The 72,089-nt window shown below is 41.5% G+C and overlaps 1 long non-coding RNA gene across 4 annotated transcripts; it reads right to left on the bottom strand.

Moving 5' to 3' along the window:
• Positions 1–26,190: 26,190 nt before the first annotated feature.
• Positions 26,191–70,473, bottom strand: LOC113046552 (uncharacterized). 4 transcript variants are annotated; one of them, XR_003276113.1, is made up of 4 exons: positions 70,084–70,473; positions 53,442–54,014; positions 40,474–40,528; positions 26,191–27,284 (listed from the first exon to the last, which is right to left on the bottom strand). It is a non-coding gene; the product is annotated as an uncharacterized LOC113046552 (long non-coding RNA). The 4 variants fall into 4 exon arrangements; XR_003276114.1 differs by having other exon boundaries at positions 70,088–70,473; XR_003276116.1 differs by having other exon boundaries at positions 70,197–70,473.
• Positions 70,474–72,089: the final 1,616 nt, after the last annotated feature.

The following is a 72,089-nucleotide window of genomic DNA, read 5'->3' as shown; positions in this document are numbered from 1 at the left end:
GCATTGGTGGTGGCACACATGAATATACATCGAGAGGCATGTTTCTCACAGGCGGGAGGGAGGAGACGACATCAATCGGCCATCCTAAAACTGCTTTAACTGAAGATTCAAGAACTGCTGGTGGCGTCATCCAATCGCTCCACAGTGCCCCATTTGCTAGAGGTTTGGGAAACCATGCTGCATCACGCATCCAAAGAGAGTGAGAGTTAATGCTAATTGGTTCTCTATAGGGCAGCGCCTCCTGCCCACTTCTAACTTGGCAGATGAATCCACCTGAGTCGGAGTTTGACCCTGACATATAACAGCAGATGATGCATTCATTGCTAACGATGATAAATGGGGCCATCGAGGTGGATCATTTATCCAAGAATTGACAAACTTCACCTTTAATTCATGGTTTCTCCAAAGAACATGTTTTCTGGAATGTTCTCTGCAAATTTTTCGGCCCCCTGTGATGTTTATATTTGATTTTACCACTGACGTACCTAAATTTAGCAAATTTTTAGGTTGCACGGATAAACTTGAATAATATGGAAACAGATACTGCTCATGAATTCCCTTTTTGAGATTATTTATGAGGTTTATAATATAATATAAAAAAACAAACTGACCCATCATATGCTATCTCCAACAATTAATCAATCCACTTTTCTTTAAAAAATGATGACCTTTTAATTCATATTTCATTGGGTTTGTGTTGGCTTTCATGCTCTTTTTCGTCCGCAACCATTAATAAACATCATTCTCTCTCTATGAAACCTGTTAACCGCATTCACCGGTTGTAACTCTATTGCGGTTTAGCTGAGAATTGCAATTGTTTAGCATTTACTAGAATTCAATCAAATGGCTTTCCTAACTTATTTTTGCTTGTGCGTGACACATTTAGATGGGACATTGATTGAGTTTTGCTTCGTCTTTGTTTTCCACTAATTTGCTGGCACTACTGGAGTTCCTCTGGTGCCCCACATTAACCCTGTTTATTTTCAACAGCTCCATCATTCTTGTTTTTTCTTCCCTTCAGTCCGTTCCTCCCTCTCCAGCCGCTGGCTGCTTTATGCGACTGTACCGGCCAAGGCTGCAGCGTCTGGCACTCTTCGTTCAGGTTCAAAAGACACCACGAGAGCCTCCACCAGCACCAGTTCTGTTGAGCTCACGGGCCAAGCGAGGGCAGTCCTGTGACGTCCGTAAATCACAGCGCTCACATCCACTGCGAGAAAAACAAGCCTTCTCATGGGTACATTCTGACACCGCAGAAGGTCCTTCTCTCCACTTTGGCAGCGGAGCACCGTTCTTAAAACCCCTTCATAAGTCATATTTGTGATGTGTGCTTTTGCAATGAGAGCCTATAAAGTCAGGCAGGGCTAATAAAGGTAGATGGATGGCAGTGATCGGCTTGGATCAGGGAGACTGTGGGCGTGTGAAAGGCAGTAAGGGAGTGGACGTGAAGGCTTTGCTCTTTTCTCACATTGAGTGTACGTCTCTTCTCGGCTGTGGCTTTGAACAGACAAGCCTTAATGATCGCCTCTTTGGCAGTTGACCCATTTCTCCCCAACTAAAGGCTGGCTTACCCAGACGAGTCACATATATTGTTTCTGCTTACCACATGGTAATCCTAATTTATTATGTCCTCTGGGAATGAGATTATAAAGCCTGGGCAATTGACGATTGAAGTAACTGGTATTTGAATAACTTCAACTATCGACCTTGCGGCTGACCTTAAATTACACCGTACACGCATGCTTGAAACCTTGGCAGAAACGCAAATGTTTGCCAGCTCAATTGCACACACATACAGTAGCATAGGAGAGTGTGGTCATGGTACAAACACAAATGGTTGGCCGCTAACACATGACATGGGGTGAAGCCAGGTACATGACCATGGGAAGTCAGCAACTGATAAAATATAATTGCAGGACCCAGTTAACACTGAATATTAAAAACAAACTCCGTATTACCTCACCAACTACAGCTACAATGCTGCATTGTTTCCTTAATGAAATGAATTCACCTAACTGTAATGTACCCCGGTGGTAAAGCCAAGGGTACAGGCACCATCCGGAGCCGCTGGTGTCTGCGGCCCCTCCCTGTGTTTGGGGCTCCTGGATGCAGGACACTAGAGCTCACGATGCATTAGTATGCTTCACACATGCCACGCTTTGCTGCCTGTTTGTTATGGGCTGGGTTCTCACCGTAAATCTGCCTTGGGAACCCCCAAACAGCCAGAACATTTTAACGTGTCTAAAAACAAGCAAAACAAAACAAAAAAACGACACGCATGCGTTTACTCATAAATATGTATGGACTAAACAAACACAAACAATCTCACAACTGTCAAGTTTGATTATGGCCCAAAAACGGGGAACCCCACCAAACCCCCCCTCTGGTAGGCATGCTCTAGAGAAATATGGCAAAAACGCACAATCTGTTCACATGAACAATTAATTTCCCTTTCTAGGAATTACTAGGAAGATGATATAACCTCTTCTGATGTCTCTTTTGTTAATCCTAGAAACTGTCTACTTTGACCTTTAAACCGAGAGGCTGATACAGTCAAATTCGTGGGAAACTTCTCTTTCGCAGGAAGTTGTGGGGAAATGTCCGAGTGTCTGTGAAAGCCTGTAAGACTTTTAGGGGAAAAGGTTAAGGTCTCAGACATCCAGACTGGCTGAAGGAATATCCAATACCACATACTAAGCACCTCAAAAACTACGTAAAACTTCTCTTCATGTGCACTGGAACAGCTAACGTGACTGACCGATGCATGTGACAGGCAATGGGCTTTCTGCTTTCTAGAGCTTGCCTGGAGGAAAGCAAGGCAAGGGACATTATCCGGGTATATCAGGGAAGTGAAAGCTGTCGAGCGTGAGGCTGATGTCAGAGGCTGCTGATGCCTGAGTGACGGTGGTGAAAGGGATAGTCCGTCACGTTGACACTGCACTGATCTCTTGCTTCATTTTTCTATCCTTCTTAAGCAGGAAGTTATGCCTTTGAAATGTTATCATTAACTAGACTTATTGGAGTTTATTTTTATATATGTGTTTTTTATTTAAATGGATGTGTAATGGTCTTTGCATATTTCATGAGACAGTTAATCTCTGGATTTGCATTTGAATCATATTGTTCAGTGAATTTGCTCGAGAGGCTTTGTGCTCTTATTCAAAGCAGATCATTCCATCCAATTACAGATCCAATCACTAATTCCCAGTTCGTTATGGAAGCAGAAAGTAAACAGACAAGAAACAGATGGATGAGGGTTTTTCCTGAAGTACGTTTTCCAAATGGAACTAATTGGTATTCTTGGAAAAGAGCCGCAGAATACACTTGTGTGAGCACAATTTATGACTGTCGACATCAATCGCTGATCTCTGAACAGTCTTGGCTCCCTGAGGCCAGCGTTTCTGGGGCCGTCCTCTCAGGCTAAAAACAGTTTTGTCCATTCGCACATTGCGCTATGATCAACATACAGTGTATAGCCCATCCAAACCATTTTCCTGTGCAACTGGAAACAACAGAACATATGCAAGAATACCGAAGCTGGGGTTGGCTTCCCGCTCTCACAATCGGACAAATTGCGAAGAATGGGATTTGGGAGGTTTGGACTCTGGTTTGGGCTCCGGTTTGGGCCCAGGCGGCAGGCTGATTATGGGATCAGGCCTGAGCTCCAATCGAAAAGAAAAACAGAATCGCAGGGCTCATGCTGTCAGGACCGAGTTCCTGTTATACTTGTTCTCTCCCACGCTGTAGAGCGCTGGATATAGTGATCAGGCATTGTTACCTGACTGTACAAGGAAATATTTAATAACAGCACTAAACTATACTGATTACAACTCTGTACATATTAGAGGTGTAACTAATACCTCTGCTTTCTATTTTTTTTATCTCCAGCATGAGCACCGCAGCACAGAATGTGATGCATCGTGAAATGGACTGGTCTCTGGACTTTCGTTCACACGTCGCACCTGGATGATGCATCTCAAGCCACAGTGCGCCTCTGTGTTTTTATGGAGTGATTTGAAGGCCAGTGGGAAGATTTGGTCAGGATGTCGCTGCCAATAATATATACACAACATTACCTCACCATAGTTGGCTGTTGGGCAAAGGCTTTTCCATTTTTAGTGTTGTGACACACCGAAATATAGTGAAATTAATGCCTTGCTGGCATTACATTTTATGTGGGATTTACATGGTTTAAGATCATATAGATCTGAATGTTGGCACTAGAGGCCTTGTGGGCAGTGTGCCGACGTTTAGCGCCATTACATATCGGGCGTCCCGAGTTCGAATCCCAGCTCACAAGTTTGACCCAACCATCTTCTCTCTCCCACTTCACTTCCTGTCTACATACTGTACTATCCTAATACAAGCATACATGCAACAAAAACATTAAATAATGAAAAAAAAATGGCTCTGAATGTCAGTATGATGTGTTTTGGCCCCGTTTGTCAGATGAAGCATGACAGCTAATGCAGCATGCAGTTGTGCTCAGATTGGCACCTACCTGATTCACACCTGCAATGCCCCATCCACCTGCAGAAGGGTTACACAACATTACCGACTCACAGGAAATGGAAAAGAAACCAGCATAACATAGAATCCCGTATCCTTTGTTTTATGCTTTGAAAACAAAAGCTTTTCTACGACACTGGGCTAGTGGTGTTAGGCAGAGCCGTGCTCTTGACTTCAATTGTACCATCTCCATTCCCATGGTGCCGTTTCACCTGCCGACACACCTGACAGATGAGGTAGAGCCCTGATGGACTGTGAGAGAAACCCTCTAGACTCCTTCGGGACAAAGACACAGTTCAGCGGGGCAGAGTGGACTCTGGGATATGGTGTCTTTCCCATAGCAAACAAAAGCGTGAAGGAACCGGAGCTAAAGGCACTCGGATCGGTTACAACTTTAATGAGCACCTTAATATGCAGAATAACCCAGCAGTGGCCAATCGTCAACACGAGAAAAGGGTTAGATAATGCAGAGATTGTTTGCATCTGAGACAAACATCCGTTTTCTCAGAGAGCAATAAGAGTCCAGATATCTGCATCTGTATATCGAGCACAACAAAGACAAACCTCCATGATCTCAGCTCGGAGAAAAAGCCTCAAGAACGCTGGCTCTTTTGTTCTCCTGGCTCTCTGAGGGCCCAGACTGGTCTCAATGCAGAACAATACGGCCCGTCCCGGGCTCTCTGGCCCTCTGTAATATCGAGAGAGCGATCTAAACCCCTCCTCCTTTGGCTCGCAGATATGCTGAAGAGATAACGCCTCGCCATCTCTTCCGTTAACATTCAACCCAAACATGCAGCTCATTTGTTCTTCTTGTGAGTTCCACTCAGAGGACGTGAAATATGTTGTCAGAAACACAAAGAGTTGTGCTCTCGGATGCTCTTGTGTTGTACCCTAAGGGCTTTTTGCGGGACGGTGGTGTATTTGACGCTCACATGTCTCCTCTTAGTAACATATGGAATGGAGAAGGTATGTGTTTGTGGTACATGTATCTGACAGCTGTCTTCTGTAAGAACGGCTATGCGAAGATAAACTTCACCTTCAGCTTAGCATATTATTAAAGAAAACATTCCAGTCGCCATGGAGATTTGTGCTGCAGGTGATGATGGATCTTTGTCGAGGCAGAATTCCTCTCGACCGAGAACCTGTCTCTCACTCTGTTCATACTTGGCACGCGTTCAATCACTCTCTCTCTATCTCTCTCTCTTTGCAAAGACAGGCAAAAGCAGGTAGGGCAGCCTTGGGTTTCAGGACCCACCCTCACCTCTCACTTCCTGTTGCACGTACGCTTGCTGGCACTCCAGAAAATTCCTCACACTAAACGCAAAACCTCCACTGCATTGAAAATGACACAGAACTAATGCAATTGCATGTCTGCACAAAATCTGACAAAAAAATGTAATCAACTTGACATTATTACTTTTTTAAAAACTTTGTAATTTTTCCCTCCACTCTGTGTATGTATGAGTCCAAAAACAAATGCATGTTCTCCAGAGTTTAGTCATAGATAGATAAGAATATTTGAGTTACCACTCTGGCAGATAATTTTACTTGTTTTAAACAAAATGCACTTTTTTTCTGGAAACAAGACTAAATATCTTATGTCATCTTGCTTATCTGGTAATTGCATCTTAATTAATGAATTTATAGATATTTTGACTAGAAACCAGACAAATATACAAAGATAAGCCTTTTTTGCAATGTAGACTTGTTTTTGTAATGCTGTGAATTATCTATGCTTTAGTTCGTATTTGTTCATGTTTTAGACTTGTTACATAAAGAGCATATATGCAACATGACTCAACCGGACCAACCTGAATATACACTTCTTTATTGCTATTACAACATTAATGGGACAGATTTTATTCCTTGATATTTCCTCATGCAACTGTATGAATTTGGCCTTGCATGCCCAAAATAGCTACCTGGAGGTGTTGCCAATATGGCCGCAACTGAACTGACTCGCATCAAATTCAAGTTCACATCATTTTGTGCTTCAGTTTAAATGTGACTTTCTTTTTTAAGACATGCAATTTTTTTTCTTTTCTATATATTTTCTATCATAGTTTTTCCTAACAGTATTATGTGTGTAATACAAATTGTAAACCGATCATTCCTGGTATATGTTTCTGATCTTGAAAAAAAAATCTCTTTAAATTTGACACTGGTTTTGCCAAGAAGCTATGCACATGAAAAAAAAAAAAGATCTTGTAATTGACCAGTATGCACGGTAAGATCACAAACACAAGAAATTGTTAGTTCCTCACATGCACGAATGGCGACATTCTTATAGTAATGATCATGCCACACCTGAAAATGATCTTGAATCTGACACCTCAGAGGACATAAGAGCATCTGCCCATCCTTTGCACTGAGAACGCAGCGCCTGTCAACTAACCAGAGTTGCATGACTCTCCTCTCCCAGAGCCGACTCACTTCAGTGGAAAAGATTACGTGCGTGGCATAACATGTGCTTACACTTAAGAATGCAAAAAGAGCAGGACTTGAGAAATGAACGTTCGCAGGACATGATATTTGGGGCGGCTCCAGGGCTGTTTGTGGCACTCTGTGGACTCTTGTAAAGGTGGTAGAGATCTGCCCTGCCAGCGTCACAGGGCCAAGCAAAAGAGAACAGGATGTGCTGCAGAATCAGAACAGCCTGTTCAGTGTAACTGATAGCGCTCCGTGAAACACACACTAACGCTTCAGTCATTATCTGTCATGACATGAATGATGCTTCAAATAATGCAGCCTGTGGAGAAGAGGTGTACTTTTAAGATGCCTGAGAAATGGTGACAAACAACCCATTAAATCAAGAACAACTAAAGGGTGAAATACACAACACAATTTACAAGTGGATGCTAGTTGTGGGAAGTCAGGGCATGTTGGTGTATGATATCTTGTGTTTTAAAAATATGTTCAGATTTGAAAAAGTAAGCAGGGAAAGTAGGCAGTTTCTGATGCAAAAGCCATAATGCTTTGTGTTCCTGTGATGTGCATGTTAAGAAATGTATTTTTCTTTTAGTTCTTTTAGTCCTAAACTCTTAACAGAGACATGAAATAGATCTGTCACACCAAAACGAACACGCAGCCAAAAGAGGTTTGCAACGCCGCCTCGTCGCTACTAAAAATGTCTCTTTGGTCTGGATTTATCTCTGGCCGGCACTGTAGCTGGGGAACAGGAGAAGCCAAAAACTCTCTCAGGAGCAGCTTGGAGGCCTGCACTCTCTCCGCCGCGATCCTATCTGACTTGGTAGCGTCCCAGTGCCGCGTGTCGAGAGTGCCATCAGAGCAGATCAACGTGGATGCTGAGGGATTTGCTGCCACCGCGAGCGTAAGCTGGATTTATGAATCATTTTTCCACCGATGTGAAATCATCAGTTGAAGAGGAGGATGCCAGCCGATCCAAGCCAACAGCGCTCATCTAAATCTCTCCTTAGCCCTTCATTTGAGACTTGAGGCAGCACTGGAAAGACTGAAATCTGAGGACAGATTTAGAGAGATTTTAGGAAGAGGCCTTTTATGAAGCCCACAATGAAATTGTTACATTCTCTCATCTGCGGTGTGGAACTGCTGAAGCATCCGATCAGTTAACGACTGTCAATCTCATGCATGCAGACCCCACGATACGATCACGTCACACAAACCAAGCTTTATATTTGGTGACAGAATTAATTCTCACAAACGAGTCTCGGCAGCACGTCTGAAAACCCTCTGATTACACATGGCCTCCGGCAGCAGACGGGACAGGTAGGAGCTCGCTGGAAGAAACCAGCCCGGTGGCACCAAGTCTAAACGCATCTCTGCCTTTATACATAAAGAAGTCCAGGTTTAAGATACTCTGGAAACATCTTCCTGAATTAGACACTCCATGCACACAATACAGGAAACGGCGAGTTGCGCTGCCAGAAACCATCTGACAAACATCGGCCGTAACGTGCCACGCATTTATGATTTCCATTTCTAGAAGCACAAATGGAGGACTGCTACAGTTTCACCTTAAATAAGAAACATATTAGGACTTTAATGAAGTTTGCAGAGATGGAATAGAAAATGCAAGAAAAAGCAAGGCCCGTTTTTAGGCATTTAGCTCGCTAAACGCCTTGAAAATACATTATTGTTCAGTAAAGGTTCATAGCTACAGTACATTTTGGGCTTTGGGCTCCATTCAGGCATCTGAAAACTAGATTCGGTAATGCTAAAGTATGCGATAATTATCTCAGTGTCCAAATCCTGATAACCGTTTCATAATTCATCCCAGTTACAATATACTGATCATAGTAGCTTTGAGCTACGTGTGCTGAGTGAAACAGGCCTTTACGCTGCAAAAAAGGCTTTGCTCAGCTGCACAAATTCCCTGAACTGCTGCCTTGACTGCACAGGTATGAAACTCGAGCTGGCATGAACTTGTTTATCTCTTTCAGAAGCTGATGTGGTGACACTCGCTGCTTCACTGGCAAGCGCTCAGATATCGCCAGGACAGCATCTATATAAACGTGTCCTCCGTTTGAACCGCCATCTTCAAATCAGAGCGAGGGGAAAACAGCCCTCATGGCACCAGGACAGTTCTACACATCCACAGACAAGAGACTGTTTGTTCCAGACTGAAACATGACACTTCATATGCAGAAAGAATGTCTTACCGTCTGTCTTGCTTTCGTCCTTTCCTGAAAAGATTTACAAACACAAAGGAAGCAAACACTGGCTCCTTCATGTCTGAAAGGTGTTGTAAGTGCTGGGGGGTGATTGACAGCTACAGTTTGAAGCGAGTGTACTGTACTGTACAGTACAGTACATGTGATTTAATTCCTTCCTTTGTTTGTATATCCAGCAAATAGGAGCCGGTGTTTTCTGCAAGTACAAAGCATTTAATGGAAACTTTGAATCAGGTTTCTGTAGTGCAACTGGAAGATCACCATCAATATTCTTTCTTCTGACAGAATGAATGAAAAAAGCTGACGAATGAAGAAGGTTTAGGCTTTTAGTCACATGTAAAACTGCAGCACCCATACACACAGCTCATCAAGTTGAAACATTAATGTGCACGTATGTATGTCAATTCAAAATATACTACTCTGGTCTCTAGATACGACTGGAGCCCCTTTTCAATCTAAGTCTAAAAGATTTTCTAGCTTTTAAGAAAAGCACTAGTAAACCTCTCCACAGTGAGGCACAAGACTTGAGGGATAATTTGCGTGTGCTGCTGGGGATTGTTCCAGTCCCTAACCCTAAATATGGCTAATAATAACACTGATGTTTGCTTTAGCAGGCACCAAAGATAATGTTTATCAGATTGCTTGGAAACTGGATTGGGAAAAAGAGCAGAAATCTGTGATCTGCATTAAATGACTGTGCTCTGACCCCCATACAGGAGAAACATCCGTACAGGTGAATAATGAAGTAAAGAGTGATGGTACAGCAGCTAATGGCCCGTCCTTATACTGCATGGATCCCATATGTGAGGCGCGTCCCATGCTGAGAGGATGAGAGACGTTGAGGTGCTGTAAGCTAGGGAAAGATGGGTTCCCATACATCAGTCCTGGACAAGGAGGTCAGCTGAGGCCATACCAGACTGTACTCTCACTCAAGAAAACCCAGATGAGGAGCTTCGTGTGTGGTGTGCAGAATTCAACCCAACTAGGACTCCTGAAATCCTGAAACAAGACCAACGGGCTGAGCATCCAGCTGAGTGGTGGTTGGGTTGGAGGAGTAGATTGTCCAAGCTCAGGTGCTATAAACACATCTTGGTTATATTTGGGCCATAATTAGTCTTTGGGACAACTCATCTTCAGCAGATTCTTTACAGTATTTAGCAGCATGTTTGTTTCAATATAGCCAAAAGTATCCATACCAGCAGCTCCAAGTGGAGTTTTTAATGTAATTCCGGGAGGAGTACGCCCATCGAATCCTCCAGTTAATATACAGGTATATAAACAGCCTCTTACCACTTCTGATGATAGTTATTTTATCGTCATCCCTCCTCCTCCCCATCTCCACCTTACATGCATATTTATCTTTCTATCTACAGGGGGAGCTCTATGAGCCCTCCATTACAGCCAATTCGGTTGACCACTAATGCTAAGATTATATGGGCACACAAACTCGTGGATGTGTTCTTATTCCAGCGAGCGCTGCAAAATATTGAATCACTTTTGAAATCTTCAGATGTTTTCCCCATTTTGGCCTGTTTGGTTCTGCAACCAGTGTTAATTGAGTTCATCTCACGTAACATTAACCGCAGGAGGAGAGAGTGAGCATGTGGGGTGATGGGGTGAGAGATCTTACTGTTTGCACTACTTAAAACTTCACACAAAGGGAATTGCACAATGTTCTTTGCCAACCGGTTGGACAGTCAATAATGGATAAGAGGAGAAATGAAAACAAACAGGCTCATTCAGAGTTATTAATCTCCTGAAATCCATTCAGTTGGCATTTGATGAGATTTGCTGCTATTTTAATCTGGTGGAGATCAAACGAACAAACACACAACTAGTTTGCTCTTCGCTCATATGAGCAAAAAGACGTAAAAGGTTAAAGTCCACCGTGGATGTGCTTGATTCAGACTCTGGAAACATGTTGTCATGCATTATCACTCTGTCTTTCAGCTTGTTCTCAGAGACGCCGTGAATGCATCAGGTGACATACATGTTGAGCATGTGCCAGTGGATGGACGAGGGGAATATAATGAGGGTGGCTGCACACGGGTGGCTACGTGCTCCAGGAGAAGTAGCAGAGGGGCCTAGCATGGGGCTGATGGAGAGGAGGAGCACATGGTTCTGAAGACCTCACAACGGTCTGTTTACACAGTAAACGCACTACCGTAGCCCAGCACTTCATGCCTCAGGGAAGCAGGATTTAAAAAAAACATCCACACAAGAATTGGGGCGAGTCCCCTCAGTGCATAGGGAAGAAAACGGGAACATCTCAAAATATCTCTTACTTCACAGAAGTAAACAGAGAAAAACAAACTGTTAGTCAAAAGTCAGAGATCTCAACAAGAAAGAATTCTTCACTTATTCAAACTTAATGTCTGAGCCCTGATATTCACGTTAGTTTTGTAGCTGTTACTGCGTGTCAACAATCATCTCATTTGTGCATACCGCTGTCTCATGAAATAGATGAATATATCGTAACTACAGAAGTTTGTTTCCGCCGCTAAATAAAAAAATAAGTTACTGTTTATCTCACAAGTATCAGAGGTTCTTTCTCCCAATTGTGTTTATATCTGACATTTCAGACTTTTCTTCTCAGACTGAGAGTTACGCAATTGAGAAGTTATGAAATCAAGATTGTGAGTTACCATCTCACAATTTGAGTTATAAACTTGCAATTGTGAGTTAACATCTTGTAGTTAAAATGTTTTTCCTCAATTTACTCGTAACAGCAAGTAAAAGTCACAATTCTGAGAAAAGAAAGATATAAATAATTATGAGAAGAATAGTCTGAATATTGAAATATAAACTTGCAATCCTGACTTTTGTCACCGTTCTGACTACATTTAATATTTCTGACTTTTTAATCTCACAGTTCAGTTTTTTTTTCTCACAATTCAGATTTTTTAATTGCATAATTCTGACTTCATCTTACAATTAAAAAATGTGTATCTCACAGTTCTGACATTATCTCACAATTCTAATATTTTTCCTCACAGTTCTGATTTTCTATCACACAATTCTGACTTTTTAATTTCACAATTCTGATTTTATCTCATAATTCAGACACAAGTTTCACTGTATCTCATAATTTTAGTATTTTTTTCTCACAATTCTGACCTTTTTATCTTACAAGTCTGACATATATAATTTCACAATTCTGATTTAATCTAATAAGTCTCTCAATTCAAATAAAAATATCTCACAATTAAAATTTTGAGATAAGAAGTTTGCAATTACTTATGTATTTGCTGTTGCAGATAAAGGCTCCCATAGATAACTGCAGAACTCCATTAGGTCAGTTACATTTTATTTGGTCTACTCAAAGTCCCTTTTAGGCTAGTCATGTCACTTGGCGGCCATCTTTGAAACAGCTTTCGGGCATGCAGTTGCAGCTCCTCTCTCTTTGAGTAGGGAAACATCAAAATCAGCATTTTTCTCAATTCAAAACTATGCAAGGGACACATCTTGGGTATTCTATAGTTTTCGGTCTATTTTACACATTCAGCTGACTGTGGGAAGACACGTACCCATCCCACCAGAGCCCGTGCCCTTAATCAGCCCACCAGCACCAGACTGCCTTCTGCACTCCTCAATGACATCACTCTTTCCAGAGCCACTATCACCATCATTACCCACAACCCTTTGCGGCAGCATGATTATCTAGGTGGGAATAATGCCTATGATTACCTGCGAGCAATTTGCTCGCTCACAAGTTTATACAGCATACAGGAAGCTGGAGAAGGCCCTGTATGGACATGCCCATGTGCCGGCCCACTTGGCAAGAACAGTCCCGTCACATCTACACTGTGCTGAGACAGAAAACACCTCCGGCTCCTGTCACTGCAAAAAGACCAAATCAAACTGGCACAACATGCGCTCTACCGCACAGGCAATCTCACGTATCAGCCGCACACACACACACACACACTTAATGCCACAGTCATGGCGTAATGTCAAATGCACACACAGTAACGCAGGTCTGCCGATTTACAGATACTAATGCACAGCTATGAGTCATTTTCCGCCCCAGACAGAACCTTATCAGCATGTCTTACAGTCCCGATCAAACTCGGAGTTATCTAGACCGCCGTCCTGTCCCGTTCTCTTATTATTGTTTAGGATGATGTGTGAAGTCTTCCTGACTGTGTTCTTTGGTTACTGAAGCAGCAACCAGTTTATTTAGTTGAGTGTTGCCACATAGAAAGCAGATTCTTGTCTGCACAGGTGGATGACATCATGACAGCCGAGCGCCGGGGGCACACGAGTGAGGAAACGAGAGGATCGCAGCTGGAGGCCTCTGACTGACAAACTCAAGTGTGAGATTTGAGCTATTAAACACACACAGAGACTTACTTCTGTGCTCATTAGAGCACTGATCACTAACCTTTGTGAATGAAAGTACACTTATAGTTCACATTTATATGAAATGCAGTTTGATTTTTTTGACTCACTTGGCGTTTCATAATCACTTCTTTTTTTTAAGTTGTACGTCATGTATTTAAGTATTTGTAATTACGGATTTGTAACGATAACGTTGACTTAACGGTGTTCTAAAAATGAATATTCTGTCATCATTTACTCACCCTCATGCAGTTCCAAACCTGTAAGGGTTTCAAGATATTTTGGTAACCAAACAGTTGACAGTAGTCAATGACTTCCATACTGTGGAAAAAAGACTGCGCAAGTTAATGGCTATCAGTAAATGAAAACAATTGATTTGATTTTTAGGTGAACTAGCCCTTTAAGAAACATGGCAATGAGAAAGCAGTTTCTTTCATTAATATTAAATAAAATATAGGTTTTTAAGTACACAAGGTGTAACCCAATTTGCATGTTGCATAATGCTATGCCTTTTTAAAATATGTAATGTGATGAGTACAAAATCCCAAAATGAGAAGTGCTCCTTAAAAACCTGGTTCTAGAAGTAAAAACTCCATAGGAATATTTTAAGCAATAACCTGTTTGCATTCGGCATTTCTATCTCTCATATTGTGATCTAGTACGCTGTAGTACAGTATCATGCAACTAGCTTAGCAACATGCTAATGTTGGAGGAATCAAAAATGTCATGGTGCAGCAACACATCGATAGTTTGATACCATGGTATGCATGTTGTACTTTAAGATACTTCAAAGAGTAAACCTAGCTTATCTAAAAATCTGGTTGGCTCCTTTCTACTGGACAAACATGAATGAACATTTATTGTGTTAAAATAATCACGAAGAATCAGATTTGGAGATGAGATACGGATGAAGAGGAAAGCGTCAGAACGATGAACTGAGGAATATCGGAGGTTTTGTTTGTGACTCTGGGCTTGATAGTGTTTGCAGACAAGGCTGCGATGCACAAAAATGAAACAGAACACGAAAAACAAGAAACCTCACCTCTTTACCCCTGAAAACTTCCTCTCGTACCTTTAGCAAACACATTGATCTCGGGTGTAGAGACTTCTGCACAGTTCAAAGGGTGCATGTGTGTGTTTAAGTCTTAGCATGTGTGTGTGTGTGCGCATGAGTTAGCATGCTCATAAATTACTGATCCAATGCCACCGTGTGTGGCTCTAGAAGTCTGCATTATACATATAACCCCAAAAGAGTAACTCTCTAACCTCGTGATATACCAGCAGAAGAGTATTTACTACTAGTTATAAGTAACTTTGTAACTAAGTCAACTAATTCTCATTAGTTTGCAACTACATGTGTCTACTAACTCTCACAACAGACTGTTAGGTTAGGGTTAGGGTTTGTAGAATTAGTTGACATAGTCAGTATGTTGTATGTTGTGGACCCATCAAAAGAAAGTGTTGGAAGATATTAAGCAGACAGTCTACTAATACTAATTACCGCTAGTTGACATGTAGTTGCAAAGTTAGCGTTAGTAGACTGTTTAAAATGGACTATCACAATAAAGTGTGACCTATAACAATACCAATATTGGGAAAGCTCCCAATGGTCCATCATAAAAATGCCAAAGAACTCTGTAATGGTTAGGGTACAGCAGCTATAATTGGCTCTATATACGATAGCTGGTCCATAGGATGTGTGTGTGTGTGTGTGTGTGTGTGAGCAGGGCCAGGTGCAGGGTTGCTGGGAGGTGGAAGTGCAGGCAGATTATCTGGGGCTTTAGCTGTAAGCTGGTGGCGTGGCGGTGGGTGGGTGGATGCTGGTGTTAGCCTGTGACAGGCTCCCGACCGCAGCTCACACCACCTGACCTGTTTGGCAGGGGCCTTCATCCACATCAGGCCACACAAGAAAACCTGCGCTCTTCTGCAGGCTAAATTAAACAGCACTGCTCACAAGCTCACAGATACAGGCGAGAATCTGGCCAACGGCGCTGCATGCGTGAGACCCTCTGGAAATACTCAAAGGGACCGTTCACACACAAATTAGAATTCTGGCGTCATTTAATATAACGTCGTTCCAGATCTTTATAATCCACTTTCTTGTAAATGTACAGTGTTATGGAGTGAGTGCATGAGCCACACGCACGTTCATCACACTAAGGTCCCATTCTCGCCATTGACTATAACTATTATTTGTTGCTCATTAATAGATAATAAACTAGCGGTTGAGTTTAGGTATTGGGCAGTATTAGGGATGTAGAATGATGTAAGGTAGTATATGTGCTTTATAAGCACTAATAAAAAGCCAATATGTTAATAATAGGCATGCTATTAAGCAAGATTTGGTCCCTATACTAAAGCATGGGGATGGAGCACAACAGAGAATGTTTTTTTATTTTCACTAAAATATACTTACCGAATACATATTTTTTTGTCAGTCAACAACAAACAGATTTATTGAATTTGTTGCGTGGAGGAGAAAATTAACCTTTGGTATAATTCCATTTAAACAATCCAGATTGTGTCATTTATTTTGATTCACGCAGAATTACATTATGTATATAGCCAGAGGAGAACTGGCCTCTTGGTGTATCCTGGTTTCTTTCCAGGTTTTTTCTCTTCTCCATTATCCGACATCAAATAGGTTTTTTCATTCCTTGCCACAGTTGCCGTTGGCTTGCACACTACGGGACAAAAGATATGTCCTATTATGTATTCTGTTCAAGCATTATGGGACAGCTTTAAATGAACTTAACAGTTTAACTCCTTAGAGCAGCAGCAGGTTCCAGCAAACAAGCGAGATGTTTAAACCTTGCAGATACTGGAATGTCAGACGCTATTTAAGACTTTGGACTGAGACCATTTGGCATGTGCAGCTTCTCATAAAAATGATCATTGCCTCTCTATAACCCCCCAAAGCGTCATTATGGCTGTTGCTGGTTTGCTAATGATCTGATATGCAGAGCGCTGGAGCGCTCTCAAACCCCATGACTTCACACTCATGGTCAGAGCGACCGCTGCTGCAGATCAAGGCAGTGACAGTGCCCTGACACATCAATGGATCGCTTCCTGGTTTAACTGGTCCAGTGTGTCCCAGTTCAAAATCCCTCATCTCTCCATTGGAAGAGCCACAGAATGGGATGAAGACACCTTTAGCGGGATATTCCAACTTATCAAAGTGCGGCTGAAGCCACTTTTTGGGGGGACTTTACTGTAGCTGTTTTCACACTTGGTTTGAATGCTCGGTCCAAACATTTCACATATCGTCCGCACACCTGATTCCCACATGAGCTCGTTAGTAGATGGCTCCATGCACTAAATGAGCCATGTCAGATTAGTGAGATACTCAGAATGTGCAGCATAAGAATAGATTGAGAAACCCTGGTCTAGCGTGACAAAGGAGTTGTGTAAGAGGGGTTTATAAAAGGGATCTCCTTAAATGGAGAAAATCCCCAGCCAGTTCCCAAAGGTTTTACATACGAGTGGCTACAGGTGACACTCTGCCCGTGCCCTCCCTTTCTGCACTCATATCACAATAGACAAACACTTGACCCCAAAAAGCCAATTAAATCCATGGGTTCTCACACTGTCACTCTGACTATGATGTGGTCGTAAGTGTACCCCGTTGCACCACATAAAACTGACAGAATTACCAATATTCCAAAACATTGTTTACATGCAGGGTGGTCACTGGCTCAGTCTAGTACAGGGTTCTTCAGTCCTGCACCTGGAGGGCCAATGTCAAGTTTAGCTCCAACACACTGGCCTGGACACTTCTAGTGAGTCTGAGTACCTTGATTAGATGGTTTTTGTGTGAATAATTAGGATTGGAGCTAAATCTGCAGTACAGTGGTCCTCCAGGAATGAATTTGGACTCCCCTGATCTAGTACTTTCTCACTGGACAATGATGGCCCATCCTAAAGGTCAGGGGTGTCGAAACCTTCTCCTGGTGGGCCAATATCCAGCCAACTCTAACTCCAGGCGCTGCGGTTCCCAAACCTGGTCATGGAGGCCCACCAACACGCCATGCTTTTGATGTCTCTCTTATGTGACACAGGCATTTAGTTCTTGAAGTCTCTTCTAATGACTTGATGAGTTGAATCAAGTGTGTTTGATTAGGGAGACATCTAAAATGTGCAGTGTTGGGGGCTCTCCAAGAACAGGACTGGGAACCACTGGCCTGTAGGATTGTAGTTAGTCTTGTTTAGTTAGATCAGGTGTGTTTAGATCTTGAGCTGAACTCTGCAGGACAGTGGCCCCCCAGGAAAGAATTTGGACTCCCCTGGTCTAGAACTTTCTCGAGACCATGTGTGCAGTCTCATTCAGGTCTGGACCATCTTGTAGGTCAGGGGCGTCCAAACCTTCTCCGGGTTGGCCAATATCCTCCCACTCGGGGATGGCCCGTTCTACAGACCAGAGGTGTCCAAAACTGCTCCAGATGAGCCAATATCCTGCAGAGTTGATCTCCAACACTTGCCTGGTATTTTCTAGTATTGCTGAAGAGCCTGATTACCTGGTTCAGGTGTGTTTAATTTGGGTTGGAGCTCCAGAAGCAAGATTGGACACCCCTAGTTTAGGTGATACACAGAATTGACCCCATGTGCCCCTTCCAACACAAGGACAGAGGAAGTGATCATAGTATTCTGACACAACAAAAACGTCCAATTAAATTGAGCAAGCAGGACCAATCTAGTTTGCTCATTTTCACACGAGGGATTCGAATGAGCATAGGCTTTAACATTTAACACTCAAAACGCACCTTTCAATCGTGACATTAAGATGACAGAAAGATTACTAAAAAGAAAGCAAGCACTCACCAGATGCTATTGATATTTCTATGTTCTGGGAATTTTTCACCGATGGGGATTATTTTCATTACACTGCTTAAGGTCCACAAACCCACAAGCCAGGCCTGGTCCTGCTCAATGGAAAATCACGCAGGCTGTCAAACTCAGTCATTGCAAGCCACCCACTCTCCTCCAGCACTTAACGTCCCAATTTAACATGTCCCTACAGCCCCCTCTGATCGGAACATGTCTCCGCATACAGACAGTTAAAAAAACACATTCATATTCATAGCAGCAGGGTGAAAGAAATCTTTATTACGGAGAGCCATTTTGTCAATCCCAACTGGCACGCCCACCATGGGCTAGCGGACTTCCTGGCTACTTAGTTTGCGTCATGTACCGCACATCTGTGAGGATACACCTCTGCCATTCAACACCACACGTCTGGACAATATCCACAGCAATGCATCTCCCCTCCAAATCAAACTGCCTATATTAAGCGAATATTTGTGTCTGCGTAGAGGAAATCATCCCTGGAGAGCAGGTTAGCGTAATTATAGTGTTATTTTAGCAAATGGATTTGCTGAGTCGTGTCCAGCACGGCTCAGAGACTCACGTTATGTTAATGGACTCTAATGGAGTGGGTTAAAAATGATTCATAATGTCAAGTTCAGCAAAATTAGTCTGCATGGGTTATATTCCATGAAAGTGCCACATTTGTAAAAAATAAAAAATTATATATATATTTCTTTTTACCTTGCTTTGATTTGGTTAGTTCTGAACCTTAATATAATCTTATTTTCACAACTTGGTTCCAAAGTATAAAGATCATAAACATATTTGTTTGCAATTACTTAGCAAGCATCAGATAAATCAAATAAAAAGAAAATATTGATCACTATGGTTTTTTTCTCCCATAACAAAGTTTTCAAACCATTGAGCATGACAGAAAGGATGTTGAAATTAAAAAAAGAGAGTTGAAACAGAATCAGAATGGTCCAGGAATATGAACACCCACTTGTTTTAGTCCAAGTATAAAATTAGCATACAGTAACATTTCACTTTTTCACATCTCACTTTCATTTCTCTTTGAACTGTCACTACAGAGAGGATGTGTTTCCTTCCTGTATTTCAGGAGCTGTTCGGAGGCCAAAACAGCTTATACATAAGCACACGGAATACACACACATACATACATACACTCACATATACAGTACGTGTATATATACACACACACACACAGGACAGAGCTAAAACAGAGGGCAGGGTAGATTGGCAGTGGCACAGAGCCGTGTATTGTTTTCCAGAGCTGCCCATCTTCATAATGAGCTGTCAGAAGAGCAATATCCGTTTCAAGCTGTCATTCTCACATTATTTGATATGAGGTGGAATTTATTTTTTACACTGGGATGAGATGAGATTTAAAACAAAGAGCAGAATAAAGATGATGAAACATGCAGCATATCTCCGATTTCTAATAAGAAGCAAGTGGTTTAAATTACAAGAGAAGGGGTATAAACAGGGTGAATCTAGAGCCTGCTGATAACAATCAGGCAGCATCAACTTTCTGGGCACAATTTCAAGTAGGTTGCACTGAAGGACAAAGATGTCTTTGAACACGAGTAGAGAGAGAAAAATCCCTTAGTCGTCATTATTTTAATCACCCTTCGCTCCCAGATTAAACACCGCATCGGGACAGATCTGAACGTACAAGGCAGGATGCACAGCAGTACACAGATATTTTTGATTATTATAGAAATGAGCTGGTCACGTTTGGGGACTCGTTCTCACTACTGACTAACTGTGAACTATGACTTTTGCCTGAAAACTCCTAATTTCTTGCTTATTAATAGTTGTTAAATTTAGGCTTTGAGTCGGGTCAAGTGATGTAAAGTATGGTGATGCATTATAAAGCATTAACATAAGTAGTTATAAACAGTCAATATGCTAGTAATATGCAAGCTACTATTTAAAAGGTCTCATTCATTTACTATACATGTGAGCAAGGTCTGTGATGACTCAATCTGATTAATCAGTAATAAAACCTCTTCATTTGAAGTTTAAATGTTTGTAATTGTTTAGACCAATATAAATCATGCTCATGTATTAAATTCTTTAAATATTCTTGAAAAAAATCATTTTTTCTTTTCTTTTTTGGGTGGAGTGGATATGTTTCAGTGACTAGAGAATGAAAAACAGCCAACAAATAGCCAACTTCTCTAAAGATTCATAAATATGGTTTAAAGACCTTCCCAGAATGCACCTGATGAGGTTATCTGAAAGAAGCCTAGTGTGTGCAGAGCAGGAATGTGTAACCCATGTAAAAGAAGAAAAAAAAAAACTAACATGTAAGAATGCATTGGAAAAAGCAGGAATTTTTATTTGTGTTCGATTTCTATAAAGACATACTGAGTTCTGTGGCACTTCTAGATGTTTTAGTCAAAATCTACCAGACACGGGCTAAAGAGTTTAATGTGCACTTCCTGCATCTGACCATGAATCGCAGGTAATGTCTCTGAGAGTCAACATTCCTCTGCATGCAAACAATCCTGAAAACACCGAGCATAGCGCTGGGCCATTAGGGCGTGCTTTTCCTCGAGTGCATGACCTGACGGCTCAGTTCAATATGTGTGAAAAAGAAGGAAAAACAGCTCAATCAGGCGTCCATCACCATCTGCAAACATGACCGCTGTTTACCCAGATAAGAGGATGGCTATCGACCCGCTGGCCGACCCTGACACCATTTATCAGGGCACAGGGAGCTACCGTGGGAGCCAGAGAGCGTCCCCACGACCCCAAGAGAGGCGAAGCGGAGCACAGCGTCCGTGTCCTTAACCTGGCTAGTGTGTCACCTAGCTGTCCCTGATTGATAGATGGTTTCCTCACCTCCCTGTCAGCCCACTACACCGCCTGTTGAAATTCAAGTGCTGCCTGTAAAAAAGAGCTGAGAGTATCCCGGGGTCAGTAGGTCAGAGCGCTCCTCATGACCGCTGGCTCCTTGAGAAGCACTGAACAGACCTGAAACTGCTAGCTTGACACGTACACAAGCCACGGTCTAGGCGCCTCGCTGCGTAATCCATTCACTCAAAAACATGACCGGCCTGATAGCATCTGTCAGATACCAGCATACACGCTGAAAACAATCCCTCATGCATGGCCTCCTTCATTCATGCAGCTCCAGCCTGCAGCTCAGGTGAAATGGTTTGTATCTGAAGTAGACGGAGGTTGTTAGATACTTTATCAGAGCGGGCCTGAGCTCACAAACCACACCTGAATGAGTGAAACCACCTCTCCAATCTACAGGAGAGAAAGCACAGGTGAGTCAGAACACCCGAACAGAATTACGTCAAATATTGTATGTGCTAGGAGATTACATTTGAGAAAATCTGCCGGTCTGTGACAATGGTTCATAGCCTCCTAACTGAACCTGAATTATATCAAGACACTGACTCAACTTCCTGGACCATAAACAGCTTTTGACCTCAAAAGGTTCTTCCTCAGACACATGTACCCTCTAAAAATAAAGGCTCTTTTATTTGGTATCTATAGTTCCATGAAGAACATCCATGGATCCTCGAAATGCTAAAATATAGTGGAAAAGGTAGGAAAAGCCGTCCTTTTATGAGCTCAAAGGTTCTTTGGGGAACATAAAATGGACCTATTATGGAACATCTCCACAAATAAAAACACAATTCGTTTTTATGCAGGCTGAAAAGTTAAATATGACCATCCGAAGCATGCATTTTGAGAGGTGTTTTGACAATTCAGAGCCGGTGTACAAGCGATCGCCTAAATTCTGGAATGGTGATCGTCAAGTTCATCCACTTCGTCTCGCAGCGCACAGCTCTGTAAAGATCCTTGTACACGGAGTTCTCAGAAATTGGTTTTCTTTTTAATATGTGGCTCGAGTATCACTGACATCCTGAAGTAAACTTTGAATCGCCCAAAATAATCGTTAAGGAGGGGGAACTATCCTTCCTCTCTATATCTGAAGATTGGATGGACCCAATATTTCCTTTCTTTTTCTCTTTTTAAGACAACAAAAAGACTCCATTTAGTAATGTGTTTTACTAATTTTTTTGCACCGGATTCATTAATACTCATCGGAATCAGTGTACAAGGTTTCTGTGCGTGACAAATTTTTAGAATGAGGAATAAGAAAATACACATATGAAAATTTCAGAATCCGTATGTGAGGACCTTTACGTTTAAGAGGATGCAACTGAATTATAGGTCAGTTCTTCACTTAAAAAGAATACTTTTAGCTTAAGAGATACAAAATACTTTGAAATGGACAAACAGATAAAAGAAGATACAAATGAAAATGGTAATATCACTCTTGTGGCCAACGCTGCAGAAAAAGGGGAGACAACCGGACCGTCCATCCAGGGCCCAGGCATTGGGAGGACTAAAGGATCAAGTAGAGGATGCCCAGAAAGTGAACATGATTTTGACCAATGGGGACTCTCCAGGGAAGCCACCGTGCCAGGTAGAATGTGATGAAGGATTTGTACCGAGCTTATGTGGCTCTTCTTGCAGTCTCAAGCCTATTAGCCAATCGCAGGTGTGCCCTCATTAATCATGGAGAGTGCATGCACTCCTAGCGGCACCAAACAGGAGTGCCATCTTTAGTTTGAGCACCCAGATTTAAGGTTTCAGTTCGTCTGTCTTCCAAGTTTCCCCTGCCTCCACTGGTCCTCCCAAAGCTCCCCTCCTCCTTCCCCTCCCCTTCTCGCTGTATTGATGGAGATAATTACTGCTGAATGGAATTCCAGATTCCCATGGATGTCAGTCTAGCCGCTGGCCGCCGCACAGCATCCCCCCACCCTACCCTACCCCACCCCGCCTCCCTCGCTGTGAATGAGAAAGACACAGATACCATGGGATGAGTTTTAAACATCCAATTCTGGCAGGTTTTTCCTGCTTAGCTTTGAGGAATCATATGATAAACGATCAGGCATCCACATGGGCTAGCATTAGTGAAGCATGCCATCTATACCGTCTTCCATTTGATCATTATCCCAAAGTAATCCCAGACAGGGTGATCAGGACGCCGAAGCAAAACGGATTATATTTACCAAATAAATAAATGACTTCAGTCAAACTGAACAGCGGTTTCACGTCAGTACCACGTACTTTAGCCAGACCTGTAATGACTCTGGCCCCGGACCACATCTGTTTTATGAAGAATAAGTGCACAGTGACGAAGCAAGAGATTTCTATTAAAGGTCAGTAGATTGAGGGACTGCTTTGGAAAGTTTTCTCATGCTCAGCGGTGTGGTTCATATTCCCGTACACCCACACACCCTCCACCAGCCAGCAGTAACCGATACATGTGCGGCCCATCCAAACTGGCAGGCCTCCGCCCGCAGCGGCCCAGCCCAACGCCCGCAGACCTGCGCTGCCAAACGCCCAGAGCCACACAGCGACACCGAGATCAGTGCTCTCCTGACAAGCAAGAAGTCTTGGCTAACGACTGCCCTGGGCGTTAGTAATGAGTCCACTTAATAAGCCTATTAAAAGGAATAAATCACAGGAGCATACACATGTGAAAAGAGTACTGGCTGAACATCCGTCACAGTGGCACCAGGAGATGTGTCCAAGGTGTCTCGCGTCCTCGGTTCAGGTATCAGATGAAAGATGGGAAAGTGCTAATGAATGGTGGAATGTCTTCAACAGCTTGTCTCTAGGCATATCTGTGAGGTCACAGGAATATTGTACAGTCATGAAATAAAGCTTCAACTGGCGCTGGGGCCGTTCCAGTGGCTGAGGAGTAATTGTGGACTTTTTTTCTCTTCTGCTGTCATTCTTTGGGAGGCGGGAGCGTTTTGAGGAAATGGTTTGGATGGAGCTTAAAGCGTGCTGTGCGAGCGTTCACATGAAGCGGGGTTTGGCACCGGGCCCCGTTTAAGCTTCAGCCTCAAATTATTCTCATTAACGGCTTCTCCAAGGGGAAATGGCCATTTGTATGTGTGTGATTCGTGTACCTACGAGGCTGTTGGGGTTTGGCTCCACCAATGAGAAAAATACATTTCATTGCACAAGGTCAGAGGTCCCCTGCTGGAAAACCCACGGATAGGTTTTGGCCAACAGAGCCTTCGAAGGCCTGGAAGGCTATTGCAGAAGAAAAAATGGGAATTTAGACATTGACGTCACATGCTTCTGACAGCAAGACAAACAGCTCATAATCAAGGTCTCCTTATGCAACCGGTGTAAAGTGATTAACCAGCAACCTTTATCACACTGAATCAGTTTCAACTGCTCCCTCACGTCACTTCAAATCCGTGGAGCAGGCTGAAACTCATGTTGTTGTCCGCGGAAAAGCTCAAATCCCATATCCCATGCTGGTACACTGTAATCAATCATAAAAACACATGTGAAAACCCATAATGTTTGGCATCTAGTCGTGCCCTATTTGAACCCAAGTAGAATCTGTGAATTGGAGAACGGCAGAAGGGAAGATTTCAGTCTGTTCCACACAAAGCTTTCATAAACTGCTTTTGTGTAACTTTAATGGTACTTTTAATGGTAAGTGATTTTGTTCTTTTTGCAGATTGGCAGCTGTGGTCACCGTACGGAAAAGAGCGAAAGGAAGTCATGCAGATTTTGAATGATGGGGTCAGTACATGCTGACAGCTCTTTCAAATTTGGACGAAGTGTTCCTTTAAATGGCAAGACAGGAAAAAATAGATCTTGCCGAAAAGAGAGCTGCAGTTGAGCGAGGGCTGGAGATTTACGGGTGTGACTTAGGGATTTAATTCCTGTCATGCGATTGGACGGAGTCATGAGGAAACAAAGAAACACAGGGAGGGGTGCTGGAGAACTGAGAAAATCCCCTTTGGCACAAGATTCTGTAATTAATTCAGGAAAAATTCATTGGGCTTCTCCCAACACACAGCTCCTTTAATCACTTCATATCCTCCAAGAGACACGCATCAACCCCCCGTCCACTGACCGACGGCCACTTCCATTTATTTATTTGCCTCCTCAGAAGTTGCACGCCACACATTCATGGCTGACTTGGATGCACCGTACAAACGTGTTCATGTGGATGGCCCATGTGAAAGTTCCTGCAGCAGCGGGGGTGTAGGGGTGTCGGATGTGCCCTCCCTCACTGTTTCCCAGGACTGTTTACCACAAAACGCCGCCATCTCTGCCCGCACTCATTAACACCAGCCAAACAGGCCGATGCCAAATCCTGCCCACCGTAACCCTGACGATCCAGCATCCAGCAGAGGAGGAGGGGGGGCATGATGTCATTGTGGGGCACGCTGGGGGCCAATCAAAGCCTGAGAAAATTATGTCAACCTTTGTTGAGTTTGTCCATTCAACGCTATAGAAGTGCAGTGAATTGAGATTGGCGGAGAGGTCATTTTCTCTGCGTGTGAGAAAGAAAGAGAAAAAAGAAAGGCGCGCGAGAAGGGGAAAGCATTGTGGTCATGCTAATGGTGCTGAGCGGAGATAGCGAGCGCCATAAAGATGTCATGAAATTTAATTGCCAAAACATCAGCGTGGCCATTGTGCGCAAACCCACGGCAGGAACTTTTACTGGCTATGCAGGAAGACTTTGATGAACTTTGCGGAGGTGAAAATGGCGAAATGCTTCTGTATGTGCGCTCTTCAACAAATACAACCCACAAATAATAGTCCTTGCCCTGTGGCACCCCGCTGGCCTCGTAACTTCAGCAGACGGGTGTTATTGAGCCCCGCTTCTGGCCGACGTTGAACGACACTTGAAAAGGAAATTATCATGGAGGGAATCCATAAGATTTGACTGGATACACAATATGCAATCCATCTCTGTCTGGCACATACGCAAAAACACACCGCAAAGCTGGATCTCACAAAGAAAGGCCACGATGAATCATTTAAGAAGGCTACATTATCATTTTTACATCCTTTTCGATGAGCTTTATTGTTTTTTTTTTCCTTCAAGTTTCTACAAGTTTTCACCCATAAACACATGGAAAATGAGACATTTATTCATGATGCAGTTATGTTGTTCCTTTGAAATACAGTCAAGTGCAATTCCTGACTGTCTTTCCTCAGAATTTTCGATCTGTGCAAAAATAAATTCCAGCCTAACAGGTAGTGAGTATTTCCGCCACATGACCAGGAAGAAAGGTCAGCAGTGAAATGATGTGCAGATACGACATGACTTGTTTAAGGTTAATGAAGCTCAATAAATCGGCAGTAGACAGCGGGTAAACAGGATGTCTGCCACACATATATTGATTGTAGTTAATCAATGTCAGATAAGACTAACATTACTAATTAGTCAATGTTTATCCTTTGTGAGCTGCTGTTTGCATGTAAAGATGTTGATAGTCTTGAGAACAGCATTCTGGGGGAATTTCCCACTGGGATGTTATTACAAATGTATAATAAATATAAAAACATTTGTGTTTACTTTTAATATTGTGTGTGTCACCACCAGTTTAGATTTCTTAACATCATGACATGATAGACTTTGCTTCAATCCACCTTTTTATTTAAGCAAAAATTCAGGACAGTTTAAAAAAATAATATATCATTTATACACACCTGTATGTAAAAAAATATTTCTATATTAAAAGGTAGCAATATTGTACAAGAGGGTGCATTATATTGAGATATACTGTAGTCATTTAAAACAAAGTGCCTCATATCTTTATAAAACAACATTGCTATATTATTTAAATACTGGCACAGTTTACATTACACAAATATTTATTAGATCTAGTCCCTGGCACATATAAACTTTAGTTAGTAGGGCATGTATGGGTGGAGTATACAGGAGTTTCAACATCATAACTACTCCATACGTGTATTGTGTATTTTAACTTGACAGTGGAACAGTGTACTGACAAACCAGAAGAAAACACATGACGTAAAGTAGAAAAGAGTCCGAGTAATCCAGTATCTGCAGTCAAAGCATGTCCACACAACTGAAATCCACCTATGATATCTCTGACCAATCCATGATGTGGAGAAACCAGCCGTCTGCTCAGACACTACCTGTGGAAACAAGCAAAAAACACATGGTCAGACTCCCTTAACACCAATACAGATGCAGTTTGAAGAGTCCCAGGGATTCAGGAAACATTCTACATCACAAATAAATAAAGAGAGAGAGAGAGAACTGAATCAAAGGTGAACATTGAGTGTAAACAATGAGAACTTTTTATATTCATTCGAGAAATGCTTCTAAATCCAAATTCTTTGACTCCACCTAGAAATATGTATTAGCTGGGGATAGAAAGCATCTCCTCTGTGTTATAAGTGCTATACTTTATAACAGAAATCTAGACATCAAAACAATTTAGAGTCAATGGGTTTGCCCGTATGTGAACGAATGTACAGGATTTTTCAAGATTATGAGGTCAGATATTTAAAATAAATAAATACAGTTGGGTTATTGGAAGCAGAGCTTGGGCGCATGTAAAATCCACAGACAAGAGGGAGGCATTGATATACAGGTACAAATTTACTGCTTTACACTGCCCACTATAGATGCTGCTTTATTTGCTCACATACGACTCTGATCTGTTTTTCAAATGACAGTGTGAGCAGCACAAATCCCACGGAATCAGATCTTTTCGATTTCGATTTGCATCACCTCCATATTTGGACTCTCCCGGTCCCGGACAATCAAAAATGGGCAAAAAGGCGGGAGCTGGTTGCTGAAGCCACGCCCACATAGCTCGACAGCGGTGACCGCAGCGGCACTCCACCTGTCACACTAGTGGCCACGTCCCTTAATTATGCAGAACTTTAAGGCTTAATTTAATTTAAATGGATGAGTTTTTAAAAAATCCCCTGTTTATATCATGCTTTTGCACATACAGGTCAGTTCAGAACATTTAAAGCATCAATGTAGGGCCCTATGAAAATCACAAATTCCATTACCAAATTCCATTCCAAATGACCAAATTGAATTTTCATGAAGTGACTCTCAGAGCAAGTTCACGTGTTCACTTCTTTACGTCGTAATATTCACCGACACTTTCTATATCGCAGTTCGATTTAAGTGTACTGACCTACTTTTGATTCATTCGTCCAAAACTTGGCAAATTCCGTGACATTCCGCGTTATACAGTATATTCCATTTTTATGACTGGATTCCGTCTGTGTTTGCCGCATCGTAAACACAACAATGTAACAATGCAAACAGCAACACAAAAAAACAGATCGGAGCAAAAATCAGGACTGAGCAGTAAGTGTGAAGGCATCCTCAGAGGAAGCTCTGATGTCAGCCGGCCGAGCATGAGGTGACTTCATCGCTTCTGTTTGAGGTGGCAACCCCAAACAAAAACACCTCCGCCATTACATCACTGTTGTTGCTCCACTGCTTGCGCTGCCATAGAGATGATGCGCGGTCTGTCTGTCTGTCTGCGCAGACCTGCGAGGAGTCACGTTCCCCCGCTGCCTGTCTGGGCCTCGCGCCCGAAGCTGTACCCGCATGGCAGAACCAGGCTCAAACCTGTCTGCCTGCCTGGGGCCAGGGCTAATCAGTCCATCAGATCCTCCGGCTGTCTCCTGGCAGTCTGCCCCGCGTCCACATACTTCACTCCACAGCTCACGGCCAGACCCTCAGTACATTCACAATCGAGCTCTCCATCAGGCCACACACACACACACACTCATCTGATATCGGTGTCTTCTGCCTTACGTAAATCAATGTGAAAGCTCTGCGTTACATCTAACCTCAGCGACTGACAACGTGTCCGGCTCATGTTACACTCCGAGAAATCAAAAGACAACCCAATCTGTTTTTAGGGTCATTGGGCCGGTGGAATGCTGACATTATGTTCATGCATAATTATAACACAATGCACATAAGATCAGATTCAAGGGCAGTTTTGAATTCTCACCTCTTCACTTGGTGGTGCATTTAATTCTATTGCGAACACACTATATTAAAAACGCTCGTCTGGTCTTGTCTGGACACGCAAGCTTCCCGTTTAACTGACTCCGGTTCCTCTCTGTGTTGTTGCACAACAGCTCAAGTTCAGCGTTTCCCACACATCTGTAGTACGAGGATCCTACGCTGCCTTATTACAGCACTGCTCTTCAGAAATAAGCATACACAGCCCGACAGTGTCAGAACTTGCAGACTCACATAATTCCACTGATATTGTTCCTGTAAAACATGCTCAAATTGTTCTGGGATGTTTTGATTCGTTGAAGACTGTGTGAACTTTCCTGACCTACAGTCAAAATTAGGTCAGTACTCTTAAATCAAAATGCCATATAGAGTATGTCTGTGAATATTTAGCTTTGCACTCCTGTAACTTTCATAGCAGCATATTCACTTGTTATATTCAAAACCTGTAATACTACATAGCCATACGTAAAGTGAGGCTCGAAAGTTTGGGAACCCCTTGCAGAATCTGTGAAAATGTGAATAATTTTAACAAAATAAGAGATCATACTAAATGCATGTTATTTTTTTTATGTAGTACTGTCCTGAGTAAGATTTTGGACATAAAAGATGTTTACATTCAGAAGTTTGTGGTTTTTAATACTGTGTGCTGTTAGCTGATGATCCAAGACTGTCTAATAGCACACAGTATTAAGAACCAAGGGTTCACAAACTTTTGAATGCAAACATCTTTTATGTCCAAAATATAACTCAGGACAGTACTACATAAAAAAAAAATAACATGCATTTAGTATGATCTCTCTTATTTTGTTAAAATTATTCACATTTTCACAGATTCTGCAAGGGGTTCCCAAACTTTCGATCCCCACTGTAAACACACTCCGTTGCCTGCTGTACAATGAAACTAACTTGACATATGTGTATAGAAAGAATTAATAAAAGATCCAGGGCTTCTCCACCCTGCTAAACATCAAAACACAAGCAGAACAGAGGCATATGGACGAGGGCCCGCTCCACAAAGGCTATGATTTCAATGATTTCATTTCATTTCTGATGGTCCAATAGTTCAAAATAAGGCTCTTGTGAAGAGACGCATAAACAAAAAGCTGCAGTGCGCAGAAAGCCAGAGTAAAAGCTCATGTTCAAACACATGGACACGTCAGATGCACTACAGAGTAAATCAGATGTGATCCTGCTTCACACACACCTCACAAACTGGGTTTCCTACACCTCTTTCAGTCTCAGGCAGATTAATCACTCGCAGCGCTGAATCACGTTATTAGAGGCGTTTGCTACGACAAGTACTGGGAACTGACTATGTGCTAAATATACTGCAGCACGCCTTGAGAAAATATCTTACAAATGCCAAACTAGATTAGAAAACGTACTTCAGAGGGCAAGACAATACTTTACAGTTTTGAGTGAATACAAACTGTATCTTTACAATGTGACAAAATTATTATATACATTTGCATCAGGAAAAAATATAGTATTCATTTCTTTTAACAATTTGAAAATACCCTATGACCATTAGTGGTGACTTTGGTAGGGACAAGCACTTACAAGAAAGCACACAAAAATCTAGTGAAATAATCTAATAGCAGGTTTAATTCTGAAAGCCAGCCATAAGCAACTGATTATTCAGATTCTGTGAGTAAACAGGATGTGATTTCCTGCCATATCTGATGTGGGGTTTTGTCCCAGAGCACCAGTTTAGAATATGAACGGATTGGATTCCGTCAGACTTTAATAAAAGTACATGATTTCAACCGCCAAACCGTCTGGCATCGTGTGACACGTTTCCTGATTTCCGACTCGCTCCTGATTTGATCTTGATTGGCGGTGGATGTTTGAACGCGTCTTCTCTCCTGCAGGCCGGTTGAACTCGATGTGGTGGAAGCGTGCTAATCACACACAGACAATGGAAACAAAACCACAGACCTGCGGGCCACTTCATTAAACCCGCTCTGATTAACAACCAACAGAGCCAGTGGCGCACACACGATAACATCAGCTTGATCTGAATCACCTACAATTTACTGAACTAAGAACTAACTCAAAGTTCATTTTTTACTCTACGTCGTTAAAAACAAAGCTTGCAGACGGTAAAGCACAGAGTTCCCGATACATTCTACTGAGTAACTGTGATTTAAGGTCAGGTTAAGTAAAGAGCGAAGTGTTCATTCCAGCAGCATCCGGGCACAAAGGCTCAGTAAAGGTCAGAGGGTCACAGAGACAGCTCTGAACAACAGGTGATATGGGAGCGGTCGTCTCTCTGATAAGACCCAATGACAGAGCGGCGGAAAGGAAAAGTGAGCCGGAGCCCTTCTGCCAGCCCTGTCCAACCTCAGCTGAAAGAAGTGACATCTAAGAGCTCTGTGAATACAGACACTGCTGAAGGCCTTTTTCTACCATTAAATAGTTACTACATGCTAAATACTTGGTTATGTACCCACTTCTCGCGCTCGTGATTCTTTAGCTCCGCCCACACATCACGCCTCCAACCGGTCGTGTTTTTCCCGGGAAAAATCGGTACAGACTATCTTTCTCTTATGAATATAATAAAACTAAAGACTTTTTGGAGTTATGTAGGATGCAGTACTACTCTATAGGTACTCAAGATTAACAGGATATTGAGTGAAAACCAGCATTTCACCTTTAAAGATTTTACCTTTTATTTTTTTATCAAGTGAGAGCAGAATTTATAGAGCCCGCCTGTGGTCTTATAATGTTCTAACCTGAAACTAAACATTTTTAAAAAATGTATCCCTGAAACATAAATCATATACTACTAGTCTGGCCACGCAGTTTGCTCTGGACCAGAAAAGGCAAAGCCAGTAGAGCCCTCTCATCTGGATTGTGTTTCCTGTTGGCTGGATGACGAACACCCCACTGGTAATCTCTTACATGCTTCTATCCTTTTCAGATGACTGTACGCTTGAACACAAACATTAAACAACATGGAAGCAAGAGAGCGACCTTTCAGACTGACAGACTACAGGAGGAGACAAGAGGACATGCCAAGTTCAAGCAAGTGGTCTGCAGAGATACGCGATTCTTTATCACACAATATTTCAGTTTCCCCGAAGCCAGCGCTTTCACGGTCATCGATATCCACCCATTAAAGGTTTAGATCAACCTTTGTATCTTGATCGTTTAAATGCATTCATAGATGTATTAGCTACAATAAAACTAATAAACTTAATCAAATGTGGGTCAGTTTCTCACTAGGGTTGCAAAAAGGTGGACAATCTCCAGCAAGTTTTGGAAACTTTGTATGTCCAGACAAGACCAGACGAGCGTTTTTAATATAGTGTGTACTCAATAGAATTAAATGCACCACCAAAGTTTCTGAAATATTCCAGGGATTTTGGGAAATTTAACGGAAATGTTCCACCACTTTGCTGGCCTATTTCTCACACAAAGTTATTATATGTCTCCAAATTTCAATATCAAGGTCAGCACTGATAGCCTCATGGTTTGTCCATGGACACACAGGGCAACTTTGCTCGCAACGTCCTGAGTTCGAATCCTGTCTCAAGGTCCTCTGCAGATCCAGCTCACCTCTCTCTCCAATCTCGCATCTTTCTTGTCTACTCTCTACTCTCATGTCCCGATGAAGGCATAAAAAAGACCAAATTCATTTTAATATTGTTGACTTTCATGATACTTTCTATGTGCTTTCTGGACCCTGAAATATCATTTGCTTTCCTTTGGCAAAGAACAGCTTGAACATGCTGCTGATTTTCCTCTTTTGTGTTCAACAGTAAAAAAGGGTTTAGAAGTGTTCCAGTTGTAGCCAAGATGTTGTCACTGAACTGTAAAAGACTGTATTATACAGGAAATATATTTCTGCCATACTTCAGATTGGGCCTTGGCGTGGTTACATAACATGGCCACAACCGTCTTCCTTCACATAGATGTTGAAAACAAAAGGACATCTTGCACTGGACGCACAAGCCATGCCATGCTGTTTTACTGGGATTAGAAACAGCTTCTTCCATGGTGGGCTCCGATCCCACAAAACGCGAGCACATGGTTCCCATTGTGGTTTAAAGCAGACCAGGAGGGTTACGCTGCTGGTTCCTGGCCTCATGGTGTGAAGTGAATGCCTTCAGGTCCAGGGGAACACTGCTGATCCGAGCTGAGGTCCAGGGGAACGAGGTCAGGAGGGACAGCGGAGGCAGCAGACGTGCTCCTGTGTTGATGGAGTGGCCTGACACAAACAGTCGGTAGGCGAGGGGATATGAAACGGCGTTGAAATGCAGCGGATCTGGGTTTTCAGAGCCCACCTGACATTGCGGAGACACCAGAGAAGGGAATACCTTTGAAGAGGGTATTATGGAAATGGGAGAAAGTTAAAGATGACAGGAGGACTGCTGAAGGACAGCGGGATGGTGGGAAATGAGAGGACTGAGTGTGTGTAAACACTTGTAAAATGGTTGGCTGTTTTCTTTGACAAACACACATACAGAAGCACAGCAGGTAAAGGGTTTAGTCACTCAGTCAGATGGTCCAGAGTTCTTCAGGACTGATTCTTGTGTTCTCGTGACAAAGAAGGCACAATGTTTGACTGCCCGTGTCATATGGCAGCAACAATTACAGGCAAGGTTTTAAAAGTTCACAGAGTGGGGTCTCCTATAAGGACATGCACAGTGAAGCATATCTAGTCCCATTCAGTAAACCAATTAAATTCCCCCAGAACCCCAGAGAGACCAACTGACTGTGCGATGCATTTACTGTCTAAGTGAGCTACACACATTTACAGACGAGAAATAAAAATGACAATTGGCATCTGTATGTATAAGTAGTGCAACTATTTCAATTACTTTGTTAAAGTAATATAACTGATTACAATGATTACTTTAAGATTATTTTTCTAAATCTCTCATGTTTTCAACTGTTAATCATTTTCAAACATGATACATGACAGGAAACACTGGCATCTAAACATGCCTTGAAAAAACTGTTAATCTTAAAAAAACAAGGCATATACATACACCCAAATAGAAAATAAAAACAGTTATTAAACAAGTCCGTTAATGAAACAACGGTTATAAAATGGTTAATGAAATTTGGAAATCAATAAATCTGTATGTGAAAATATTCATATGCACCCCCCTTTGTAATTAACATTTTCATACGTTAATTATGGTTAACCTCAAGCCCAAGTATTAGCCTAGACTTCAACACACAACTGGCCTGTTGACAAGAAGAGCATTTGATAAAATGAGTGAAAAGCATCCCAGTGACTTAAGTTGGAGATGGTACCAAAGCCATATATTAAAGAGACCTCGGGGTGGGCATGTTTGACCACCCAGAACACGATAGCAACATGCTAACACTCAAAACACCCTAATAACTGCATAACAATGTCCTGGAAACCACATACAATGCCATAGTATTATGGAGGCAAGTGTTATGGGCAATTGCTATTTACATTTTCTCTAGGAAATTCCAAAATCTCTCATGGACCTTTCTCTTTTTCTTCTTGTGGAGATGTCTTAATTTACATTCTGAGATTAAAGGTCAAACAGGAGGCAGCCTTGTTCTGACCTTGTGTTTCCAGAAGTCAGATAGGTCACTTGACCCCCACCAGCACTCGGTTAAGTCTATTGACCATTTCCGTTCATTACCGCCCATTGCCCTTACTCTTTATCCCTTTTCACTGAGCGTGATGTCATGTTTTCCCTTTTTGCTTAGATAGGAGAGAGTAGGAGGCAATGGCTTTAATTAAATGCCTCCTGAAGGGCTTCTGCTATTTTCCATTCAAGAAGCGCTTCCATAAAACTTGAGTCATTGAGTCCCAACACTCTTCCAACCACTGAACCGTGTGCTGAGAGGCTGGCCAAGCACCAGAAGCACCTCACGAGTGTCTTCGGTAGTCCTGCTAGCAATGCTGGATCAGCGGTTTTCTTTCGACATTCATACTGATGATTACTATATTCCTGTCTTCAAATCACACACCAACACTCTGCTTCTTCCAACGAGGGTCAGTCAAAAGAGATGATTTGGCTTTAGTCCCAGTAAGGACTTAATCTGACTAAATGTCACCCATAAACAAGTGATTCAAAGGTCTGGTCTAGGCGGTACGAGATCCCCCCCAGGCCAACAAGCAACTACATCAGTGTCTGCTTCTAATTTGCCCTGTTTATCATTGCGAATGGAGTCAGCCACTCTTTGTCCTTGTCAGAAAAATAAACATTGGCCACACTTAGAGCATATTGCTCCAAAACACTTCGCTTTCATAAACACTATTAGGCTTTATCCAGGTCTTGTCTACACGTCTGAGGACAGATCATAAAACCATGGAGTAGATATTTTGAATAAACACTGCGGGACGAATTCTAAACTTTAAGCAACTAAATCCTATGTTTTATTGACAAACCACTCGTAGACCAATTTAACCAAGCACTTTGTGAAGTCATTAGGACTTCTTTCGATAGAATAAGCCAGGTTGATGGACATCAGCCAGTCACATGTATAATAGTGCTACTACTGCCAAAGGCAAGCTCTTAAGTCCAGTGTTATTTAAAATGGATGTTTGTGTACATTTTTTTGTGAATATGGACAAGAGCATTATAATAGCACACATCCAGTCAACTTTAGACATTACTATAAGTCACTTTACAACTATGGCTGTATTTATACCGGCACAAAAAAAAAACAGATTTTTTGCTCTCATTTAATACAAATCAGAATTTTTTTGCTCATGCGTTAACACAAAAATCAGCATGAGATCCAATTTGTTCGCATTCAATCTTTAATGGGATACATATCCGATGTCTGGACATCTGACCTACATCTAAACAAACATATCCTATTCCCCTCTGAACTCTTGAGCCAACCCAATGCATTTTATGAGGCGGGAACAATATGTAAGAGATTATGTAACATTCAGGAGCTGGTTTTTAAAACCCTGTCCTGTGAATTTTGCATTAAGACACGTCAACTAATTCTCATTAGAATATTGGCAGACTGTTAAGTTTACGGTTAAGGTTAGCAGAATAAGTTGATGTATAGTTGCAAAGTTACGTATAGTTCGAAGAATGTCTAAAGGGGGCCATCAAAAAAAGGGTTATCTTCGTTCTTTTACAATTTCGTATTCACATTTGGTATATCGAGCATTAAAATAATGCAATCAGCATGTACGAACAAACCACGCTAACAGCAGGTGCAAGTGATTGTTAGCGAAATTCCATGCTTAGTGTTTGGGCCTCTTCACCATTGGGTTTATAACAGGATGATGAAGTGTCCCAATGATCAAGTAATTAAAAGGGTGCATCTTCACAAAGCAACACAGATCAAAAGAAGACTTCTGCTCAACGTGGGATAACGCGATTTCTATAGAAAGAACAGTGCAGCAACATTCTTCTGAGACTTTGCTCATCAGGTGTCCCCATGTCCAGCAAAATGCTTGGACTGACAAGGCTTAAATGATGTCTCAAACAGCTGAGGGGGTCTGGATATGTGCGAGCGGGCAAGCCGAGGACCCACTAAAGCTAATCCATCCTTTCTCTTCTACTGAGTTTTCCTAGGGTGTGTAAAAGCTGAGGCTGACACTTTTTCCTCTGGTTGCCCTTATGCCCGTCTTTGAGGAGGGACAATACCCGACCAGCTGAGCTTTGAGTGCAACTCGGTCCTGTGGAAGTCTAGGTGCAGACAAAAGCCACGTGTGGCGAGGCCGAGAAACTGGAGCCACTGGCCATGAGGAGCTGTTTTAATGCGAGCTGACTGTCTGTACCTCCTCCTCCTCCTATATGTCCTTCTTAATCCTCAACTTCATGAAAGCCCCACACGCCAGAGCCGACTGCCAAAACCTCAGCCAACCTTTGTAGGGAACAAAAAAGCAAAAGTTGCCGAGGTCGCAGCAGGCCTGGACCACCTGCTCGCAGAACTCAATTGCACTCGGCAACAGTGAAAGAAAGTAAGTTGCGGTCACTCTTATGATCTTGCCGTACAAAGGAACAAATTGCGTTCCTCTGGCCTGTCCTCCGCGGGTCAGGAATCAGGGTGAGAGCCTGTGATTGGCGCTCTCAGGAAGTCTATTTGTTTGGCGAGCATGCCTGTAGCCAGAGTTCCATTCATAGCTCCTTTCATCTCCTGCTTTTCTATTCTTCTGGTGTGCATTTGTTGAGGCACTTCTCTCCAAATTGAATGTTATTATTCCAAACAGTCCCGATGGTACGTCTTATCATTTATTTACTGTTGAGTGGCAGAGGCCGGCGGGTGGGTGAGAGCATCTGCTGTCCTTCTGTAGCCTAGATTAAAGGGATGGCCCGAGTCGGAGAGCGACAAAGTGCTTCATCATCATCATCATCTTAATTGCAAGGCTTTTTAAAGTTCTGATCATTGCTAGCTTTAATCTACAGGCTCATGTAAACAAGGACCAATAGGAAGGCTCCTGGAGAACATATATGACCATTAGCAAGGGGCCCAGTCACAGACCAGCATTAGATGAATGTCGAGTCGGGTGTAAAGCATGTTACCTGATGTAAAAACTCCTCCATAATGAAGCATGCATGAGTAATGAGAGTCTGACTTTACAATGCTACATTCATCATGTGTCAGAGCGCTAGTGTAGATAGCTGGAAGCTAATTCATGCAGGTGTGACTGTGTGGTGGTTAAGCAGAACTGGACTATGATGCATGTGCCGGAGGATTACAGTCTCGCCGGCCCGGGACGACCACCCAACATGAGGCACACGGCAAGACACAAACATGTCTGCTCTACATTCACAAGCTCACATAAAAATAATACTGTACTTCTCCCATGTAAAATATAAACGCATATACATTTTACTTTTAACTAGTCACCCTGGTAGCACAAGTCAAGCTAAAAAATAATGGCTAAACCTTACTAAGAATAGAAACCAACAGAAATGTGGATTAAAAGGCATCCATTTCAATAGTGCAGTTTCGTAGCTGGTGTGTCCGGTCACTAGATGTCAAGTAGCACCATTCAGCTGCTAATTCCTGATCTGCTCTCTCAAATCCTGTCAGCGGACTGAAAACCTAAATCATCTTTTAAATCCATTCTTTTTCTTTTAAAGCTTAAAGGGGTAGGTCAGCCAAAAATGAATGAACTCTTCTTATGTTGTTCCAAACCCATAAGACTTTTGTTCACCTTAGAACCACAATATAAGACATTTGTAACAAAACCGGACAGATTTCTGTTTTTCCACTAAGAAGTCCAGGCAACCAAAACTTTGATGCTTCAAAACATTCATAAAGCGATCGTAAAATAAATCCATACGAAGTTTTCATAATCACCTTTTTTATGATAACCAGGTTTCATTTAGGCTTTTATTCACATAAAAACTTTAATAAACACACATAAAAAGGCCTCATTAAATATATTAAACAGTAGCTAAAATGTGCTGCTTGATATTTTGGTTTTGTGGACATTCTGTGTAGGGACAGAAATCTCCAGGTTTCATTAAAAATATCCTTGTTTGGGTTTGAAGATGAACAAAAGTGATCGGTTTGGAACTACAGGAGGATGAGTGGATGATGACATAATTTGTTTGTTTGTTTCTTTGGGGGGGGGGGGTGAACTAATTAATATGGCGGTTAATATGCAGGTGAATATCTTGCACAAAATATATAAAACTGTTCAGAATAGCAAATAAAAAAAATTGTAAATAAAAAAAATGTTGTGCTATTGAGCTAGAAAGGATGATGCAGATTTGTTGAGATTGGAAGAATGGTGGAAATGAAATACAATCAATTATTATTTTCTTATACAACATACACCATTCACATTACCAAACATCTTGTCTTTGTTTTTGAGTGGCTGTGATATCAGTGCGACTCTATGAAAGTTGTGAGAGGTTGGCATGAGTTTTGAGGGAAAATGTTTTTATAATGTTTCCCATCCTGCTTCTTGAATTTGTTGTTTCTTTCAGAAATAAACATCAGTGCAATCACAGAGTCACAAATACTGTACCAATTCTAAGTAACTGTCAGATTTGTACTTTACTTATGAGTTTAGGACTATATTACAAAGAAGAAAATGTTGAAAAAGTGTGCGAATGCATAAAGCGCAGTATAATTTGAAATCCTGATTTTATAGTCCAAAGCATTCAATTCACACAGACTGACCATCACGTAGAGAACACGTGATCATGCTGGATACACACTTCACAATATCACACAGCTGGATTCCACTAAGTTTGCAAGGTTCGTGAAATTAAATGTTTATTAGTCATTTAAAGATTTGTTTAAATTATATAAATACATATTTGCTTGATGCTGACGACAAACCAGAAAGTATCATAATTGCCTTTCTATTACTAATGGGACTAATATAAAGATCCTGGTCTACACTGGCGTTTTCACTGCGTGCTACACAACCAAAACGTATGCAGGAACAACCATAGATATTATAGGTAGATTTCCTTATTAAGATGACAGATGTCTCTGTGCTTGGAGCGGTCGTATAGCTATGGGGGAATCTACTTATACATATCTATGGGTACAATAATGCGCATGATGTAATTGTTTACCGGTCGTCAAGGTTAGGCTGAGGGAATGTGGGCGACCACGCCCTCCTTTTCAAAAGTTTCCCTTTTGGTCCGTTTACACTGAAATGCAACCTGAGTTTTCAAACCAAAACGGGGTCTGCAGCGTTTTTAAAAGTCTCAGTTTCAGAGGGTCGAAAAACACATGTGTAGTGTAAATGATAGGTGTCAACTAGCAAAAGTTATGGTAAAAATGCAGGGCCTATGTCCATCAGTGAACCAAGTCTCCTGACATGGGTCCCAAGCTTTATTAAACTGGTAAGCTGAGCCTCTTAGAAGATTCTTTTCACAAATAGGAGGACATCACAAATCCATTGTAATTGTCAGATATCTAGCTGTTGTGACAGCGCCTGCTAACAGTTATCCTAGCACACAGTTTGAGACACAGATGAAAGGAGCTTTATCACAGTAATTAGCCACATCACAGCGGTATGAACTTCATCAGGTAAACTTCAGACTTTACTATGATTACCCAATCATACTGTACCATCTCCCAACAACTGTCCACTGTCCTATTACCTTATTAATAAACTACTGTGAATCAGGCTATATGGTTAATGGTGTTCTGGTTTAAAAACGGCAGCCAAATGAAAAGCAGCAGTGGATTTTATGATCATGATCAGAACCACACTCCCACGGTTTACTGATCCCAAGAACCATTACAACCAAATGCCATGAGCATGGGTTGAGGGATCTCCAAGGAATCAACAAGAGCGGCTCTCTTTTGGCTGAGTTTGGTGTTCACACAGACCTGATGGAACAACACTATACGCTACAGAAACCAGATTTAAAATCTCACCGTGAAGATCTGTGTGAAGCATCACATCTGACATCGTGGAGTTCACCTCACCCAGCTTCAAAATAAAGAAGAAAGAGAAAAACAATGTTAGCACCTTGATTTAACAACACTGAATCTATCTCTGAAGCACATTTAAATACTGAAATGAACCAAGTAGTGGTCAAACAGTGGACATTATTATGACTAATAGCTAATATACCAACAAGTAATCAGGATAGTTGATTAATGACATCATATTTACATGCAATAATGGGCTAAAACGATTAGATAACAACTGAGAAGAACACAAACTGTATACAGGATACAAAATAATGACTCATCATTTGGAAGATGTGAATACTTTGTAAAGTTACCAGACAGTGGCCGGTAAATTACAATGTTTTAAACTCCGTTGTAAAATTGATAGTGTGCCCCTCACCAATGTAGGCATTTCAAATCAAAGCATCTGAGAAGGCGATACAACCTCATACAACTTCAGATGACGTTTAAGCTACTGGAAAATGGACCATCAGAGGTTTAACTTGGATCTCTGTGCATGTGGTGACACGTACAATAAATGGATATTCCCAGATGGATACACTTCATTATTATAAAGCCTCATGTTATGTATGGGCAATAGGAGTGTGCTCACTTTCTCAACTGTTTGGATACTTGTGGTCTACAGCATATCTTTGGCTTAAGACTTCATTAGGGTTACGTAACACACCAGCACTGATCAGTATCTGCAACAGCTTCCCAAAAACTGTCCCGTCACACTCACTGTAATGGCATACTGACCACTGAAACCCATCCTAACAGACACCAAACAGCTGGCAAGCTCAGACTGAGAGAGATCAACTGTAGTCTGGACAGAATACAGGCGGGGTATCTTGCATCCAGTGTGTGTCATTCAGGGATTTGGGGAGTAACTCGCAGCTCAAGCCAGAGTCTATTTCTAGAAGATTTCCAAAAATAAAGTCCTGAGTTCCCAATCTGGCAGCAGAGAGCCAGCATGAAGTCAGCGGTGCCATCACGTCACTGCTGACGAAACACTGATCTCGAACAGAAGGTCAACAGACCTCCAGCGAGAACCGCTGCGAGAGTCATTCGATTGGCAAATCAAAGCCACGTCAACGCAAGACACCAAAACCACCGAGAACAAGATGGTTCATTAGCACATGTTTATCAAGAGAGTGCAACCTAAAATCATGTTGCTCCAAACCTTTTTTTCCACAAAATGAGCAGAGTGATCAAGAGCTGCCAATTTACAGAAACATGACCACTGAGGTATTACGAAAGTAGACCATAAGACGCACGCAGTGTTTTTAACATCCTCTGAAGTCAAACCATAACTTTGTCTATGAAAGTATAAATATATAATTATAAATATCTGACAAAAAAAAATAAAAATATGGCAGCGCAGCGCAAACATCCTGCTAAAAGTCACCTTTGTGTTCCACATAAAAGTCTTGACTGTTACAGAAAGTTGCGCTGGGCTGCTCCTGTGTTTCTGTCGTTTCAGAAGCGCCACCTACTGGCAGAGAAAGAGTTTGTATTTTCATTCAGCTGGTCTCAAGTGTCTATGTCCAGTATGAAGGGCACTGCCACTGACATAAGAACAAGTGAACATCACTTCACAGGAAATGGAAAGAGAAATTTACCCACGAGCCATTGCGTATTATTCTCAGTTCTGCTTGAAGTGTGGCTAAAATAAACATGGTGAAAATGAGGCAATGCTTCGGTATTTTGCAGTTGTTTCAGCTATGCTTTGGTGGACACACAGCCTTAGGTGTTTTGCAATGACCAATTAGGATAGTTAAATTTTAATTTACATTGGTCATTTATATTTAGTTGTTTTGTACAATTACTTTATAGCGCCATAGTCTTACTGTCTGTCAGCAACACCCTCATTTTACTTTCTCCTTATGGAGATGAAGTCCATGGATCATAACTGAGAGCGATCTGTTATCAAACACTCGCTGTACGTCAGATGCTTATGGAGCCGACAGGACTGCTGCTCGACACCAATTAGTCACGCTGAGTGCCATGAAAATGTTTTCTGGGAAATCGTACGTAGGTCGACAGGAAAGCTGCCAAAGAGCGACTGCACATTCAGGTGTGGTGAGTTGATGTAGCATGCTCGATATTTGATACGGACCAGAATGCCAAAAGTGCTTACTGTGTGTCACTTCAAGCGAATGTGCTGATGTGCACACAACTGAATCTGCACTAGGGGTGTGCGATATAGATTACCTGCGATAACATTGTAATTGTTGTTTTAACGATGTGTGGTTTGACATTATCGAGTATTTTGCAAAAACCATTCAAAACACACCTACAGCACCCACGCATTACGTGAAGTCTAGTATAGTGCGTTTAGAGTGCGCTGTTCACTGCATGATTCAGTCTTTTAAAATACATTTAGAATGGTCATTTACAGCATATAGTTAACCAATTTCACACAAATAGTTTTTTCTCCAAAAATTACCATCATTACAAATGTGATATTGATTTTGAAAAACGGTTCAATTAACAAATTTTAGATACCATATTTCCTGTTTTTGCGTAATTTTGACATGAAAAATAATTCACAGCCACAGCACTGTTTTGCGTCTCTGAGCGACATGACAGTGTTTCGTTCCTGAATAATTCAACTGTTTCAATTATTCATTAAATCGCAATGACTCACTAATTAACAGTGACTTGCTGCCACCTACTGGTTGTTTTAATTTCACATTTAAAGTGTCTTTTAATTATTTAAATAGTTTCAAATAACAGTATTCAATGTTTTCCGTTTAATTTGTCAAAACATTATTTATACATTTGTACTGCAGGTTAAATGCATTCATGTCCTGCATTAAACAGTGTGAAAACACATCTATAAGCCCCTTCAGATGCAGTGTCTATGTTTCCTCTGCATTGCAAAGATGAATTTTGTTGATAATGATTTCATTTGTTTGATAACATCACAAAAGTCTTTTTATTCTAATTCACTGATTAAATTTAAGAATTTGGCTCAAAAGATAAGACACTTTTTAAAAATTGTCTTTATAAAGGTAAATATGTCCATAAAATGTAAAATTCAGTTTATATTCCACACAGAATATGAAAAACTTCAGCAGCCATCAAGATACCAGCACAACGTGCAGAATGTCATCTAATTATCATCAATAAAATGACAGAAAATACCTGAGATCTAATTTTTTGTCAATATCGCACACCCCTAATCTGCACCATATTTTTTAGCCATTTTGTGTGTAACTTAGTTAGTAAGGTTGTTAAGTTTAGGTATCGGGTAGAATATGGTCATGCAGAATATGTGCTTTATAAGTACTAATAATCAGCCTGTTGGCATGCTAATAAACAACTATGCATGCTCCCTATGCTGTGTTACGTTAGCTGTTATTGAAATATCTAATATTGTACAAATGTAAAATATCACATTATGTATTATGCAACGTCACACTATACTACCTATTTTGTCAAAGTTATGTGCTGGAACTTGGTTCCACCCAACTAAATATATGTTTATGAGCGCATGAGACCAGTACGTGTAGAAGTGCACAAACTGCACACGAGAAGTGAGTTCTGTTGACATGAAGAGTGTTGTCAGAACACATCAGGTGATCAGATGATGATGCAACCCCACAGATAAAACTGCTCAACACATGCCCATCACCGGTGTCAAAATGTCTGGGAGAAACCAGACTGTGTCAACACAAAGCAAGCCAAACCACAGAACGATCCGGTTCCACCTGAAGAAACGGCGACTTTCGCTAATGCGCGCGTGGGGGGCCGTGCAGACAGACGTGGACGGTGGTCGGCGAGCAGGAGGCCCTGTGCACCACGATCACGACCCATTGTTGGCAAGGAGGAACCAGAGGCTGCATCTGGAACAGACACACTCGACCGCACCTTCCCGTTCCCAGGTGCCTTGCCACTCTCGCTTTCAGGCAGGACTGGACCGTCGCACGCCAAAAACAGACTCCTGAGAGTCCTGAAGTCATCCGGGCTTCAGCTAGTGGTCTGAAGAGACAAGTTTAGGCTGCTTGTCAGCTTTTATGTACAAGACAGATTGACAGGATGATTTGGAGGCCATAGCTTTAGTTTTAGGAGGAATTTTAATGGGAGGCTAAGTGATTTGGGCAATATTTGATCTCAGTCTTAAGGAGTATGTTGAGTTTAGTGGCTGTAGCTGTTATCTGTGATTTTATTTCAACATTTCTACAATACCAGCACCATGGCTTTGTTAAGCCAACATAAAGTCAAAATATATCCAATGTGGTATCATTGCAGTTCTAAATAAATGGGTCACAGGAGCAGAAAAGCAATCTCAAGTAGCACAGGTATATTTGTAGCTATAGCCAAAAATACACTGTATGGGTCAAAATGTTTCATTTTTCTTTTAAATCAAAAATAATTTCCTACTGTAAATATATCACAACTTAATTTTTGATAAGTTCAAACCTCATTTGGAGATTTTCTCAATATTGTATTTTTTTTGCACATTCAGTTTTCAGATTTTCAAATAGTTGTATTTAAAAGCTAAATAAATAAGCTTTCCATCGATGTATAAATTAAACCGGTTTTGTGGTCCCGGGTCACACATCTGATGACACTAAATTCAATCGGACACAGGGCCCCTGAAGGGCTCGACAGGAAGGGGTCCCTACAAACAAAACTTCTTCAATTCATGAAGAGCCCTTCTACCTCACCATTAGTGAAGCAGACATACAATGTTTACTCTTATCAAAGTCATTTTGCTAATGAAAAATCTTAGATCATTAGACTCTTTATTGACATTTGTTTTTTGTTGGTTTAAATAGATTAGAAATGAGGCAAGATGTACGATACTCCTAACATTTAGCTGCTGTATCATTAAATTGACTTTAAGATTTACGATGTAGTTATGGTGAAGTATGGACTTAGTTGATCAATTTGGACTCCATTAAAAAGGACTGTCTTTGCATTACAGATCAAAATAGCTAAACAAGCTGCATTCATTTCAGCACAATGTCTCGTTTTTCAATCCAACACATTTCACTTAAAGAGGTTTGCGAAGCTTTAAAATACGAAGCAAAATGCATAATGTTCAAAACTGTTATGAACTACACCAGCAGTTTACACACACAAAAATGACTTCAACACCAAATGGCTAGTGATGAACGGCTAAATAATGGCTAATTATGAGTGGATCTATTTTACACAGATGCATGACATGGGAAGCCTTCAGAGCTTTACTTCCACACATATCCACTCATTCCCATTCACCTACTATAAACACAGTCCCAAAAACCATTTGAGAGCAGGTTAAATATTAGATGTGTGGCTGACGGTAGCGGTGTAAAATGAGCTGTTGACATGGAGACATAAGCCCTGGAATACGTCACATAACTCAGGACCGCAGAAAACAGTGACGATGAAGGAGCTCGCATATCAGCACAATAACATCACGCTCTGGAATGTGATCACATGCTATAATCAAGTTCAAATAGGGCTGTATCGAGTTAAAACCGCATCAAACTGCATTAGCTGAAAGTTTCCTGAACAACAATGATAAAATGTTACCTAATGCCAAACTTATCAATAGTACTAAAAATATAATTCATGCAAAATAGCATTTAATTTCTCCTTCGATTCTGAGGTGTTGTTTTAATCAGTTTTTTTTTAAAAAGAGATCAGGCCTTGTTAAGCTGGTTATTAGGGCTGTCAAAAAAACTAAATTTCATTTTGAATATACATCGACATTAAAATAAATATGCATAATTGAATGCAAAAACTTTGCGTTCTAATTCTAAGCAAGTGTCAGGCAGCCTTATTAGTGGTACACAAGCTACGATGACGATGTAGGTGTCACTGCATTTTAACGTTTTTTTTTTTTAGGCTATTCAGTTGTAGCCACGGGATGCGGCGCTGCTACATTGTTAATTCAAAATATTGCACAAAAATACAACATGAATGCGGAGAAGATCTTGTCAACATCAAAAGTGAAACCCAAGTCGTTCACACAAAACAAGTCGCGAGAATTTATGCCGTTTTTCCCCATTCCTCTGCATCTCATGTTCACAGTTGTATTATTTTATTGCTTTGAAGGAATGTGCATTAGTAATATTTACTTGTGGCCTCAGGAGAAAAGACAAAAACTAGTTCCCACCAACTGAAAAAATGCATTTTAATTTATATTGATAAATGTTGATAACATTTAGGTACAAAATTTGAATTGAGTTTTAGCCATTTTGATGTGTTTATAGTCCAACCATTGCGCTTTGTGGACCCTCTTTCTGCAGACGGTTCTAGTTGATTCATGTGATCACGTCTCTGAAATGCTCTCCAGTCTCGGTCAAACCGGTTACCGTCCTGTCACTAATGTCTGTGATGGACCGTTCTCATGGAGACATCTCTGTGTTGATGTTTTGAGCCATGTTCATTTTTAACACTGCATGTTTGGTTAAGCATTGCACAGGTTTCATGAGTGAGAGCTCATAATGGAAAGAAAGCACCAGCCCATTGGTCCGGGAACTGTGTCGGAACAGGAACAAAAGATGACTTCACAAGCCAAGAATCTGGAGTATGTGAACGAGAGACAGTCATTTAGTGAGCGTTAATGCACACCTACTGTAGATCCGAGACACCTGTGAGGAGCGTCAGCTGGGAAAAACCCTCACCGCACACCCACAATGCACTACACAAGACAACAGCCTCAGACTGATGCCCAGCTGTAGGGACAAAAGACAAGAAACCCTAAATGGTGGGACGGACTACGTCTCGCAGTGTTTCTGCTGTGGCTCTAAACAGAAAATGCACTGATTTGTGGCTTACACTGAGAATTTCCTTCACAATCAATCAGAAAATGTTTTTTAGGATGGAAACTTTTTCATGAGGGAGGAAGTACATTGCCATCATGTAGCTCAATGAGAGGCACACTTGGGAATACTTTAAAAAAGTACTTCTCACAGAAACAATACACTCAAGTGTGAACTGAGCGTAATGTTTTCAGACAGTTGACGTTTGCAACTGCAAATGTGTTATAGATTCAATTTAGATTGATGCAATTAGCTGAACTTGCAATTTAATTAAATGTAATATCTAATAACACTACAGTTGAAATGACGTGCTTAAGTATGTTAGTCAACACATCAAAATATGTGCTTATGTACATTACGATAAAATCTAGCAATTTAAAATCAATATTTTAATTTGACCATTACAAACAGCACTTTTAAAAGTGTACTTAAGTGTACGTAAAGAGACTATAGTTTCTTAACACGCTTAAGTGGAATTTATTTCATTAATATTAGGGACTTTTTTGATACACTTTCACACCAGAAAAATAAATACCAAATATGGTACCAATATGTGCACTTTAGGTCATATAATGTACCAATATACATCTTTTACGAGTAAGGAAGGTACAAAAGTATAACTTTCAGTGACAACTTCTGTACCTTGTTTTCAGAGTGTGTTCAGGTGCACATTTAGTACAATTTACAACACTTCTTTTCACAACGGCTGATTCAAAATCCTAAAATATTCACAATATTTGGCTTAAATGACCTAGATGCTAGATTTATATACGAGTTAGGTTTAAAAGTGACCTGATTCATAGCATTGAATATATAATTATATTGTATAAAATGATTTTGATGATAATTTTCTTTAGCGAAGCTGTTACTTGCGGCTGTGAAATGAGAGTGAGCAGTCATTTAGTCATTATTACGGCTCATCCGTGTCAACAGGACGGAAAGACCCACTCTGTGGTGGCGTGACTACATCCTACTTCTTTTTTCCCGAGTGTTTGTGTTGACACCTGTGTGGACAGGGGCTCGGGAGAGACAATGGGCCGTGTGTTGATGCTCCGACAGAGAACCACATGGGGTAGAAGCGCTCTGACAGAACAGGGAAACGAGCGCACAGGCGGCCGGTGTGGTGAGCCCACAATGGGATCCAGAGCCCCGTCTTCCACCTTTATTGTGTGCGTCGGTTCACCACATGCCCGGTTTTCCTTCCCTGAGACTGACAGCTCAGACAATCAGAGTCATTGTGCTGTTTCCGAACACCGTACGGGTAGCACTGCAGCGTACGCCGTGTGTCACACTGCAGGACGAGACCATCAGCGCACAAGAGAGGGGACCGAAACATTAACATGATGTTCGCATCACCTGATTCTGGATACAAATTAAATATCACGCCATGCACAGACTGTCCTGTCTCTTTGATTCAAATCTAGATCCAGTCACACCAGCCCTTGAAACCCTTGAAGTGAACACACTTGCCCCCTGTGTAATCTACTGTACATTTACTTTTAAAAGTAATACATTACAAATATTGCACAACTACATTGATAAGTAACTAACTGCATTACTCGGTTACTTTTGATGGATAGTAATGCATTGTTACTTTTGCGTAAATGTCTTTTTATTAACAAAAAACCCCAAAGTTATATTTTTGGCATCTGTAAAGGCCATTTCACAACAAGAATGAAATTAACAAGCAACAGGCTGAAGAAAACACGTCTGCACTGACAGGAAAGGTGTCAGTTGAAAAAACAGTAAAACTAAGAAACTTGCGTTACTTTTTTGAAAAAGTAACTCATATTTTCTTGTTAATTTAGAAGTAATGCATTACTTTTCTTTTTAACTCCAGTAACTATCAATGCTTTACCCTCAACACTGGCAGAATGCAAACAGGACTTAGTGTTCATCAAAGAGACTGAAAACCATCGGCCTCTCCAGTGAACGCCTGCTTCGCAAAGCAGATTCTTGATTTATCGCTCATTGTTGTGTGTGCGTCTGCGGAGCCGCCACATGCCCGCGGACCACTGCGCAGTCATGTCCTCGCCCGCAGCAGCCTATCATTACAGCCGTCATGCAGCAATCCCACAAGCCCCGACAGAGACCGACACACACCTGGAGGCCCAAACATCCTGTTCCCAGCGCGGCCGCCGCACACAAACATGGCAACCCCTTCACGGGCGGTTATTCAAGCCCTCTCTCCTGGCAAACCGCAAATGTTTTTCTGCTTTTGCATTGGTGCTCATTGTTACTGTGCTTCATGTCTGTGCAGTGCCTCGATTGGAGGGCTCTGGGTGCCAGCTACCACAGGTGCTGCTCCCGTGGGCTAGAGCGAGCGAGCGAGCGAATATTGACACTGCCTTGTGTAAACATTTAACGCCTAAAGACTTCAGAACACAATCTGAATCTTCCTGTATTATTCACTGCGAATGACAGATTTACAGCTTTTCATCTTTAAGAAAACATGCTCATTGTGGGTGTCTCATGACTTCGCCCAGCCTTACAGCACATCCATCTAATCTCGTCTGTCCTGCAACAGCACACATGCTTGAGATTCCGGACCTTGGGAATGGAAGCGGCAAACACATGTGGACGCCCCTGCGAACAACGATTCGACATGTTGTCAAACCGTCACGTAACCCGACACGAGTGGATTTCCAGAAAGTATGTTCGCCAATGCTCATGGTTTTCAAGAGCACCAGAAGTATCCATGAAGCATAAAAGCCTCAGACCCATTTTGTTCTTCTGCAATTGGAGATTGAAAGTCAAAGTCATAATGAATGTTACATAATTTAAACGAATTAAAGCAACACATTTTTGAAGATTTTGCTTTTACTTAATTGTGTCCAATTTACTTAAATACATAAAACTTAAGTTTACCTTTTACTTAACTGAAAAGTTGACGTGTTTTTTTTAGTTCCCGGTATGCTTTGTATAGGGCTGGATCAGGAAAGGTGATGTTGAAATTAAATGTTATTTTATGTTTCTGAGCAAAGACAAAGGCCTGTTTGTGTAAAATGTTCAGTTATGTTGGGCATTTCAAATAGTTTCTGTTTTGTTGACGTTTCTGTGGTGAAGAGTAGAGCTGTGGTTAGGCTGTGGTGATAATGTGCAGCACTTAATGACAATAGTCAAAAGCCAAATTCAACTCTTTCTGATTGTTGCAAATGTTGGCTATGCTAGCTGCACTGGTTACTTTATTTGCATAATTATAATAGTACTTAATTGTATAATTACACTTTACGTAACGGGTAACAGTAATTAGTGCTGTCAAATTATTAATCCCAATTGAATCACATCCAAAATAAAAGTGTTGACTGTATATATGTATTATGTATAATACAAACACATGCATGTATATTTTTAGGAAAATGTTATGTTTATATATTAAATAGATTTACAAACTTGTTTTGGATGCGATTAATCGTTTGACAGCATTAACGTTAACAAAACGCACTTACTACAGTGTTAGGACTGGGTTTGGTTAAGGGTTAGTTTGTAATTACTGTTTATTGACATGTAACAAATGAAACAAAGACACTGTAAAATAAAGTGTTGACAGGTTAAATAAATGACAGGTTTTACCTAACAGATTTATAGTGGGCTTCACTGTTAAATCTAGGTTGTCTTTACTCAACATCTAAGATGAAATCGGACTAAACTGGGTGCACAACATTGTACCGAGTAGATTCTATAGGTATGTTTTCACAGTGGAGCTACATAAACATTCGTCATTATTCTACAGCAGTCAGTATGAATCTTCCTGTGGATCTCTCTCAAAGCATCCTGAGCTTTGCAGGGCCTTTTTCCATCCAGGAGCCAACATTTAAACAAAGCAAGTTTGGTGCGCACTCCCACCCTGCTGCGTTCAGCACCATAACACACTTTAACAAGCAAAGCTGCTTTTGATGCATGTGTGCTAACTGCAGCCCTGGCTCCTGGAACGACTGCTCCACCTGACCTCAGTGTTTAAAACCACCCACACACACCAAATCCTCTTAGAGACAAGTCCTGAACTTTTCTGTCACAATGTGTGTGTTGAAGCAGAACTTCATCCACGTGGATTCTGGGACACAGGGCTCCAGCCATCATGGACTAAACTGCAGCAGGTCGCATATGGTTTCAGTAAAACTAGGTACATTTTTAATTAGACAGTGCTACTTTCTATTAATACTAGAAAGGATTACAAAATATTGAGATTTTCCAGAGAGCTACTGAGATTTGTGATGAAACTTCACTATAAAAAGTACTGAGGTGGATCTGTGGTCCAGTGATGGTCTCAGATGGTAACCACGTTACTGAATGACTACCATGTACCGTTTACACACATCACAAAAAAGAAGTAGAATGATAAAGCAGCATGGTTGTGTTGCCTACTGTCTGAAAGAGCCTTCAGGCGTGAAATGTTGCCGAGGTAGGCACCTCTCGTCTGGAACAGAGCTAATATCAGTTTTTATACATCCATCCCACACTTGGGGATTTTTGTGACAGGTAAGGAGAAATTCAAAGCCTTGAGGGCAGAAGCGCTCTCGGTGTACAATGGCCTGGATTGTTTTTGTATTTCCCATACAGTACGGCAGGAATGAGTCCAGTAATGGGTGTAGGGGCGCACCGCGGTAAAGGCGTCTGACTGTTATGAGAGGAATGCCGAGCTGAGGGATCAGAGGAGCACTGGGATGTGGAGGGGGTTAGGCATGATCAAACACGGCACACAGGTACGCCAGCGCTTCGCTGATAAAAGCAGCTCTGTCTTCACATATAATCCCTGCACATTTACTCAGAGTGTCTCCATTAAAAGCTTTCCATCATGACACACCTCCCTCCACGTAAAGCTACGAGACACATCTGTGCGCGAACAAGACACCTGATCTGCTAACAAGAGGCGTTCAGAGCGGAGACACAATGACGTGGACGCCATCAGCAGAAAAGACACACGACTGAGGGTTTTAGAGACAATTTTAGTCTGCCTCTCATAACACACGTGCATCACTGCAACAAGTCTACAAGCTCTGCTGAAGAAAAGAGGAAGTGAAACGGAGACGGAGGCCACAGGTCAGACTGGTTCGATGTAGCAGCGTGTCTTTCAGAGAAAACGTGTGCGCCAAGACAGATGACAGGCATTTACACAAAGACAATGCACATACCTGTCTGTCACACACTTAATCAATTTCTGGTTTCACCCTAATTCACCAGGTGTTATTTTTGGCTATCATAATAAATTACTGTCATAATTCAGCAGGTTATTTGCATAGAAAGAAATATGAGCAGCAGTAACCTATCAGTGTCTCTCACAAAGACGTCATTTGAGTTAACCTCATGAGCCATTTGCAAGAAATGGCATTTAAGATAAAAAAAGTTTTATTTTAGAGACAAAACTCTAAATAGTACTTGTAGTTGTATGATATGTACTTGTACAGAAAGATAGATAGATAGTTTCACCCATTCCTTGCTCTCAAATCGTCAATCAGCCTCCCCCGAAAAACAGAGCTATCATAAAGTACTTAAGTAACTAGCAGGACCTCCATTAAACAGGAACAAAAACAATTTAACAGTGTGTCTGAAGCTGACACCAGCAGTAAGAGTGAGAAAAATTCATCTTTTTGACGTGTTCATATTGTGCCATCATTTCCTGGTAAAGCTCTTATTTAGTCCTTGTTCCCTTATAGCGGATTCCTCAAAGGTTTAGCTCAAACCCTGATCAAACTCCCCTACCTGTATTTTTGTAATAACTCCAAAGAGCTTGAATGGCTTGCTCAGATGTGTTTGGTTAGGACTGGAGCTAAACTCTGCAAGGCACTGGCTCTCCAGGGCCAGATTTGATTCTGCTATTAAGGTCAGGTCATTATGCTGCCCATGGTGCTTAGCCAAGGGGTCATATCCCATGAAGATTGAAGCCTGTCCATTAAACAGGCCTCAAAATGTTTGTATAAGCAAAATACACACTCCGCTATCATCTTCACTCCTTTTTTTCCTCTCAAAGAATACATAAATGAATACACATTTCAAGTGGTGACAGATCAGAACTGCAGCAGGCAGCAAATGTTTCCCCCTCCCAAATATATGGCACATTAGCTTTGCATATTTAAACAAAAAGATATTCCAAAAACACATTCAACCCTTCACATATTTAACACATCTTTAAGCAGAGATGTGAAGAGGAAGTGACCTTTGACCCTTGAGGTGGGCTACTGTACTCACCCCATAACATGAGCCAGAGCTTGAAACTCGTACAGGGGCCCTCGGAGGATAACAACCACCTTCGGAGACCGGACATGGGAAAGTTCCAGCCTATTAAGCCAGGAGTCCCACGGAGAGGCTCATTTGGGGCTGGGAGAATGAGAACGCAGCACGGGAGAGGGGCAGTGAAATGGATCCGTCCAGACTGCTAATGCTAGAGGTGGGCAAAAGCAGCTAACCGGGTGCGAGGACACATGGTTTGAATTTGGTCCTGTGTCGTAACAGGAGGAGAGAGCCGACTGGCAGCAGGAACCCTCCGACGCTCGTTTCCTACTTCTGGAGAAAGACGATCCTTCCCTGCAAAGCCTACTTTAGAGTTTCCCTCTCCCTCCCCATCTCCTGAGTCCGCCGCTCAAGATTATATCCAATCGGCTCGTCATCAGGCTGAAACAGAGCGGCCTTTGAGTGTCTGAAGAGGGGCCGAGTGAAGACATTCGGACTCCATCACGCAGCCCCGGCCATCAGCTCAGGTGACAAACACATCAGGGCTTTTCCTTTCTTCAGGAAGCACGACGCGAAGTCAGGGTGGACCCACTGTGGCAAGGGCAGAAACAGAAGGGATATATTACTAACCCTTCTAGAAATTGAATCTGGCAGAGTGAAAAACAGAGTCATATACGTTTAGGTAAATGACAGATCTGTTGTGGAGAGATAAAGCGTCTCAATTGACACTTAGTGAACTTAAATTGAAGCTGGTGACCAAGACGGTATTTTCAAAAGCACTCTTTACAATTCTCCTTGATCAAATACACCTGATTCAACTCATCAGCTCATTAGTAGTCTGGGTCAGATGGGTGAAAGAGACACAGAATGCATACTACTAAGGAGGGGGCCTTCAGGAATAGTGTTGGGAGACACTGGCTTGAGTTTTTAAAGATTTGTTTTTGCCTTTATTATTACAGGACAGATCAGAACTGACAGGAAGTAAAAGTTGAAGAGATATCAGGGGTTGGATTGGCAAAGGTCCTTGATTTGTAATTCGGACTTGGGATGCCCAAAGCGCAATAGCACTGTATGTTGGCACACGTCCCACATGGTTATCAGTGTCGACCCAGCCTGCAGAGTTGGAGCAGTTCTTTTAACACAGGGGTGTCCAAACTCGGTCCTGGAGGGCCAGTGCCCTGCAGGGTAAAGCTTCAATTTACCTCAGCACATCTAACAGGAACTTTCTAGTATGCCTTGTAAGACATTGATTGGCTAGTTTAAGGTGTGTTTAATTGTGGTTAGACCTAAACTCTGCAGAACACCGGAACAGGATTGGATGCCTCTGTTTTAACCTCCATTTGATTTTTATCCTGGTTGGTCCACAGGAGCAGGGTTGAAGACCTATGGGATAGAGCACCCACAACTGCTTGACCAGAGATGTGCAAGTCCAGTCCTGGAGGCCCACTGTCCTGCAAAATGTAGCTTCATCCTCAATCAAATACCGCTGACAAATCTAACCCTCACTAGAAAGTCCTCACTAGAAAATTACATGCAGGTGTGTTAAATTAGGAATAGACTTGCCCATTTAAACCAGCCGAAAGCTCAGCTAAGACCACAAAGCTCAGATGAGTTTTTGAACTGTTGGAATTACCACAATTAACAACTCAAACGTTCTGTTTCACGCACATTATGCAAAAATAATCTTGTGTCACTAAAACATCAGTAATAAGATTATAGGAAATATCAAAGACATTGTACTGTTGAAGCCACTGCAATGTTAGTTTTAGTTCTTGCAGGAGAAAGGAGGAGCTTTCCGAACACTGGCAGCAAGGTGAGGTGGTCATTGAGATAAAAATGAAGCATTACCGCTGCGGGAGGGTGGGTGACTGAGGAATGCACTAGTTAAATTCACATACAGTACAGTAGAGAGCTAAACACTGGTGAACTGTTAGGAACCAACACACACAAACACATCGGAGTACTTCTGCACACCATCAGTGCCAAGTCAAACCCATTCCTGGCCTGATCCTAAACCGGGTTGAACTGGATCCTGGCATAGCATAATCGTCACCCTTGTCTCAGTTACACTGTCTCTCTGCTTTGCATGTTGAACAAGATGCAGCACGCTCATTCTGAGCTTATGAAGAGGTGGAGAGATTAACTTTATTTTGAATTCCTTCCTCTTAATATAGCAATTATCCCCCATTCGCCCCACCTCACCGCAACACCGGGCCTGTTCCCAACATTTAGAGTAGTTTTGTACACCGAAAATATTTCAAGCTTACTCTCCAAAAATCCTAAACTTCAGAGCAGCATGGCTCTGTTCTTAACTGCTGCAGAAAATTCAAGCCTTTTCCAAAGTGCATCGTAAGAATGTGCTCTATTCTAGTTCTCAAGGAATAAATCATTGCGTCTCATTTTAACTTCTTCTTCCTCATTGCGATTAATTTCTACTGAAGTGTGGATCGAGATCAAATCAGCACAGCTCAGGTTTTACCTTTAACGCGTCATGTGAGAGATCACTTGATAGAAACTCTCCTTGCGGAAAGAAATGTCTATTTGTTGAATTTCTCAAAATAACTGAACGTCACAAGTGGGAGTAAGGGCTGGAGTGAAGCCCATTTTAAGCTAAAGATTTTAATGCCCAAGGACAGCTTCTGTTACACCCTCTACTCCACCGCGTCCCACTTTCTTAGCAGTAGAAGAATTTGGATAAAGGAAAATTATCCTGTTATATAATTACCCATAAGTTTCTATAAGAAAATAAAGATAAATAAGACATAATAATGCAGTCAAATCATATGAACAGGCCACCTGCACAAATGAAAATCACTGTTAATACAAGTTAAGTCAAATTCAAATGACTGAGAGCGTAATATCTGTTGTGGCTCCCAAGTGGTGGGAGTTTGGGTGTAGGAGCACCCACTGACACGGTCTGTCATTGAAAATAAACTAGATACTTACTCTTGCTGTGTGAAACTGTGTTTGGGTCAATGTGGCACTGGCGGCCCAATTAATGGACGACCCACTGGGAATTCTCTTGATTAGCCACTCTGGGCCTTGGGGAGTAAAGACGTCAGGATCTTTATTTTTGGGCAAACTATTCCTTTAACTATTTTAGAACAGAACCCAAACAAGACATGCAGCAAGAAAATTACAATATCATGGCCACCATTCAAAGATTTATTCCCTTGACATATTATTAATCTGTTCCCATTAGTTTAGTTAAACTGTTGCGAAGCGGTTCTTATTCGCTCCTTTGTTTTCATTTATTTTAATCAGTGGCCATGTCATGTGTGAGGCGCCATATTTTAGAACTAGACTCTACTGTATTTCAAGTCCCAACCTGCCTGCTTTCTTGGGAGAGGAAAGTATTCTGATACACGGTTTTGTTTTTGCAAATTTGCATACTTGATCCCAAGTCTTCACTGGCCAAAACGAGTCTCATTTCAATCACTTACATTAATGAAATTCCAAGAAAATCAACCAAACAAAAAGGAAATGAATTCTTAAATTTACATTTATTCATTTAGCAGACGCTTTTATCCATAAATACTTAAATAGGGCTGGCTACTTTGGTTTACCTTCCTGTCAACTGGGTAAAAATATCTCTTAGAAGTAAAGTGAAGGGAGCGAGAGTCTCTGCGATCGCTCCAACACAAACCCTGTGATATCTGGAACTATCAAGGTACTGATCCCTTGGGTTGGTCACAGGAAGAGCCCCACAGCGGGGATGCTGAACTTCCTCTACCATTGGCCTCTAGCTTTCTCTGTCTCACACACATAGCTGTCTTCCCATTTATCTATGTAGTTTTTAATATTAACACTATTCTGCTGTGCACACTAAATTTGGTCACATCTATAAAAAGGAAACGGCACTAAACAATGACACAGGAAGCAGGGCCGCCCACAGAGTCTCTCAAGCAAGACGGGTGAAAAGTTGAAGCTTGTGAATGTCTTGATTTACAGGTGTGCTCGGTATCAGCTTACAGATTTTGTTGTGTGCACATTAGCTGTAATGCAAGATGTAAAATGTTCAGACGCATGGCAGTGATCTAGACTTTGTAACTGAATGCGTTTCCTCTTCCACGCTAGTTTTCAAGCCCAGAGACAGGAAAAAGGCAGCATTTCTCACCATCCCCTGATTTGTTTTAAAGCTTCAGGACTATGATTTTTACATCGTCTCAGATCGTGGTTCTTCCCTCTCTTCTTTTTCGTCTGACTCACAGATAAACTGCTCTTCACAAACACTACACAATAGCGTCATTAAGCAGCGCGGCCGGCCGCAGAGACACATAATTAGGCTAAAACAAAGTGGAAACTCCGGTTCCAGGGGAAATCCAGAGTTGCTGGTTGATGCCACTGTCAAAAGAAAACTGAGCTGCATCCATTTTTGACAGATTGGTACAGACGGGGTAATTCAACACAGTTTTTTGTCCATGGGCACATATCATATTCAGAAGTGCAAGCATCAGAAGAAAAGGCCCTTTCCGTTCACAACAATGCCAGAACTGTTCTCAAGGCTTTATGTAATACAAAGGCCTCTACGGGGGGGTGCGGAGAGAAGCGTTTAATGTGCCACTGGCTCTCTCTTCCTTCCAGCACCGAGAACACACACTCACTGCAGCGGCCACACACACCTGCATGAGGACGACCAGATGAAAACTAGTAGCTTCAGGGATATCATCCCAGCTGTACGCCAAACCATTTGCATTTCAGTAAACAGATCCAGCATGATGCTGGGAGAAAGGCTGAAAGGTTTACAGTTCAGTTATGAATTGGCCAAGTTAATTCGGCCGGCGGTGTAAATGAGAGAAACGGAGGCGTTTACCAACATGAGAGATAATGGCTGAGAAATAACAGGCTTTATTTTTGATTTGAACTGTTAATCAAGTGAAGATGGGCGACCGGGGCGCTTTATTCTTCACACATTTGTGCAGCAGATGTCTCCAGCACAGTAAATCATGGTTTGATTTGTGCCCAACAGCGAGATGGATCACATGTGTTTATGACAGTTCATACATGGAGAGAATCAAACAGACATCCTCCGGGAGAGAATAAAACCATAACTGAGACCTCAGCATGTACACTTCAAGAGCAAACACCCCAAAGAGTCAGCAGCTGTCCGTCAGTGCTGATGAGGGTCGAATCTCTGCTCTACTGACACTGCAGAAAGACTGCTAGTTACACTTCAGTGGTAAAGTGCCAGTATGTGTGACACTCTTAAGACCTACAGCTTGTGTGGCAGTACACTTGAGTTCATTTGTGGTTATAGCCAGGCTCCCATATGGAAATAAAGCCAAAACATCGCTCCTGTCTGCTAAGATGGGCACACTTCAGAGGGAAACATTAATAGACACACCATTAAAGCACAGTCTCGATCTTCCCTGGACAGTGTGCACTGTTTCTACACTCGTGAAGGAGAGCACACAGCCAAACTGAGAGACTGAATGTCATGATGATCAGTTCATGAAGCTCAAATACAGACTTGTGGTCTGACAGACATAAAGACATATTGTGTCCAGCTGGGGTGAGAAGAAGACAGAAAGAGAGGGACGCCCCATGGACAGAGGGCCTCTAACGTAAACACACGGGAGCCAGTGCTGCGTTCAACACTACAGACACACACATTAATGTACTGACAGTTCCCATGATTGTAGATCAAAAACTGAAAATAACACCGATATGAATTCATTTCTGTAGCTCAAATAGTAGCACCGCATTTATAAAATGCACAGATCGTCTTGGACAACGCATCCCATGTTAATAGGGCTGTCAAAATGGCTGAAAAACTGAATTCGAATTTTGTACTTAAAATATGAACAATATTCAAATTAAAATTGAGGGGAAAAAGCTTTTATCTTCTCTCGAGGCCACAAGAGGGTGCATCGCGCAAAATATTACTAATGCACGATTTTCAGAGTTGAACTTGCATTAAGTTGTGCGAGACATGAGTGCGACTGTGATAGATGTCCCTCTAGAAAATGCACATTCTGTGTGAACGGCTTGGTTTCGATTTTGACGTAAACAAAATCTTCTCCACATTGAAGTTCTCTTTTCCCGCAATGCTTCGAATGAACAACGCAGCATTGCTGCATCTAGTGGCTTCAACTGGACAGGATAAGAAAAACATTATAATGCTACGACACTTACATCGTCTTCACACACCCTAATGTACACCTAAAACTTGAATGTAATGTTTTTGCATTCAAATGTGGATTTTTATTTTAAATTCGACTAATATTTGATGATTATCCTAAATGCGAATTTAGTTTGACAGCCCTACGTTAACAGTGGAAAAGCGTAAAAGGCAGAAACTGATGTAAAAGGGTTTGAGCAGTACTCCACCTACAAACCATATAAACCTTTAATTCATTCATGCACACGGACTTGATTAACGGAGTAATGACTGCGTTAATAAACTTGGTGAAAATAAAAGAGAAATTATCTGCTAACTAAATGTGTCTATGAATAATTTTAAGATCTTAAAATGTAAATTAATAAGTTTAATTAAGCATTGTGTTAGCAGCGCAACAGGTCATGGGTTCAATTCCCAGTGAACACACTTACTGGTAAAAAATGTTTTAATAATTTATAGCCTGAAAGCACTGTAAGTCACTTTGGATAAAAGTGTCTGATAAATGCTTAAATGTAATTTTAAGAGAGGAATAAAAAAAATACATAAGCCAAAATTACTTCAAATTAATATTTGAACAGCCGTTCAACCCTCTGAAGTTGGACCATAATATGGACCTTGATCAGAAAATTGTGCATTTAAATAACGGTCAATAATGAATATGTTAGTGATTATGAAAACTGATCACTGATTAACAATTTGAACAAACATTTCAGAAAAAAAAAACACATGCAGATGTTTACATGCTTGTAGTTTCTCGTTCTGTGCACGTCTTTATAAATGAATAAATTTATAAAGTGCTTGGGCAGTCAAACTTGAGAATGTTTGCTTGGAAACGCGGAGAGTTTGACCCTGATTTACAGTCTCTGAGATACAGCGTCTCATCTGACCCTGTTCTGCTGAGCAATACCAGAGATACGCGGATGGCTTTATGGTTGCGCAAATATCCAGTCGTCTCAAAGTGCCGCTTTTGCGGCTTCGCTTTTATGTGGAGGCCAAATGTGTCATTTTATGATAACTAGACTAGACCACTGGGAATTTACCGTCTACAACATTAAACCAGGTTTGAAGCGGTAGATGTAAGACAAATGACTCGTGATAAGACTTGTGATAACCTGCAAGACACAAACACAAGCGCTTGTTTTCAGAGCCATGATGTCAGTGTGCTGTTTGAAGCAGACCCAATCATTACACACAACTGAAGATACTCTGATGGACATGTAGTCGAGTAAAGATGATCGTTCTGTCATCATTCCACACCATTAAGAGCTTGCTCCATCTTCTAGATTCATATAAGAAACAAATCACATTCAAACAACGACACACACTCTGTATCAGAAGCTCACGCTCAAGCTTTCCTGTTTAGCACGTGATTCACTCTGTGTGTGTTTACTTGTGAATAAAATACTTAACTAGATGTATATATGGATTGGTTTTATGACGTCTTTTAAACTTTCAATGGAGAGACAGAAGCCTGAAGTAGCCCATGAGGAAATAAAGTTTATAATAAAGGCTTTGATATTAAGTGTACCTCAAGAGCACCAAACGTACAAATACATTGTGCACAACATAAAGGAAAAGGAAGGAATTAGAGCTTCACTGATGATAACTGAACTTTGTGAGACCTGATGAACTCAGCTTTCAGATGTTATAACGGGAGCATGCCTTGTGCTCTTTCTAGAATTAAAGAAGTGTTTTGGTCCTGAATACATATCTACATTCATAAGCAGTTATCTTAGCAAGTCATTGGGTTCCTGGATGTTTCATTCAAGTCACTGGCTGTGTGAGGCCTGGGTCGGATTGCGGTGTGTGTGTGTGTGTGTGTGTGATAATCCTATTAAAACTGCCTGACTGCTACAGCAGCACCTGCTCAAAACTTCCCAAGAAACTCCTGGCAGCTCGTGAACACTGTCAGCACGAGTCGGTTCACTTCAGTCCAGAGACCTGAGCCAGATCAGAACCAATCATGCTTTCTGAAATGGAACATGACGACTAGATGCATAAATAAAGTCTGAATTAACTTGTGTTTCAGGTTTAAGGTTAATCTGCACTACAATAAACGTTTTCAGCCCTGTCATGACAAAATATAATTTAAAATATGCTCAACAATTGAACCCAGCTCAAAGTCATTACAATTAGCTTTAAATGTTTTAATAAGACGTTTCTTTGAAGACAGTTTAAAAAAAGTAACTAATTAAGAAAACAAAAGTAAGTTTAATCTCAAGTTTAAAGACATACTGCTTTAAATATAACCGTGGAGCAGCATGTGTATGTAGAGCGAAATGTCTTAATCATTAGCTAACAGTAAGGAGGACAAAACACCTACATGAACTTTGACCTACAGTAACTCAACCACACACACACGCGGAGCTGCTTGATACAGCACAAGCTCCACTGAAGCTGTACTGTTTTGTTCTTGAGTCCAGTCTAGAGAAGAACTGCATGAGGAACAAAGTTCCTCCAATAATCTGACGGTATAGTATTTGCTTTGGGATGCGTGATAAGCTTTGATTGAGTGCCCTCATCTGACTCTGTGCCACGCTCTGATTGGCTGCCGGCCGTTCAGCCGCTGGATTCTGCGCTGTGATTGGTCAACAGCGCACAGCAAGCTCTCGTTGGGTTTCTCGTAATCCCTGGAACCTGTGTAACCAAGCATCGCACCAAATCTGATCTGCTGAAAGCACATTTGGGCAAGGTTCAAGTATGTGGCGCTCCGAGCTTCTTTTGGGATTTGCTTCCAACGGCCTCCCGAACAGAGCTCAGAGAAACTCATGTGAGAGTCAGGATGAGAGTATGACTCTGCTCCGGTGGAACGGAGTCAGTGAAGGATCTCGAGACGGGATTCGAACTCGGGTCAACACAAAATCAATGCCCTCAGTACAGGAGCTGAAGTCCTAATCCCAATCCCACTCAATCTCTCCAGCCAGTGCTTTCCTGTCTGCTGAGAAAATACAGACGGAATCATCAAATCCAGTCGTTAAAATGGCATTTACGGTACAAATGTACAGAATTTGCTCAACTTTGGATGAATAAATCAAAAGTAGGTCAGTTCACTTGAATCAGAGAATGGCGTGGATATTAAGCAGCAAACGCGTGGTTTTGTTCACTACACACACACTGAAGCGCTGTGTTTTCAGCTTCTATATCATACGAGCACATGAACGTTATATCACACACACAGAGAACCTTCGAGGTCTTCACCGGACAAAATAAAAGTTTACTACTACTACTGCTAATACAAATACTGTTGAAACATTATTAAGAAATATTTACCAGAATTTAATTATCAGATCGCATCAAAAGAATCAAAGTGATTTTCTGTCCATAGAAAAGTGTCTACATTTAAGGTTTCAATTAGGTTTTTGTGTAATAAAATGTCATGATTTGGTTAAAATCATGTTTCATTGTCATTCAGTCTAACACTTATAGCTATGTAGAAATCAGTGCTTATTCTGACGTGTACATATTAAAAATGATAAGAGTAAGTGAGCATAACACATTACATTGGGTTTTACACGAGTACAAACATCTTACTGACAAATGGGCAAAACCTAGTATAGTGGCACAATTTAACAAATGTCAAATAACTAATTAGTATTTGGGGTGAAAGTTTATTTTAGTGAATTTTTTAATAGGTCATAGGCTTTTGTTGTAAAAATGACAGTTTAGTCCATCTCTTCTGTAAATCAGGGGAAATGGGAGAGATTTATTATCATTTATTTGTGCTCAGATAGCAAGAATACAATTAGAGTAAACTCTTTTTTTTAACTCTTTGGGAAAAACAACAATTTAAATCAGCATTGTTTTTTTGCTTAAACCTTTTTTCATCTTTGACCCTTTGAACCCATTATTTCAAAAAAAGAAAAAAACATTATAAAATTATTAAGAAAGGCTTTTAATTATTAAAATCTAAATTAAATCATTAATAAGTACGTTTTTGTTTTTATAAACTATTGTTAAATTGTGTAAGTTTCACGATTTGAATGAATTATACATGCTTTGTGATGAATAAAATGTAACCATTAAAGCAGAATTGAAGCAGAATTTGTCCACTGATAACTCGTGAGCTACCCATCAGCCCACACGTGGAGCCGAGCTGGATCAGACTGACAGTGAGAGACAGAGCACGCTTTTATAGCGCTGCTATTACTGTCAGCCAATCAGGAGCCGGACGACACACACCTGCATGACATGGCAGAGGTAACGTGTCTTCTGCTCACACACACACACACACACACACCAAACCGGCCGTTCCAGACGCCCGTCAAGCCAAACAAACGCCTGTCCAAATGATTGACTGAAGCTGAACCTTTCACACCAACATGACTGGAGCAGATTCCTGCAGAAGGCCTGGGCCCAGCGAGAGGGGGAGGAGCTTACTGAGCGAGGCTTTCTGCAGAGTCACAGCGCCATCTAGTGCTCACCGCTGGGACCACAGAACAAAACTCTGATCTAAAGAAACCACACGGTGCCATCGTGAACAACGACCAAAGCCCTCACCAGACTAACAGCAGAAGAAATCACTTAACTTATTTAAATAATAACATGATTTCAATGCTTTTATTCTACTGAAAATCAGCAGAGGTCTGTTCACTGTCAATCAGGTAAAACACATGAACACTGAGCAACAATCCAGATTCAGTTCAAGATTGAGACCAACTGGATTGATTGACTATAAATCTATATAACACACTGGGTTCATTAGTACTATCACATTCATCTTATTCTTACTTGTTCCAGTTATTTGTGTGCATCACATTCACTTTATAATATTCAAATACGTCACCACTGAGCACAAAACCAGTCATATGGGTCAATTTATTTTAAAATTAGGATTTATCCATCATCTGAAAGCGGAATAAATCATCTCTCCATTGATGTACGGTTTTGATAGGAGGACAATATTACAACTATGTGAAAATCTGGAATCTGAGGGTGTAAAATAAATCTAAATATTGAGAAAATCATCTTAAAAGTTGTCCAAATTAATTTTTAGCAATGCGTATTACTAATCTAAATTGTTATATTTAAGGTAGGAAACTAACTAAAGATCTTCATGAACATGATCTTTACTTCTTATCCTTATGATTTTGACCCATACAATGTATTGTTGTCTATACAAATATACAGTACCTGACTTATGACACTCCAGGAACACATATGTGACTTATAATATGATACATATCAAATCTCCTAGTAATAAGCAAGCTAATAAACAACTAGCTAACAGAGATGAAGTAAAGTGTTGCCTCGAGTCACACAAAGCCTGATCAATGTGGCTTTTAAACCGGTTTTCTTCAGATAGAGCCGTGGTCTCAAGCCCAATCTATTTGATTTCATCTCCCAATCATCACAAATGATAGAAAGTTCAACAAGCTCTAATAACTTCAGTCCTGTCACCTTCTCCAAATCAGAGAGTAACCATGAGCCGGTCATGGTCCTGAAGCCAGCGCTGTTATGATCCAGATGGGGATCGGACTGGGGTGTGTGGCGTGTGTAACCTGGGCACTAACACTGCTCCACTGAAGCAGGTCCAACCCAGATAACTCCAGAGAAATCCAAAGCAACACTCAGCAGAAGACAGCTAAAATCCTTGGCAGCCTCATTCTCAAAAAGACTTGAGGACTGAACAAGAACAACAGTCAGTGAGGCAATACAGGTGTGCTACAAGTCTCTGATAAAGAGGTGATGTGCGGCTGACAGTACGCCACCCAGTGGTGAAACTCAGGCAGAACATTACAGGCACAGACTCTGGTGTGTGCTGTGACCATGAGTCTCCAGCAGAGGACGCCCTGGAGCACTCCAGAAACACACACCACCTCCACAACAACACACACACACATTCTTTTTCTCTTGCCCCTTTGACACGTGTTTGGCTTGTTTCACATGACCAGAGAACATCTCAACTCATTTTCCATTTCACTTTTTTTTCATTGGCCTTATGAAGTATTCTAATTTGTAGAGATAGTAAATTGGAGGGTGTTTGTTAAATGTGAGGCAAAAATTTTACTAATAACTAACTAATAACACTAAAGCTAGAAATTCCTTCTTATTCTTCAAGGACATCTCCACACTGTGACTGCGTCTGTCTCAGACCTTGTCTAGACAGCATTAGCGGACTCATTTCCATCATATGATGAAGACCCTGCACTTTACCCCTCATTTATACTGAGTCCTGCTCAAGTGCCCTGGGAAGTTTTCTGAGGCTCCTGGTTCTGACACTGAACGCACACCAGGCGGCGACACAGACCCAGAAATCATTCAAGCACAGAGTCCTCTCCTCAAAGCCTGTGTGTGTGCATCAGTCTCATATTTCTGCTAACTTCAGCGCTCTGTAACTTCAGACACACACCGAGGAGGACCACTTCATCTGACGGGTCTCATCAGAGACATGAAACATGTCTCTGAATCACAAACCAAGTCTTAAGTCCCTCAGGTATATTTGTAGCAATAGCCAGAAATATATAGTATGGGTCGGAATAATCCATTTTTCTTTTAGACAGCCTATTAAACATGGAGTCTCCAGGAGCACTGGGTTAAGCTACAGACAGAGAAACTGCTGGGACAGTGGAAAATCCGAAAGGAGCCGGTCACACCTTCAGTCCTCCCTGGACTCTCTGTGCAGGAATCAAGGCAGAGGATTCACTGTTTCCAGTCCTCTGACCTCTCATCCGGCCGTTTGGTTTTCTCAGACACATTCCCACACACTCACACACCTCCGAACAAAGCTCCTATTTTGCTCAGGAAGGGTCAGCAGGTCCTCCATCAGACAGACGCTTGTTCTGGGCCCATCCCAGACCCCCTCTCTCTCCAGCATCACCGCCCCACAGACAAGCTGCCCATTGTTCCCTGAACACACACACGGAGAGAGGACGGCTACAGAGATGGACTCGATGTGTGAGACCGGCTGGAGAACACATGCTAACAGAGATCCTGGAGCACAGAGCCAGTCCCAAGCAGCAGGTGTAGCTCTAGCGCCTAGGGATCAAAACTATACGTTTATCTTTAATGACAAAAATCATCATTAGGATATTAAGTAAGAAGATATTTGGTCAATTTCCCACAGTAAATATATCTAAACCCAATTTCTGATTAGTAATATGCATTGCTAAAGACTTCATTTGGACAACTTTAAATGAGATTTTCTCAATATTTAGATTTTATTGCTCCCTCAGATTCCAGATTTACAAATAGTTGTTTCTCAGACAAATATTGTGTTATCATCAGTGGCAAGAGGACTTATTCAGCAAAGAAAAATCCCTTTCTGACTGGTTTTGTGGTTCAGGGTCACCTGACCCCGTCCCCATCTCTCTCTTCCACATCACTTCCTGTCAGCTCTACACTAATCTAACCCAACTTTGTGAGACCCAGCGAATTGTGCATTTATTTACTGTAAACCATGGCTTCACGGGATTATTGGTTTTATAAAACTGCTATTCCACATACATAGCAAGGTTTGGGGTTGCAAAAGGATGGAAAATTTCCAGTTAATTTAGGAAACCAAACAGGATTTTTTTTGGAAAGGTTTCCGGCAATGTTCCACCTCTTTGCAACCCTAGTGAAGTTTCACAATATAATGAAGTGTAATGATATCAACAAAAACAGTATTCTTCAGCCAAACAATGTAGTTCCTCAGAAACGCTTGTGGTAACATCAAAGTGGTTGCAACACACAAGTGTAAACAAAGGTGTGTGTTCCTAATTTACAACAGCTTCGAACGCGGCTCAGCCAATCAGAATCAAGGATTGAGCCATCAATGTAAGCCACAAATGTATTTCAAAAACAAAAGTTTTTGACCGGGAAACCTAACATTTCATATCGTCATATTTCCATATAATAGAGACAATTTTACTATCACGATATTGATAATATTGTTACATCCCTACCTAAACACCTAAATAAATCTTACAAAAAAATAACAGAAGTGTAGTTGTTCATAACTAGTCACATTTTTTAAAAGCATCAACACAATCATGTTGCTGCAATAAAACTCATCATTTTATATGGTCAGTCTACTACTGTCACAAAGAACGGATTGAAGAGAAGGTTTGGAGGAGAGCTAATTACATTTTCAACATATATGGAAAGTCAAGCGATTACCTTTTTTTTAATTAATAATGGCAATTAGTTACTCTTACTGAACTAAATGTACTGCACATCTAGTGAAACATCACCATAAAAAGATCATTTAAAGCCATTATTGAGTTAAATGGGAAACGTACAATGTACAAATAGTTGCTTCAAACTAAATATTTTACTTGATTCCACACAGAATTATGCCTTAAATATTATTGTTTTTTATTTTATTAAATGATCCTCTGAACAGGGTCCTCAAACTGCCGTTAGGTGCAATAAAAGTCATTCATTCATTGAATAATGAGTCATTGATTGGATTCATTGAAACGACTAACTATTTCGGTAACGAAGTAAAAGGCTTTCTTTATGAATGGGTCGCTGAATTATTGGTTCACCAGATTCCTTCAAAAGGTCAATTAATTCAGAAACTGCATTGAACTGAGTTGTTTCGAAGATGCACAATTTCCATTGAGACAATGTATAGTCACCAATCAAAATGTATAATGTAAGAAGTAGTACTGGCACTTTCGAAACTTCAACACTTTTGTGAATCATTTGTTTCGAAAGAGTTGTTCTGAGCACGATTAAAACTGCCAAATTCACAAACTACGGCTTCGTTATGTCACAACCGTTTCATAATTTCAATGGTTCGCCTCTGGGGGGCGATCTCTGTGAACAATGCCAGTTTATTGAGATCGCCCCCCAGTGGTGAACCACTGAACCAGCGTCTATGGTTTTTACCTGATCTCCATTTTTAGACATTTTTAACGAGACATTCGCTTAATTAAAAGGAGGAGAAATCTCTAACGGTTTTCTACACTCAAGTAGTCAAAATATACAAAGCAAGCCCTGCAAAATAAAACATTTTATACAGTCACTTCATATTTAAACGGTATTTGATTATTGTTATTGCATTTAATGTGTCATACTTTCAATATGACATTTTTAATTGTCTTTCAAAAGCTGTTTTTAAATAGCATGGTTTAGCCAGAGTTTTTTTTTCCAACACTGTTGACCAGCAGGCGTCACTAGCGTGCGTCGTTTCGAGCGCTTCGAAGCAGTGAATCACTTCCAAAAGCTACAAAGTTGTTTGTTTCTCCCATCACTAAAATTAGGTATGGCTAGGATGAATGCGTTAATAAACTGTAATGCGCTATTTCTTCCAGAGCTAATTAATTATAAGAACGTTTCAGTTTGACAGCCCTACATTTCGCTGCCTAAGTAACACCTGGTTTAAAGGCACGCATGCACATTGTCAGGTAACTAGCGGTTTCTAAAGTAGAAGTGTGGTCATCTTAACTGAACATTATAGTTTATGGCTTTCCTGACAGACACACACACACACACACACACAGACGTAGACAGCGGTCCTGTCTGGCGGCGCATGTACGTTTCTCTTGCGGTTTACCACAGATGTGTTGGATGACAGCGCAGTAAACACCTGCAGCGTTACTGGCACACACACACACACACACACACACACACACACACCTCCTCAGCCCTGTTAACTACATGAACACAGCACCGGGGGACCAAAGGGTCAAAGTACCCCTGTCCATGGGTCAACTCAAGAAATGAGCATAAAACCCAATCCCCCTTGCTTCACTCGAGTCGCTAGTTTACCAGAAGAGCTGCTTCTTCTGAGCACAACACAAACACGTGCTCCCCGCTGCTCAACATACGTGAAGAGAGACCCCGGGCCGACACACAGTGTGTCTTTGTCCCTCTCCGGACGGGACAGAGAGGTACTCCGAACAGCCTTATTGACCCTTCAGCCTCTTTTGTGCAGGGAGCGTCCTGAGAGTCACTTGCTGGGGGACACAGGGTCCCTCTCCAGAGGAGAAAGGAGGGCTTGTTTCTGGAGGAGAGGGGGACGCTGGGCACACTGGACCTCTGTCTAGAGCCCAACAATAGAGGCCATTCTGAGCGGCTCTCAAACACACTCACACACACCTCGTGATGAACCTGACGGAGACACGAGAAGATGCTGCATGCCATCTAGAGGAGACGACTTCACCATCAGTGAGGGCTCTTATATCCTCCCACCAAACACACACAGCATCCGTTCCATTACTAGAGCTGAGAGAGGAGTGTGACCTGTCTCAAATACTGTTATTATACTGTTACACATGACGGCTTCATTACTGTGAGAGCAGCTCCCTGTGTTCATGTTCACTGATTTCACTGCAGTGGCCCAGAAAGGGCTGTTTTCATTGACATCACACTCAAATGACTGAACATGAACATCTGAGCCTGAGAAAAATACTCATTTTAGAAGAAAACTTTTGCACCTGAACTCTTCATAATTATATACTGTGTGTGTGTATATATATATATATATATATATATATATATATATATATATATATATATATAAACAGTAATTAGAATCAGAATAAGTGACAGGCAAACAGGTGAAGGGCAGACGTATAACGCCTTCCCATCATCTTATAATAATTCCATTACCTACTCGTTAAAGGCATTATAAAGAGCAGATGTGAATCTATATATGATGACGCTCGCTGTTCCGCCAGAAGCCCGTGATAGAGAGAGTGTGTCCAGAGTCAGAGGATCGTTACCGGAGCACTGCTGCTGCTGCTGTCTCTTCTGTCAGTCCTGATGAGAGAGAGAGTTTATTCCACACGTTACGATCCTCCAGAAGACATACACATCTCCAGCGGACTGAAACACATCCACAGCGCGTTAGATCCAGAGAGAGAGTCCTCGAGCGAACACACACACACACACACCTGCTGCGGTGTGGAGGCGACAGACAGACAGACTCTGCTCAACACACACGCTCACTGTGACTGCAGTGTGAGAGCGCCTCTTCACTCTCACGCGCACACAAGTCACGTGACACCCTCCCACCGCACTGCACTCTGGGACATGGAGTCCGCTTCATCTGATTATCTATTAACTTAAATGAATAGTTTGACACAATGCACATACATTCGTGTTTTTATCTTCTGCTTATACTTAAAAAATACCTGCATTTTACTCCCTGCTTTTATTGTACTAGTTTTTATTTTTATATTTCTTATGATTACTGTTTTTTGGAAAGCATTTTAAATCATCTATATAATAAACATGCCTCGCCTTTTTTTGCCCTTTTATAATTATTGACATATGTACATAGCAGTAAAAACACCTAAAATTGACACATTTGTTTTGTACAGTTTAATGACCAACATTATCACACAGGCAGCCATGCTGTTATTCTTAACGCCAGCACATCCGTGGCAGACTATAGTCAAAACTACGGTACAGCTTCATTCTGCACTGGGAGGTGGAGTGGGACATTTGTTATTAGGACATGTCCTATTATTTTTTCCTTCTCTGCCAATCACAGCAGACTGGTTTAACATCACAACAAGACCGTATTGTGTATTTTACTGCGTTTAATGCATGCCAGCAAAGATGTTAACTGTTAGCCTGAACTGTGAATAGGCGTCTGTTTGAGCATCTTCTGGATGCATGTGTTGTTTTTGGAGTGCGTGTTAATGACAGCATCGCGTGTGAGCAGCCGAGCGTGAGTCAGATAAGATCTGCACTCGTCACACCACACAAAAGAGTGAATCATGGTTTCGTTAATGTTCTTCCGTCAGCTCCAGACATGCTTCCAGTTCACACCTTTACACTCCACCGCTAAACTGAGGAGTGGATTCGGGAAGAAGGATCAGTCAGTTATCAAAATCACCTAAATACTTCAAATTCACTGAAAATAAATGATATTGAAGATGTGCATAATTTATTGACAATATTGCACAGTTTGGAGCACAAGGCTAAATGGCATCATCTGTTAAAGGCAGTAAATGGATAATGCTAATAATCCCAAAAATCGTAAATTATTAAATGCAATATCAATCCATCAGTAGTTTTATGCATGAACAAGTAAGCTGAGATAACTGCAGAATCACTGTCCATTAGTTGCGTCGCACAAAGGCTAAATATGTAGATTTGGTGCAGAGGAACCAGTTGAAAGTGAATTCGTTCCTGATCCAGCACTCGCTTTAACAGCAACAGCTCTTCTGGCAGGAGTCCAGCTGAAGCCAGCGGTTCCTGAGCCGCACGCAAGGCTGTCAATTACAGGCCAGCCATAGGAGCTGCTGCAGGTTTGCGTGACTAGAGCCCTGAACCAAAACACAAAGACATTGTGTTCAGTCAAACCCCCTTCACGCTAACTCAACGGCATTCCTGTCTCGCATTCCTGAGTCACATTTCTCTTTTCTTTCCTTCTGCTTTTCTGTGAAGGAGTGATGCACATTACATGCCATTCAATAGCTTGCAGCGTTCACAATAAACAGGAGAACAAACCCGTGCATAATGATTGCACAACAAATAAATAATAGGACTCTCAGAGTGTTATCATAGGACTAACATTATTTAAATAATGCACGGTATAAGACAAAAGCAAAGTATAACATAGTCTACTGAGGGCATATTATGTTCATATTACATATGTTCAATCC

Source organism: Carassius auratus, chromosome 28 (assembly GCF_003368295.1).
Source record: "Carassius auratus strain Wakin chromosome 28, ASM336829v1, whole genome shotgun sequence".
Lineage (NCBI taxonomy): Eukaryota > Metazoa > Chordata > Actinopteri > Cypriniformes > Cyprinidae > Carassius > Carassius auratus.
Note: the sequence above shows the minus strand (reverse complement) of the source record. Positions and strands in the feature narration are given on the sequence as shown.